This window comes from Botryllus schlosseri, chromosome 8, assembly GCF_051294905.1.
Source record: "Botryllus schlosseri isolate E-star chromosome 8, Bs_hap1, whole genome shotgun sequence".
Taxonomy (NCBI): domain Eukaryota; kingdom Metazoa; phylum Chordata; class Ascidiacea; order Stolidobranchia; family Styelidae; genus Botryllus; species Botryllus schlosseri.
This window is the reverse complement of record NC_137243.1, coordinates 111,581-183,669: the sequence shown is the minus strand read 5'-3', so window position 1 is coordinate 183,669 and position 72,089 is coordinate 111,581. Positions and strand designations below refer to the sequence as shown.

Below are 72,089 nucleotides of genomic sequence, written 5' to 3'. Positions count from 1 at the left end.
GCCCGATGGCCAGATTAACCTGAAGAGCAGGGGGCGCGTAATTTATAATTATAACATCTGGTATCTTGCAATAATTACTTTATTGTATGCTTTTAATTCGTGACCTCCGGTCTGTTTTATAGCCAAAAGATGTTGATTGTAGTGGCCCAAACATGTCAGACTAAAAGAAAAACTTGCGTGAGACCCACTCACGAATTGTCATGTGTAATGCTCTGTGGGTGCCCGGGTGGCATTTGCGTCGTGGGCTCAGATTGAAAGGAATGGACTGTTAGTCACGCCCACCCAGCGCGGCTATTGACAATGGACACATACCCTAAGTTTCCACCAATGTCCTTCTTTAGTAGCACACTTCGTGGAGTCTCATGTTGGCCGAAACTGCAGATGTCTTTTGATGTGTCGAGGAGCGGTATTGAATGGCACCCAAATGCTTATTACTATGAATGATACATGCTTTATTTCTTGAGGGGGAGACGTATATGCATTTCGAAATCAATCTATCTAGACTTCTAGAGACATTTAAATCGCAAAGCTCAAAGAGAATTTCCAAGGTAATGAAATCTCTCGAAAATACTCTATAATTTATGTTGGTTTACGAAATACTTTTGAGTAGCCTACCCTCCAACCACGCTCCCCATCCTATTGGGGAATTTGGGGTGCGGCAGTTATGGACCTGGCAAGAATGCAAAACGTTGTGTGCGATAAACCGTCTTCTATAAAATGGGCAATGGGTACATTATGACGTAACAAGGAAATGTCCCATCTTTTGTAAAGACAGTTGTTATATCATTAGGCCTATTCAGCACAATCCATGTATTGTCTTCCAATATAACTACTACGATGCAAAATAAATGTAATCGTGAGTAATCGTGATTACTTTCCCAATGTAATCGTAATCGTAATCGACTACTTCCTGATTTTGCTGTAATCGTAATCGTAATCGTAATCGCGTGATTCAGAAGTAATCGTAATCGCAATCGATTACATTCATGAAATAATCACCCCATGTCTGACGCCGGGTGCCTCCGCTTTGGTTGCCTATTATCACCTGGTCGTAACCAGAGATGGCCACAGTCCGGTTCAGGAGCCGGAGCAGGATTTCAATGTTTTTTTACCTGGCCGGACTGGATCCGGATTTCGAATTTGGGGTGACGGTCGGATTTTAGGGTCTATCGATTTGCGTAATCTATAACTTTACCATGAAATCAAAACGCATGCTACTAAGGATGACCTGATACTTGATTCGTGGCATAGGGACGATTCTTAGTTCACGTACATTTTGTAAAATAATCCTTTGATTAAAAATAAATGAATAAAACATTTGTTACCACACTTCAAGTCACGGCTCACCGGCAAACCTCTCGCGGCACCTACGTTAAAATCACTGTTGTCGGGAAATTCATGTGACCATCATAAAGTTACTTTTTTACGTTGGAAAACGCCATTGTGACGTCATGTTGATAAAAGTCGCTCACAGCCCTTGCCCCACCACCCGATATTGTCACGAGCCGCCACTGCTACAGTCTGTTATTATGTCAGCCATTAGGTTCGAATACGAAGCCTCGAGACGTTGAAACAAATTGATATGGATTTGAATCATACAAGAGGGTTGGTAAAGGTGATCACTGCGCAATGTTAGCAGTGAGCCGTCCAAGAAGCGTAGATACGTTAATTGCTATTGTATTCTTCTTCTTCTTCTACTACTACTACTACTACTACAACAACTACAACAACAACGTAACCTGTGATCATTTCGTTGTGGTCAATATATTTGTGATGCAATAATTGGGGATCATTCAAACGTACATTCAGTGAATGACTGGATACTCTAACAAGTGGCACATAGGCGTATCGCGAACAATACGAACATATGTCCAAAATACACTGATTTGATTGATACCGTTTACTTGATGACTTGAAATTGACTCGTAAATTTTGATCCGAGTCACGAGTCAATCCGCATTTTTGAAGCGCCGAGTCAAGTCAAGTCAAGTCATTTTTGCAAAGTGACTCGAGTCAAGTCAAGTCATACGAAAATGTGACTCGAGTCTGACTCGAGTCAAGTCATGACTCGAGTCATCCCAACACTGGTGCATGCCTCCTCTTTACATCGCCTAGGCCAAGGTGGGTGTCAGATTCCATCAGTGTTGGGATGACTCGAGTCATGACTTGACTCGAGTCAGACTCGAGTCACTTTTTCGTATGACTTGACTTGACTCGAGTCACCTTGCTAAAATGACTTGACTTGACTTGACTCGGCGTATCAGAAATGTGGATTGACTCGTGACTCGGAGCAAAATTCACGAGTCAATTTCAAGTCATCAAGTAATCGGTGTCGATAAAAATCACTGTATCTGGCATATGTTCGGATTGTTCGCGCAACGCTGGTGTAACCCGTGAGAGCGACCAATAATTCAATGATCCTGCGTTTTAGTGAGCCTCCATTGTTCTCTCACAAATATATTGATCGCAAACGAAGTGATCAAAGCTTACAACCTACGTTGTCGCAAACTAGACTTTAGTAAAGTAATAGCAAAATGTCTATTTCTGTTCTGTGTTCTTAACTCAACCAAACCTCGTGTTTTATTGAAATTGAATTCGAAAACAGTTTATATAGTCCTCGACCATTGGCTCAGGCTCGAATTGTATCATATCAATTTGCAAAAGGGTAATGTATTGCATCTTTCTAATTTGTTTCTCTATTCTCTATTTTGGCTGGTTACTATAAACTGAGGCTGTGCAATTACTTTCGTAGTTTATTAGTTCTACTTATATGTGAGCGATACAGCGTCTTACTTGCGTGGATATCTAATTCTATATTCCTTCATCAGTTCAAAATCAATGACCACTCAATCTGTGTTCCAGACAGCTAGCAAAATATAATGACGTAATCACGCCTCATACCTCGAAAAAGGCAATTTGACTTGAATTGTGACTTGACTCGTGACTTGACTTGACTTGACTTGACTTGACTCGACTTGACTCGAGTCACCTCCAAAAATCGAGTGACTTGACTTGACTCGAGTCACCTTCGAAAATCGATTGACTTGACTTGACTCGAGTCAAAATGTGCAATGACTCGAAATGACTCGTGACTCGAAGGTAGTGACTTGATCCCAACACTGGATTCCATAGACTACTCCTTGTCGCTTCGACATCTTCCTGTCTTTTCATTGTATCGCATTTTGTGGTGTATTGAACTGATAAAATTGCTAATAAACCAATGATGATGATGATGATGATTTGAAAGTTCTAGGTCCTAATCCAATCCAAATCCGAACTTTCAAATCCAAATCCTAATCTATACCTCTTTCATATTCAAGTCCATGTCCAATCCTAATCCGATTCCAACTGGAAATTCAGAAAAAATACTAATTTATGCCATGGAGGGATTCGAAAATTTTCTTTCACAACCAACGATTCACTTGATTCAAGATAACTTAGTAGCCATAAGTACTTTAATAACTGATCTGAATAAAGTTTGTCGCCATTCGCCACACGACATTCCAATCTCCCAGAAAATAGGTAAATCCAATCCAAATCCTAATCCGTTCTGAAAAAAAAAGTCTAATCCAAATCCGACAAAATTTCACAAATCCTGTTTTTTCAAAACCTAATACTAATCCATGCTCATCTCTGATATATACATGAATATCCGTATTTTCAAAATATATTTATGAACGTTTAAAATTTGTTGCTCGAACGTATCCTCGGTCCCCACCCAGTGAGTCCAAAGGCGCACGACCCGGGAACCTGTGAGACATACTCTCGAAAACTCAGATGCAACATCTTTTTTTGCTGTGTAATATAATCTGAGCTACAGCATTCCAAAGAAGAATGTATGGTCGCAATCGTCAAAAAATATAAATTATATGAACTCAAATGTTGCCATAAAATCACGTTTCTATTTATGCTCGAACTTATAAATTTGAGGGTACACACGTATTGCTCATTCATCGACATTTTGTCTTACAAACACCTCGTTATACCGATAAAACATCTGAGGCAATTAATTACCAGAGGTGGTCACTGGTCAGTAACAAAGTACTTCTACTTTTTCGAAGTACTCAAGTAGTTTTCCTCTACTTCTGGTACTTACTCAAGTAGTTCTGCTTTTCGCTACTTCTACTTAGTAATATTTTGTGATCTACTTACTTACTTTTCGCTATTTTCAGTTTGTCAAGTAGAAGTAGTTTATTCCTCCAAACGGGAAGGTAGCCTGACGAATTTCTGGGCTGTTTTCACGGAGGATCAACATTTACTTTTCATAAAATTTGAGTAAAGCTCAGAATTTTCGTCGCGCTTCGCGCGCAGTGGATACTGGTAGTGTTGCACGATAGTATCGGTGAATATAATTTAGGTAGTGGGTTGGCGTGGCTCCATTCACACCGCATTGTCGACCTTCGCCATCTCAAATATTTCATCACAGTATATAATATTATGGATCATCATAACGTTTCAAACTGAAGTTTCGCAATCTAGCATTTACTTATCATATCGTAATCTAGCAATCCATGGCGTGTCCTAATCTGGAAAAGTGGACTCGGACTTATTTTTAGTTTTAGAGCTGTTTTAGCATACCAACCTTCGAAACTTTCTGGACTAAAGACATGAAATACATGTTTAACTTTTAGAAGTAGTATATATATTTCACTTTCAACTCCCAGTATCATATACTATGAGTTCTTTCGTCTGGATAACATACATGTTGAAGTATAAAAGCAAATGAAGTAGGCTAATGCCATTAATTTCCGGAAATATAGCTACACAGTATGGCATTTTTACGATCCGGCATATTTTTTATTAGCTAAGGGTGCACTAAGCGCGCAAAGTGTTTACACCGTATCCTATACAACTTCTCCGTATTGTTCTTCGACTAAATTACAGGCCTTATAATATGGGGAGGGCGCCATACCACGATATTTTATAAAACGTGCTGTTGGAGTAAACAGAAGATTTGTATCGCATTATCATATCAATACTATCATTTTCATCCCATGATGCGGAAGAATACTTATGCTGTCGAAAATTGGATACCTCCTGGTATGCATCAATATGAATCAAGCTCGGCATCTTTCGCGTAGCTCAATTTGCACCTTTTGACAATTCATGTGAACGAATTACGATCGTTTTCACAACTACTTACTTACTTGAGTAGATTTAAAATCAGTCAATTCTACTTCTACTTCAAGTAGTTTCAGGTTGCTTATGGAAGAAGTGTTTCGACTCGTACTTGAGTAGATTTTTCCGTCGCTACTTCTACTTCTACTTGAGTAGCTTTCTTGACTACTTTGACCACCTCTGATTTTTATATAATGCGGTACCGAATGTAGGCAACTTTCAGTTGTTGAATGATTAGCTGGTGCAACTATTTTGCTTGATTTTGGCTATTGTATCATCGGTCCCCACCCTATGAATTTTATGAATGAATCGAAAAAATATTCCACTCCAGAACGGTATTGAATAAAAGAATATGTGTCAATATATAGCCTGATACAAGCCCTATACGTCACATTAAAAATGACTGTTGGTTTGTTCGTGTTCAAGGTTACAAATAAAAAGGTATATGTGGATCCAAATTTATTTTACACCCCAAAAAACGGAAAATATTTGTCAGAGACCCAACAACTCGCGCACGTGGAAATTTTTTGTATTCGAGGAAAGATCCTGCCAACATGCAGACAAATTCACGGAGTGTAATCATGGAATTATCATGGATAATGTTTCAAGTATTTTCGGTACCAGTGATCCATCGGTACCACATCTCCCGTATATAACTCATTCATTAAAAAATCATGCCCGACGCAAAAACCATTTTATTCAAATATATGAAAATGTGATCTTTTTTCCGCGTCTAGTGAATGGTACAATGGTAAATTGCATTTCCACGACCTGTATAGAATGCCTGTCCGCAAGGTCCCGTCAAATAAGGCCTACTAAGAAATTATTCATCGAATATCCCTATTATTGCTGCTGCGGCCGCGACGCCATCAAAAAACTAGGAAATTGGCCACCGAGCACATGTGAGTTTGAGACCTCTGTGATAGCTTATATTATTGACCACATAATGCCACAATGCTGAAGTAGCCTACATATTGCCGTTTTAAACGACACCAAATGTATCAACTGGGGCAATCAAATGATATAATCATAGTGTCCTATATGGTGTCGACACAAGCAATTAATCTCACGGCTCAGTGAAATTGTATCACGTTACAATTTCCATTTGGCTACAGGCAATTTGACGGTCATTTTTGATCAGCTTGCCGAGCATTAAATTTGGTAAAACTGGTATCAATCGAAAGCTGTCAAGTCGAGTCGAGTCATCATAAAATCGTGACTCGAGTCGAGTCATGACTCGAGTCATTACAACCCCGGTATTTCGCTCTTGAGTGTTGTCTCATTGCGGGTCAAACTCACAGCGGAGAGTCACTAAAATTCACAAACCGAAAGTTGGATATTTCGAGCAAATTTTTGTAACAAAGCAAGTAAAATATTTGAGATTGGCGGATGCACGCCCGTTAAATGATGTTTATTTTTTTGCTGCCAGGGCCATGCATCGAATGGAGCGAAGTTGAAATGCAAAGAATTTCAATGAAAGATGCTATAATGACTTGAAAATGGTAATCTATGAAAAAGGTTCACAGTCCAGAACCTACAAAGGTTCGTTTGTGAACGTGAACCTCTTAATATACGAGGTTCACACACAGAACGCGAACGTGAACCTCACGTTCACACCATCCCTAGTCATTGGTCATGCATATATAGTCATGCTTTTTTGACTGAGCTGCTATAGCGAACATGACATCGTTGGGTTATATTTTTCATCTGAACAAGTCACACGCAGTGTACAATGCGATAAGATGCGCAATGCGCATGTCTCCTATAGCATTCCTGAAAATACGTCGAGTTGTATCGCGAAGCCCTGAAAAAAAAAATTACACGTGAATAATTATATTGCCTGGTATAGAATAATTTATTCAGAAGACTATACATACCTCAAGTGGTTACAACGTAATATACGCAAGTGGAACAGTGTTACCAGTCCATAGTGATAGGAGAACTGGGACTGCATGGCATCGCCATTTAGAGTAGGCTACCGTACATAGACAATAATCGTGGTCGACCGTGTCAGGGACAGTTGTGACACCCTGTTAGTTTTTCCCCGTTACAATATATTTTGTCAATGATTAAAATCTTCATTCATATGCTCGTATATTATCCATTTATATAGGCCATACCTACTGCTTGCAATAGTCAGAAGTTCAATGCCAGAATTTATGCCACTGCAATTCCAGTTTTGACATGATCATCTATGAGTAACGGCCATGTGTAGGCTACAGAAGTGATTTGAATCTAATTTCCGTAATTCTGCGATCTTCTCTCATATTGATTCACTTTTGGTGAGTCGAATTCTATGATCATTCAAGAACTTGCCCTGGGATGACTGAACCATTGAATCCAGATCATTTGGTGAGAACATTTTGCAATTTCGTCCATGAGATGACGCAAGAAAGCAGCTACACATGCAATCATCACAAACATCAGCAACAGATGATCCTAACATGAGAGAGAGAGAGAGTCTTTATTTTTCATCGAACCAAAATACATAACAAACGGCAGTGATGGTGGTACAGAAAATATGCGTACACAGTATTCGGTATTAGATAGGAATGATCGATAAGACCGTGAAGGTCATCTAGTCTGATCACACCAGCATCAAACAGGTACACTTGACTCAGAACAGTCTGGCTGTAAAAAAGTGTTTAGTTAGGAAAGGAAAATAGAAAAAAATTAAAAAATGGTAGCAAATGATCAATGAAGCAATGTCTGGGCGAGGTAGGGCAATAGTGTTAGTGTAACGACAAGAGGTGTATCTGCATGTATCTGATTTGTGGCGAGCATTTCAACAACAGTCCCTCAGGAAATAATGGTGAAGTGTGTTTTTGTCGACTCTGGCCTTATGATGAGTATAATGCGCAAAGGGTGACGCTGTATTCTTTTGCCAAAACTGCGATGGACGTAGCCTAGAAGTGTTACAGCTTTATTTAGTTTAGGATTCATTCACTTCATTCATCCACTATGCAATAGGGTGACCATATTTTGGAATCAGGAAAGGAGGAGACTTTCTCAAAATTTTCAGACCAAGATTTGTAGAGTAAAATTCGGAGGAAATGGTAAATTTTCCCCACTGCGTCGTCGGTTGACTAAAAAACGGTGAACTTTCCAGCTCAACTCCAGAAATACAGCTTTTCCTTCACAGTTTACATTGGTTGACTAAAAAATAGGTCGTCACATTCACTCGAAGCACGATCGAATTTCCTATTTAGCGTCATTTATATACCCATTTTCACTCGAATCTCTCCACTATCTTAGCTCTAAAAGCTGTTAAGAAGAGGGAATTCCCAAAATGGATGACATTTAGGCGACCTCGGAGGACATTTTCAAAAACCTGAAAAGGAAGGACAAATTCTCCTAAAGGAGGACGTGTTAACCCTAATATAGAAATCAACGTCTTTTTCAAGAACAACGTGCGGTATCCTTGTGGTTGTAAAAGCCAACACTTTACACCAGTGGTTCCCAACCTTTTTCGGTGGCAGGGCCAAATTTAGAATTTCTGAGTACGGCCGGGGCCGCACGAATACCAGAGCAATGAAAGGAACCCAAAATAGTCACTAAAATATAAAAATTGGCATTGTTCCGATCATTCGCTTGACGCCATTGGCCATTGTGTTGCCGCGCTCCCGTTGTTCAGAACAATTAACCTTTGCTGGCTATTTCGGAGTAGTTGTATTGCCCTGGCGAGATTTCAATTCGTATTTTTGGAATCAGTGCGACACTTGCTTTCGATAAACACCGACATATCAAATTATTCGGACGCTTGGGTCCCGAGCTATAGGACTACCAATTATGCTGCGTTTTGCCGGCTAAGCAGTACGCATCTCGGCGTATTCAATCGTGAGTCACTTGTTGCACATCTATCCGCAAATTAGTTATCAATACCCAGGGCCGTAACAGCACTTCGTCAGCCCCCCCCCCAAAAAGTTTCTCTTGGGCCCCCCATAGGGTGATAAACCGAACTTCGAACCCCCAGACCCCCTCAGGCTAGATGGCTGTTTACCGCTATTGATCATCTCAATCGGGTGTCCGTTTTAGGAAGCTTCTCTAGACTATATAATCACGCGACGCGCGAAAAATTTATATAATTCATGATTGAATCGGTCAATATAATCGGGAATTGCATATATATTGGTATCAATTTTTATCCTCTCGCTGCTCACGTAATCAGATTGACCGGTTGAGCCGAGTGAGTTGTGTTTGAAAAGGTAGAACCATTCAATAATAATTAAACATCTTCGGGCGTATACCCGTTGGCAGGAACGAAACATCACTTCGTCAGGCCCCCCAAAACAAGTAGGTCTTGAGTTCCCATAGGGTGATAAACCGAGCCCCCGTGTCGTTGTTCGCTTCTGCCACGAAATCAGGATCCCCGTTTAGTGGGCCATCGTGGAGCGCGAAAATTTTCGATAATTCAAAATAAAATAGGTCAATAAGATCGGGAATTGCATATATATTGCTATGAATTAGGTGTGGTGTTTTATGCATCCACTAGGTGTCTATCTTTGCGTCATTTCCTTTCGTAATTATTTCGTCTGTTTGTCCTTCAGTTAGTTGATCATTCTGGTTTAAGGCGTTTCGAGAGTAGCATGTGTTTCCTGATTTACTTGTATTTAAACGTTTCTATTCTTTGTAGCTTAGTCTACACTTTTAGTCAATAAAAGCCTAGAAAACCGTGTGTATATCAAGAGGGTTTTTCTCGAAAGGTCACGACAATTTTATTGACTAAAACCTGAGATCATGGCTGGTTCTCAAGAGAAGTACATTCGAGTGCCAATACTTGAAATCCTTCCAAGTGCTCAAGATTCGCTAAAGGTCTTCAATCACTGGGAAAAGATGCTCAACAATTTCATCAATGCAGTTGAGGCTTCGACGACGCAGGCTCCTTCTAACTCCGACGAAAATCCTCCCGCCCTGGTTCTCGATAAATTGGCGATCCTTACGGGGTATGTATCTCCTGACGTCTATGCATTATTCGAACATCTGGACACCTTCACAGCGGCCATTGATGTGCTCAAATCCCTGTATCGAAAGAAGAAGAATGTAATTTATGCTAGGCATCTGCTGGCCATTGCAAAACAAGACCCGGGTAAATCGATCACCGAGTTCTCACAGGAATTGCTCATGCTCGCACGTGACTGTTCGTTTGACGCTGTAACTGCTGACAAGCACAGACAAGAAGCGGTACGAGATTCGTTAATTACTGGTATTCAATCATCGGCCATTCGTCTGCGCTTACTCGAACATGACGATTTGACCCTTGAAAAGGCGATAAAGATAGCTGAGTCTCTGGAACAGGCGCAAAAGTTTTCTAGTTCCTATGAGCCGCAGAGCCAACCTGTTCTGAATGTCAACAGCGATCAATCGGCCAATGGTTCCAATTTATCGGCGTTCAAGAGCGATGTGCCTGCCGTGAATACATTGAAGAAGAAGTGCATTTTCTGCGGAGAAATTCACGGAAGAACACGGAAATCCTGCCCCGCGAAAGATGCTTCATGCTTTCATTGTGGCGTGCGAGGACACTATGCGAAAGTATGCAGATTGCGTATCAGAGGAGAACCTGCTGCCTCGTTGAACTCGTTAGTCTCTGGCTCGGTACTTGCTGGAATACCCGACTCTCTTCGGTATTCTTGCCTCGACGTCTCCGTTGCGCGATATAACGTGGAAGCTTTGATAGATTCCGGTGCTTATGAATGCTATATCAGTGAATCTCTATCGAAATACCTCGGCCTTCGCCTGTTTGGTCGCAAATACCCCATCACACTCGCAGAGAAAAATTCCGTGATAACTGTTCTCGGGTGCATTGAAGCTTCACTCGAGATACCGGGGTGCAATTACGGCAAAGTCAAATTCAGAGTCGTTAAAGATCTTATTGCTGATGTGATCCTGGGATTAGAATTCATGAAGCAACATGGGAAAGTAGTATTTGAATTTGGGGGACCATCTAAGGATCTCGTCATTTCTAATGCTTCACATTGCGCCGTTGCAGCTGCGAAAGTATCTGCACCTCCTCAAATATTCAAATTCGTCGACCCCGAAGTGCGACCCGTGGCTGTCAGATCAAGAAATTATAGTTCAGATGACCGCAAATTCATTGCGAATGAGTTATCGAAGCTGCTGTGCGATGGTGTGGTAGAACACTCCGTGTCTCCCTGGCGAGCTCAAGTCTTGGTGACTAAAGATTTTCGGCACAAGAAGAGGTTGGTAATCGATTATTCACAAACAATCAATAGGTTTACTCCTCTTGATGCGTACCCGTTGCCAAAAATAGAGAATATAGTGAATGAAGTGGCGAAAGGGACGGTATATAGCACTATTGATCTAAAGTCTGCTTATCACCAGGTGCCACTATCTGTATCCGATAGGCCATATACTGCATTTGAAGCTGATGGATCATTGTATCAATTTTGCCGTTTGCCCTTCGGAATAACCAATGGTAGCTGCGTTTCAGCGTTTCATTGACAATTTCATTGCTGAACACGACCTAAAAGGTACCGTTGCTTATCTTGATAACGTCACGATTTACGGAGAAAATCAAAAAGAGCATGATGAAAGACTTCAGGCTTTCATGTTGGCTGCGACGAATTGCGAATTAACACTCAATCGTGATAAATGTCTGTTCTCTGTTTCAAAACTTTCGTTACTTGGACATTTGATATCACATAATCGAATTCAGCCAGATCCGGAACATCTCAAACCATTACTTGAAATGCCAGTTCCTAACGATAATCGCTGTTTGAAACGCTTCATGGGAATGTTGGCATACTATTCAAAGTGGATTCCCTCTTTCTCCAGTAAAATCAAACCACTATGTCAAAATTGCGAATTTCCGTTGATTGGTGTTCAGCTTGAAGCCATCAGTAAACTGAAAGGTGACTTATTACGAGCCTGTCTAAGTTGTATTTATGACGATGAACCTTTCCAAGTGGAATGTGATGCGTCAGATCTCGCGATCGGAGCTATCTTAAGCCAGCGGGGCAGACCTGTCGCTTTCATGTCCCGAACATTGTCTAAAAGCGAGATGAAATATCCAGCTGTAGAGAAAGAGGCGCTGGCAATTATAGAATCTGTCAGAAAATGGGGATATCTTTTGATTAGAAACAAGTTTCGCTTAATCACCGACCAGAAGGCGCTTTCATTTATATTTCGAAAAAGTCACCCGAGCAAAATCAAGAACAGCAAGTTATCTATTTGGAAATTAGAACTCAGCTCGTTCAAGTATGAAATTTTTCATCGCCCCGGTGAGGAGCATGTGGGGGCAGATGCGCTTTCTCGGCTGTGTTCCATTTCATCGTCGTCTGGAATGTCGTTACAGCAGATTCATGAAGCTTTGAGTCACCCTGGAGTCCGTAGGCTTCATCACTTTGTTCGTGCGAAAAACCTGCCTTTTTCCATGGAGGATGTCAAAAACATCTGTTCCAATTGTTCTGTCTGTTCCGAATGTAAACCGCGTTTCTTTAAACCCAACCAAGTGAATCATCTAGTCAAAGCCACGAGACCCTGGGAGCGTATAAGCATTGATTTCAAAGGTCCAGTCTCGGGACCCAAACGTTTCATACTCGTTATAATCGACGAGTATAGTCGATTTCCATTCGCCTATGCGTGTCGTGACATGACTTCTGCGACTGTTATCAAGTGCCTCTCTTCATTGTTTTCCCTTGTTGGACTCCCCGAATACGTCCACAGTGATCGAGGTACATCATTTCTATCGAAAGACGTAACGGTATTTCTGACTCGTAAAGGTGTTGCGACAAGCAAATCAACACCCTATCATCCAACTGGCAATGCTCAATGCGAACGTTTGAATCAAACCCTCTGGAAAGCAATTAAACTCCGTTTAGCAACTCAAAAATTACCTGAACGTTTGTGGGAGCAAGTCCTTCCTGATGCTTTGCATTCGATAAGATCGTTACTCTGCACCTCTACTAACTGTTGTCCTCATGACAGATTTTTCAGCTTCGAGCGGAGATCCATGTTAGGTGTGTCGATACCTGATTGGCTCCTGGGCGGTGGCATTGTGCTGCTACGGAACTTCGTTCGCAACAAGAGTGATCCTGAAGTCGTCAGGGTAGAACTTCTAGATGCTAACACCAAATATGCCTTGATTCGTCACAGGAACGGGACGGAATCAACGGTATCGGTCAGGGACCTGGCCCCTTGTCCACAAAAAGAGGACACGAATACGTCTGATTTCTCCTTTGACGAACCTGTGGTCGACATGAGCCCTGAAGAATTCAGTGATCAGAATCGTTCAGCTCGGGCACCCTCAGATCAGCATTCTAGTTCTCCAGCCGCTGTTCGAAAGGACTCTTGCGACACGTCTATCGGTGGATATGACAACGATTCTGAAATATCTGCTGAAGAGCCACCTGTCAGGAGGTCGTCAAGAATAAGACGTACGCCGGACTGGTACGGCGACCGCAGAACTTGACTGCTGTACATGGGGTTAATTCTTTAGGCCGGGGAGATTGTGGTGTTTTATGCATCCACTAGGTGTCTATCTTTGCGTCATTTCCTTTCGTAATTATTTCGTCTGTTTGTCCTTCAGTTAGTTGATCATTCTGGTTTAAGGCGTTTCGAGAGTAGCATGTGTTTCCTGATTTACTTGTATTTAAACGTTTCTATTCTTTGTAGCTTAGTCTACACTTTTAGTCAATAAAAGCCTAGAAAACCGTGTGTATATCAAGAGGGTTTTTCTCGAAAGGTCACGACATTAGGCCTACTTGTCCTCTCTGCTCACGTAATCAGATTTACCGGTAGAGCTGAGTGAGGTGTCTTGGAAACTGTAGGGCCCGTAAATATTAATTAAACATATTCGGACGGGCGAACCCGTTGGTACGACTTCGTTATATGATGGCCACGGTTGGGAATCACTGCTTTACACTTTCTTGAATAATTTTATACTTACATGAGATTCATGATTAACAGACAGATATATCGGCCAGGGTAATATTTGAATTATTCCACATCAGAAAAAGTGAGAAATATGGACAATTCTCATTCGCACTCATCCGGATTTTCATTAGCAGCATTCGTATCATTGTCATTCGCCCTGAACTATATTTCATTCGCACAAGTGCGAACCGTCACACAGGATGAAGAGCACTGTTGTAGAGTAGGCCTATCATGTGGAAGATTTCCTTCAACTTCAAAAAGTTCATCACGCTAGAGAGAGAGAGATAGGGTATTCTTTTTCGCATGCACCATCGAGATGCTTTGATGACGGAGATGCGATACGGCCTTATAGTAAGGTCATCTAGTCGTACCCCCGGATTTTCTCCTCCATGCTATCCGTGATCGCTGAGCGCCTAGCAGGATAGCCGCGGATACCAGTTTTCGAGTCTTTGGTCTCTGACCCGGCCGGGGATCGAACCCACGACCTACCGATCGAGAAGCCGGACGCACAACCATCCAAGTAACCAACTCCTTTAGTTTACAATTCAATTCGATCACGTGAACTGAGATAGGATGGAAAATTAATAGCAATAATGCAATCACCAATATTGTAGACACAATTAAACCCTGACTGTTATGGCCCTGTGTGGAGGCATGTAGTTAGTTTTTATTACATTTTAGTGAGAATCATTGAGTTCTTGTCCTCTTGGAGTTGACTGAACGAATAACCTACGTAGGTTAGTTATCTAGGCTTACCATATTTTGGAAATCTAAAAAGAGGACACTTTTTCATAAAGTTCAGACATGCAAAACCGGAGAAGAATTCTCAAAAACCGGTAAATTTTTCCCACTTCGTGATCGGTTGACTAAAAAAAAAGTCATCACTTCCGCTCAGAGCTCAAAATACCGTTTTTCTCTCAACATTGCCAGGTGGATGACTAAAAAAAAGGTAATCTTTTCGCTCAGAGCTAAAATCACCGTTTTTAACTCCGAAATACCCGCCGGAGCTTAACTTCTGTGCTAATTTGCGGCATATCACTCGCAATTTCCTCTAAATCTGACCAAAATTTTCAAAAAAGAGGACAAAATCTCAAAAAAGAGGACAAAAGGGCGTCCTCCGAGGACACTTTCAAAAAAGTCAAAAAAGAGGACAAATCCTCTTAAAAGAGGACGTATGGTAAGCCTATAGTTATCTATATTCCATGTGACACCATCTTCACGTGATTTGGACAGCCGTTAGACAAACGCCCGGTGGCGCTATGGTGTGTGGTCAGACAGTAGTATTTGGCGTGGGCCGCTCGCCTGTCTTGGACATGACAAGACTTTGACTGGCTGTCTGTGAGAATTTCTATACGAAAAGAAATGGATACTCAAGTTATCACTGTTGTCTCAAGATCGATATGTCTGGAATTTGCGGACTACATTGAAACTTTCTGATCCGCAGGGAGCTTCACTGTTTAAGAGCAGTTTTATGGCTGAGGATACGAGGAAGTGATGTCATAAAATTGACTCAACGACAGTGTCTCATTTAACGAATAGTGAGAAACATGTTGTGGCTGCACGAGGGAGCCCATGCTTATATTCAATGTCACTATAAGAATGAGTGGACACCGCACTAGAACTGAATCCGATAACTGAGTCCGCGTGAAACATAATTTAACAGCCAACCAATTCACTGAATACACAATCTCGGCATCCTCGAGGGGCATTACCGCATTAGGATAGTCGCCGTTCGATAAGCAAGGAGAGCAGTCTTTAAAATCCCGCCTTGTCTCCATCCCAGTTCACAGATGTTCAGTTGATAGTGGTCTCTAATGTATTGTCATTTCTTTTCCGTGTCTGTAAAGCTCTGTTGTCATCCGCTTCGCTTTTATGAATCAACTAAGCGGATCTGTGCTTGCTGACCAGAATCCAGATTTGCAAGTCAATGTCCACGCCCGCAGTCGCGATCGCGCCAGCCAACGGTCGGATAAGCGTGTCAGTCAAGCATTGAACTTCTCACTCGATAAATGAAGTGGTTGACGACAAAAAATACTTTAAACGATTTCTGAATGTGACTACATCAAAGCCGGCGTTCGCGCGTTCGCACGAGAACAGAAGAGAGTCGTCGCCGCAGGAATGTGATATTCGAACGGCTTTCATTTGCGTTTCTTTTGTTGGGATGGAGAGCGCCGCTGTTTCTTGTATGATCTCTTCTCTCCCAGCTGACAGGAGGAGTCCTTAAAAACAAATATAGGATATCAGCTGATTATCGTTAACCCATTGACAGACGAAGCGCCTCGCAGACTCGACGCAACAGCTTCGAAGAGCCACTGTGATACTGAGCTATGATTTTGCAAAGGCGAGTCGGACTTGATGAACTGCAAGTCTAACGCAAAACATATTTCCATTGCGTGTGGGTGGACCCGTCAAAAACTTTCAACTCCTACTCTTAGGTAGTTTGTAGAGTTATCTTTCTCGCGTCACAAACAATAAGCGAGAGAGTCTGTTGTGAAAAAATAGCTTCGGGCTCACACGAGGCTCGCAGCTCTTCGGTTTGCACGCGGTTCGGTCTTTCAGCAAGTAAGATGTGAAAGCTACCTTGCTCAAGACCAGTTCAAGTCCGTTCGAACTGTATACAGCGCGATGCTATAAAGTTCAGGTGTATAATATCAGGCAGGGCTTTTGCCACGGCTTCATACTATACTTTTGTGCAAGAGGACGTTGTCAGAAATTCAGTTTTCATAGGTCAGTGTAGCCTTAGGCTCTACCAGTATGACTAGGTTACTTGCTTTTGTACACCGGCATGCTTGAAAGGTCGCAGATATCGGGCTGTGTCGACCGAAATATTCGGGTTTAATTCAATATGAATATAGTGTTTGAAGTTCTGTACGTAAAAGAGTGTCTTCAGATATCTAGTCGCATGAAATTGTGCGCAGTATTAGCAAATTCAGCCTCTGGTAAGATACAAGTTTATGTCTTTGTTAAGATTTGTCGTGATTTACGGTGCGTTGTTGAAGGTACAGCGCAGTCATTGCGACTATTTTTGAAGCACTCGAGCAGTCCTGTGTCGTGCTTATCGCAACCCATAATTTGAATACCGTCGTCTTCGTGAAACTACAATCACGGGCTAGCTTCCGATAGCTTGTTTGATTCAATTTCGGTCGAATACTTCTTGACAAAAGATTATTATTGCCACAGTGTGTCGATGCATTTATCACCCTACCTCTAAAGACATTAATTCTGGTCTCAGACCGACCGTATTGATGGACATTGGACATCAAACATTGCAGTACAACGTCACACATAATTGTGGTTTACACGATACGTATCTTGGTATAGGTGCCAGGATTTTGACTGGAATTCAATGGAATAGCATGTATGATAAACTGGACTTGATATGATAGTTGGGGGGCCAGTAGTCTGACTTTTCCTCGTAAATGTTTCAAGAGTATTTGTGGAACTTCTTGGAGGTACAGAACTTCAACGAAACGTATCGTAGAACACCCAGAACCATGACGTCATGTAGCGATCGCTCTTGTTTCGAGGACTCGTCTGAGGATTTGGGTCAAAAGGAAATCGGGCGCGTATAATCAATATCGGAAATTTAACTGTACACAATTATGACTCGGAAATGATCAATATTGCCGATGTAGCGGTTGACGTCATCCAGTATTCGATACTGTAGCTTTGGATGCAGAATTTCCCAGAAGAACTGACTTGGCGACTTTTTGGCGGACGTAAAATCCGTAATTACGCGTGAAAATATGGTTTGTTTGGGACATGACTCCGGAATGCAGTTGCAATTCCTAACTCGCGCAGGCGGTTTAGTTCTATTTTAGGAGGTGCGGAAATAATTACGTCAGCAAAGCACCGGTCGTCGATTGCCCGCTGTACCAATGATCTTTACGAAGCACGCCTGTTCACGCCTGAAAAAAACCACGCTGTTTGACGTAACTAGGCATCGTCTACGTGTAGCCAACTAAGGACGCTCGCTTAGAGCAAATTTCGCCCCGAAATCCTTACATCGATATGCAATGTTCTTTTCAATTATCTTAGTATTTGGAGAGCATTTTTGGGGTACAGAACTCCAATATATGATGCAATTCTCTGCTAGTTGCTGACGAGTGTCAGCCGAAAACACTCAATTTTTCTAACACTATTCAGTTGCACACTGTAGTTCAGTACCTATATAGAGTGTCTTCGAGCTGTAATGCTCACCTTGGACCAGTGCTAGTTCATGGAGAACACTGCCGCTATTTCGGAAGTCGCGACTCGCACTGAACAAATCCCGGACTTGTTTGACTTCACTTCAAAGATGGTTAACCCTCTGCACCCAACAGATTGGGATTTTATCGCTCGCGTAGTAGTTTTCGTCTGCGGGTCAAACTCGCAAATTCCCGGGCTAATAAATGCAACGAGTCGAATAATGGGCACCGTAAAAGTTGGAACTTGTGTTGATTATGACGCGACACGTTCAGCAGTCATTTTTTATTGCTGTGTCACAGACCGCCACGTTCTGTTTACTTAGGGATCGCCCGAAAATTGCGCTTCGTAGCGCGCCACTCACGGCCTTTTAACGAACTGCTCGCCGTCAATTAATAGCGGCTCGAATTTCGAAGGATAAGTGCCGCTTGAGACAAAAGAACGGCAGTCGACCATTATTGGCAATCTAGTATTGGTGGGTTTTACAATTAGACTGCAAACAAGTAGGCCTTGGCAAAATCGAGTGCCTGTGAGATTCGAGTAGCGCGAATTAGGACGTCGCAGCGGTATGAATTTCGTTTCAAAGAAATACCCTTTACGCGACTTCAAATCATATAATGCCAGTTGTTGTTGTCGAAGATAGTCTTTTTTGACCATACCTATTTCATTGCACTTTGCGATAATGATATTAGTTGATGATGACATCACAGATATCACAGTAACGTTCGTAGCTTTGTGCGACACGTTTCGTATGCGCCGATACAACCAATCAAGGTTTACAGCCCTCCACCACGTAAAATGGTGCCGAAACCATGATTCTCGTCAACTCTTAGTGGCGAGGAGCGTGTCATTTCGGCACCCGAAAAAAGCAACCTCCGCCGCCGGACTCAAACCATTAGAAGTAATACTCGAATCATTTTACCCACAGACGGGCAGAATGTGACGAGATGAAACGAGCTTCAGTTGCATGCGGACATCCTTGCAGTTGAATGGGCGGCCGTGAGTCAATGGCCGTAATCCGATCCTAGGCTGCTTCGTGATGATAGACGCTTTCCTGGTAGAATGGCGACATATCCATCGCGTTCGAGGGCGTATTCAAATAGCGACATGAATAAGCAACGCCGTTAATACAAATACATCGGTTTGGCGATCCAGGCTAGACTAACCTGCACATCATTGCTAACAATATCTTGAAAGTGTCATTCAGGGAAGGATCCAGGCCAATTCTAAACTGTAGTCAGTGTGACGTCATTGCGCGATAGCTAAAAACGGCCTCTCTTTGAAATCTGATTTCGTTTAAAACGCACCTGAGGGCGAAACAGGCCTTGCTGCGAAATTCTTCCGCGCTACGTCACGAGCGACCGTTTTCTTTTACGATCTGAGACTTCGGCTGTGCCGCGGTGACGTCATATCCTGTCATACATCCGATCTGCGCCCGAGGCTGGCGAAAAGCTGTTTAGGATTTGCAGAGTTTTTCGCAAATTCACAAATAGAACTTAACAAACTTATCGAAGTCGTTCGTGAAAGGGAAATCGATTGCTGATGTGCAAAGTTCTTTTCCATTCTCTACGAGTGCTGGCCGAAAATATTCTGTTTATTTCAATACGAGATCACGAGTCTATTATATGTTGAAGTTCTGGACCTCCAAGAGAATATTCCGAATGGAAATAGTTAGTTCTGGTTACTGTCACATCTTTTGAAGTCTAGTCGGACGAGTGTCCGCCGAAACTAAACTATTCGGGACCCGGGTATAATTCAATATGGATATTGGATATATTCATCAGTTTTGCATTGAAGTGGTGCACATCAGAGTCTGTTATGTATGGAAACAGATGTTTGCTAAACATTATTTTTGTTTTAGTCATAGGCAAATAGCTCCGACAACTATCATCTGCCAGTCCTTCATACTCCAATGCGCCGTGACGACGTCGTTATGACGTTCCACTAAAACCCGTTCAAGGTGGTTTTAGTATCGCGTCCTAGAAGAATCACAAGTTCGGAGAGTACAATTGCACACTGATCATAAGCTCCCGCTAAAACCACCGCCCCCCCCCCCCCCCCAGCAGTCGCCACCATGAGTTTGGAATGTTCCGAGTCTCCGATCGAGGGAATAAAGAGGGCCAAACGCGACCCGGTCCTCGTAAAAGACCCACGAGTTTTGCAAAATCTACTGCGTCAAGAAGAGCGATATTTGCCGAGCACTACCTATTTCGAATGCGTCCAAAAAGACGTGAAGCCCTACATGAGAAGGGTGGTGGCTACGTGGATGCTCGAGGTAGGCGGCGCGATGAGCATATGTTTTACCGAGTTGCAACGTTGGAGTCGGGTTACTGTCGTTATAAACATCCGCCATCTTCTATGCAAACGATAGGAGAGCGTTTCGGTTCAGCGCGGGGCTTCCGACTCGTTCGCGGGCTTTTTCAGCGCGACAGGAAACGCGACTTCATCGCCAGCCCGTTTCCAGCTTTGTTTTGTTGCCACTGAGTTCGGCGCTCGAAATGTTCGCACAATTACTAATATGAAAGATGTGCATCGATATTGTAGTAATGAACTCGAAAATGAACGTTTTACTGAATATCTACGTGTGTTGTGATCTACGGCAATTCTGCATAAGAATTATGATCTACGGTATTATTATTGTGACAGCGATGCATCAATATTGTATTAGTATCTTTGAAAATGAATGTTCCACTTGATAGCAACATGAGTTGTGATGTACAGCACTTCTTGAATTCGACGTTAGAAAAGAAATAACTATTGTTATTATGAAATCGATGCAATATTATTTTATTAAGAATTTGAAAATGAAGTTTTCACTAAACATATGAGCGTGGGTTGTGATGTACGGCACTTGGTGAATTCGGCATTAGAAAAGAAATAACTATTGTTATTATGAAATCGATGCAATATTATTTTATTAAGAATTTGAAAATGAAGTTTTCACTAAACATATGAGCGTGGGTTGTGATGTACGGCACTTGGTGAATTCGGCATTAGAAATGTGATTATAGATTGACGGCAATGATGCATCTATATTGTGTGCCGATTTCTCGGCGCACAATTCTATTTGATGGCTTATCTACTGGCAATAATCCTCGTAATTCAAGCAATTTTCCAGCGAATTCACAAAATGTCCAGGCTCCAAACCAGAATGCATCAAACGTTGGCAAGAAACCACGTATTATTGACGAGTAACTAGGCGACGCAAAATAACAGCTACTGACGTTCGTTGACGCTTTATATAACGATTTGATAAATCTTGCCTAGTTAGATTTAATTATAAATAACCTTTCTATTACGAACGTAGACGAAAGTGAACAAATCGTCAGCATTATGAATAAATTCGAAAATGTTAGTCTCAATGAATATGAGTTACGAATATACATTGTGAATTGTGAATTTCTTTAACGACAGGAAAATCGGAAATTAGATTATAATTAAAATAAGACCATAGAAAAACTTCACAAATCCAATTACAATTAAAATTAGAGCAAAAAAAAACATTGGACAACTTAGATTAGAATTAGATTGTCGGCATTCTGCTATTGTGCTCTATTCAACTTGATTCAATTCAACTCGCATAATTCACTAAATTTCGAATCAAACTCTCGCCGAATTCAACATGGCTGATTCACCTAGCCGTTTTACCACACATGCGCGATGGTGACACGACTGTGTCGTCGAACGGAAGGATTGTTTCCCAACAATTACGTTCGTGCATTTTTGATCGTGTTCTCACACTCGAGAGAATCAAGTGGTTCCGCGTCGACCTTTTAATTACGGCCAAACAACCGCTATTTATCAGCTGATTTGCGCGGTCGCTGGGCGCCTGCTCGACTGCATGCTGTCGTTACGTCACGCCGGATTATTTCGGGATTTGGATTTGAGAAAACCGAACTTGATGATTTTGACGATTTAAATCGGACGCGGATTTCAGATTATTGTGAGCTGAATTTGGACTCGATCGGAAATTTCAAATCAATCCCAATTTTCACGCAGCATTCTTGTTATTGTTGGATTCGAACTTGATTTTCCATCTCGATGTGACTTTTTGAACAAATTTTCATCATAACAGTATTTGGAATGTTGGAATGGGGCAACCATGCCGATCTCATTAAACTTTGCGTCACTGTTCTGGGCTTCACATAAATATCATTTCCAGTGACGTCCGTAGCTTTGTACTACGTGTTCGTATGCTGCGATACGACCAATCGAGGTTTAAAGGTTTCCACAGTGGAAAATGGTATCGAAACTATAATCTTCGCTGATAAATTACCTCTCAGCGGCAAGGCGGTTATCAATTTAGCACAAAACTAGCACTGGAACCATTACAATTAACACTCGATTCAGATTGCTCGAATCATTTTGTCCATCCTTATTTCGTTATCCATATCCGGTGAACAGCATGTTCTGAGTCGTTTCGGCAACTTTCTATTTTTTCATTGTATCGCAATCCTGTGGGTGTTTTTCCAAGGATAAATTGACCAACAATAAACTGACAGGTATGCGAGGAACAGCGATGCGAAGACGACGTGTTCCCGCTGGCCATGAACTACCTGGATCGCTTCTTGGGCCTGCGCGATATCGGCCGCGGTCAACTTCAGCTGCTAGGTTCCGCGTGCATGCTCGTGGCTTCCAAAGTGAAAGAGACGATCCCGTTGACGGCCCACAAGCTAGTCATTTACACAGACTATTCCATCACGCACCAAGAACTGCTGGTGAGTTAAAGTAGAGATGTCATTTGAAGATAGTCTCGAAGATACGGAATTTCAATACCGGTATACAATTGAATAGTATTCATATTGAACTGAACCTGAATATTTTCGGTAGGGAATAATCGTCAGCAACTAACAGAGAATTGTATTGTGTCGCAACCTTGCGTTGTATTGATTAAATGAAATCTTTAATAAAAAACTGAACTAAACATTACATATAAATACGATTGTTGATGTATTTCGCTCATTTCATTTCTCGACTAGTTGCTGGCGATTACCCCCGAGGCCCTGACAGATGAGAATATTCGGGTTTACTTCAATATCAATCGGTTATTGTAGTTCTCCAATTGTTCGGCAAGATGCCGATATTCGACTTGTAACCGCACTTCGGGATGATGATTTATATTTTTGGAATCAGCGCGTTGGTAGCATCAGTTGAAGGAAGAATTGAATAAATTTTGCGTTGAGTTAAAAGTTGCCGTATTTGAGGTGCTTCTTGGAGGTGCAGAACTTCATACTACGTTGTATCATTTCTTCTTGTTATTTAATTGTTTGCCATATTTACGAAGCTACTAGAAATTGTTAGCATCTATTGGTAGGTTATAGTTCTGAATACTGTAAAGTCGAACCGCCCACTCCACAGTCTGAACTCGGTTCAACCCCGGATTGCTCCGCGATGACTCGGCTCTGGAATGTTTGCTTTGCGTTCGGAACACGATTCGTCTCTCTTTGACGGCAGCTGCGTCACAACGCGTCCACAGCGCTGTCATAGAGAGCGTTCGCGAAATCGCGGGAACTTAGGAATGCGACAATTCAGCCAAACTTAGTCGACCAGATAATTGTAATCAGAGCGAAATGCCGGTGTTCCAATTCTAATCTATTTTGTGAAGAGACTCTTTGAGGTACAGAAGTAGTGTTTATATCAATGTGAATGTACTATTCGATCGCGCACTGCCATGTTCTCTGCTCTCGTTATAATTTACAATTCAATAATCTATTCAGATTGAAAGTAATTCGAAAAAATGTTGTGCATTATATATATACATTGTATTTCTAATTCTGACTGGGAAAACTATACATTTCTAATTAGAGCGAGATGCGTCTAAGTGTAGTTCAAATGCTTCTATCATGCATTCATTCTAATCTAATTTTCGATTTTCCTGAAAAGACCACATATAGGCTGAGCTCGCGGTACTCACCTTTCCCATTTTCATGCTTATTTGATATAAAGTGAAATACGATATCCAAGTTTATGCGAGTGGAGTCGTTCTAATTATAATCTAAATTGAAAAAATGGAACCATCTCGTGCTTGTGTGAATGAAATCTGGTTTGAGATGAAGTGAACTCGATTTTTTGTTCCTTTTTCGGAATGTAATTCGATTCCACGTTTTCACGAATTATAATTTGATTTGGAAAACTAGTGTAGCAATCATTCAAATTTCAATCTCATTTTGAAAAGCACAACGTTTTGTTGTTGTCCAGTTCATATTCGATCGCTACAAAGCGTTCGAAATGCCATTCCGTTTATCCCACGCGTCCATTCGTCACACCGCGACGAGGTGGGGGTGAAATGTAGGCGATAGACAGGATCTTAACCTTCTGAAGGTCACCCGGCGCTTGTCGCCGCTTTCCCGAGCGTTCACGCGCAGAGGGTTAATTCCTTTTCTGCTTGAAGGCACGTCAAGCGTTATTACGGCATCGAATGGAATGTTTTGTGGCGATATCGATCGCGTCTATTTGCTAGAACGCGCGGTTCGGTGCCTACGTCACAACGGAAACGGGACGTGGTGACACCCGAGTGTTGGACCGCGCCCACTCGTATGATCCCAGACAGGCATTGTGTTGGAAATAGAGTTATAGCTACACGTTTTTTTTTCAAATTTAATCAGAATCGTATTCGTAGCTACACTTTTTTCCAAATCAGGTTAAAATTAGAATGAGTGACTTTCCAAAAACTTTGAAATTGAATGCAGTTCACTTCATATCAAGCCTGAGTCGTTTCTCGTAAGCATGAAAATATCAAATGTCTGCGCGGCAAGCTTGGCTCGTTGCGCACGACACATCTCTCCTGAATGCTGTATCGTTCTCAGGAGAACCACAAATTCGATTAGAATAACAATTCACCACTAGAAATAGAACTACTCTACAAACTAGTTGTTAGTCGGCCGTCAACCGACTTGACTGGTAGTTTGCACAAGTCTTACCGCAACCTTGCTATAGCAGGGTTTCGAAGCGACTTGGAGTAGTATTTTAGTCTGCAATTGAATAATATGTCCATAACGAAATAAACCCTACTATTTTCGGGCGGCAGGGGCGGTAGAGAATTGCAAAGAACATACGAATATATGGTTCATTTATATGCCGAAGTTCTGTACCACCAAGAATATCTCCAGGACCGTATGTGCACTCGATAATACGTGTTAACAGAAAAGGAATAGCGGTGAAAACGAAGTGGCGTATGTCGATATGTTAGAATTAGATCGTGATCCGGTAATCTTGAGGGCTTGGTAGTAATGTGACTATCCTATTCTGTTAGCAATTGACGTGCCGTACGCTCATTCGGTTGGAATGCGACTCTGCTAAATTATAGTAGCAAGTAGACTATCACTACGCTATACAACGAATATATTATTCAATTGTATCTTGGAGCTCTTCATAAACTATTCTGTAATATCAGTATTTAGCCGGCGTGGTGTTTCTTTGCCGCACACTGTGAATACATTTGTGATGTCACACTCTCGCGCGGTCGAGTCGCCCGAGGCCCCGAAATCGCTTGCCTCGCACCTGGCCCCTCGTTAAGGAGCAATAGCTGCAGGCGATCTGTGCGCGCTCCAAATGCCTTTTCAGCGGCCCGCGGTCCATCTGCTCGAGCAGAAGGTTGAAGTTCTGCAAAAATAATGAACAGCGACGGGCTAAATTTGGCACTTTGCGGGCCCTCTACCTGATCTGTTTACATGAAATTGAAAATATAGAGTCATCACAATTTGTCGAGCGGCCGTAACGCACGCGTTTTGCAAAAAGCCTACAGCGACTGGGGATTTCGTGGGCTACTATTAGACAGCTCGGGAATCGCAATGATGAACAATATCGTCCCGATGTCAAATGACCATTGCAATAGAAATTACTAAATTACTAAAACAACAAAAATCCAGCATAAAGGCGATTAAGAAGCGCGTAATCAACACAAGTAATGATGAGGAGGAAATGATAATCACCACAATCATGAAATGCAGTCTGAACAGACTCTTCGAGGCACAGAACTTCAATATACAATCGAATAATATCGTCGCAGTGGAATCAAAGTAAAGTGACTTATGTCCAATTTACACATTTTGATAAATATGACTTTACGTAAAGTTTTCTTCTTCTTTCAGCCATATAGTAGGCCTGATTAACGTTGACATAATGAAACAGACATAACCATGGCCAAGATATGGCCAAAAAATATTGAAAATTTTTTAAAAACTTGATTTTTTTCGAGTTTTAAAAATGGACCTTCAAAATTGAAAAACTGGACATAAGTCACTTTGATTCCACTGCGACGATATATTGATATTGAAATAACCGGGATATTTTCGGCTGACGCTCGTCTAGTAGAGAATTGGAAAGAACATTGTATATTAACGATCCTGTCACCAACCATGTCGTATACAATGTTGTCTTCCATTCTATACTAGTTACTGATGAATGACGATTACCCTTGTGTCAGCCGAAAGTCTTCCATTTCAACACGAATATATAATTCGATGTAACGACACCCACAAAACGACACGTTTCATTCGTCATAGAGCCGTAAAACGCGCCTTGACCGACGCGATACTTTCCAGGACTTCGAACTGCTCGTGCTTTTCCATCTGAAATGGGACGTTCTGTCAGTGACGGCCGTAGATTTCGTAGACCAGATCTTGCATCGACTTGATGTCGTCGAGGAAGAACGCCGTACTGCCCGCAAACACGCGAACACTTTCATCCATCTTTGCTATACAGGTATGTAGCGGCATTATCAATATTTTATTCGGTAGGTTCGTTGGATGGAGTCTTTACTATATAATTCTGATAAAATATTTATTACATAAATATATGAAAGCCGGAAGGGTAGACATAAACCTGAAATATGTTAAAATGTATGAGTATATGTCTAGGACATTTCTGTCATGCAGATATGTGGCGACTCCCTGCCTATGCTGAATAGAGTACGCCGCTTGCATTTTATTACTATAGAATATTCAATATGTAAACATGACCACCAGAATGTTGAATGTTTCTATATACTTGAAAATTTTTTCGACCAAACTACCTGATCTTATAGTTATCATTCTGTAAAATAGAAAGTCGATTTTAGATATGTCTGCGTCATTTTGACGAGAGAAATTGCCGTTAAAGACCACATGAAGTAGCCCATTGTGTCACGGCGTGCAATTGGTCTAGTGTCGGTATTGAAATTGCCAGTGATACGCGGAATTTTTCAGCATTGATGTTACTTTGCGTTTAACGTAATTCGCTGTGAAACAAATTCTTCACGATTAAGCAAATCCCGGTTTATGGCAATGAAAACTAATTTCTTTACTATGCAAACCCGCGATTCGGTTTTTAGACAGATTAATGCATGTTGAATAGACCCTTTGATCTACTATATATTAGAGATATTATTCAAATGTATATGAAGTTCTGTGCCCCAAAAGATTCCCTTTGAATAGAATCCTGTTTGGAGGCATTGTGACTTTTCCAATGTCGGGCCGGGAGAGTTTTCTGAAAAGGTTCAGAATTCTCGAAAATCGAACGGGCGAATCGGAGCCTTCTTTCCCACGCTTCGAGATGAATCGACGCGCGCTCAAGCGCGACCATTGTGTCGCGTGTGGTCGGACGAAAGTCTATTATTTCCGATGACTGATTTTCGTTAACGGAATTTTAATGCAGCTTTCGTAATAAACGTCTACCAACTCGTACAACTTGGGTATTTTTAACTGCTGGTGTAAAATTTTATTTAAAAAGAGTGATATACCGCATCCAAGCAAAATCATTGACAACTATACAATGATCACTGATATTGCACAGTGGTAGAGCACATGTTGGCTAATCATGATAATTCTACACGATAACGGGCGTAAAACAGAGTTAAAGTCAAAAACCGAATGGAGAATTATGCAATCATGTCATATTGAATATTAATAAATTCATATTGAAAACGATTGTTGGCAAATAATTATTTCCTTCTGGAAGATACTATCAGAAGTACATAAGTTCACCATACAATCGAGATATATATATATTGATATTGATACGAGCCCGATTACTTTCGGCTGACACTAGTCAAGGGTAATAATCGTTAGCAACTAGAGAATAGGAAAGGGCATTGTGTATCAACAATCTTATCACATCACCAACATGAAAATTCGAGTCATCTAGTCTGCAGTGCATACACATACTATACACACCACACAGTACCGGTACTGCGCGCGTGAGGTATAAACGATCCAAAAAAACGATCAGCGAATGTATTATGGCAAAAGAAAAACAAGTTGTGAGCATAACAGAGACACACAAGTTCACAACGGTTACTGGATTGGTGTCGTGGGACTATACCGGTGGCTCTTACGGTAACCATTTCTGGCCTGATGAACCCTTACGCTAATCTACCAGCCTCGTCGGCGAACCCCACAATTTCGCTTAGTCCAGGGCTGGGCAAACTTTTTAGCCCGGGGCCGCATTCAACGTATGGATCCATTCGTGTGCTGAACTGTATCAAATTCGGATTATTAGTCAAGACGCGACGCTGGTATTTGGTTATATATTGAGGACATGGGGATATTTCAAGCAAACATTGATTCAATGATATCTTACACGCGTCAGAAACAATGGCGAAATTTTATAAGCTGGTCGACGTCAATAACCAAGTTGTGAAAACTCGGGATGGAAAACGGTTGTCCCGATTCTTGGATAGAATGGAAATTTCAATCTGTGAGTAGCGATCTGATCATAGATTTGCTGATTCTACTTTTGATTCACAAGTTCAGTACTCACAATGTTGATAGCATCTTAACCATGTTATCTTCAAATACGCTTCTACAATATATAGATGATATAAATACGGTACTTCGTTTACACATACAAAGAACGAATCTACCTAACACACGCACAAATCTCGTTTTCCAAGTGCGTACTAAAATTAATAAACTTGGTGGAGTGGCCATTCTAATATCACACCCCTGATCCGAAAAAGTCATTTCCGCTTTGACTCTTTGTGATGTATAGCAGTTAATGGCAATTGGATTTTTAGTACGCAATTTATCAATACTTTTCTTACGCTTCTTGAGATTTCGCCTGTCGCTCAAAACGGTGTTGCGAGCCGTAGTTTGCCCATCCCTGGCATAGTTAGAAAAAATAAACAATATCCCACACTACACTACGTATGTAACTATGTACTATAGAATGCTGGAGCACAAAACGAACTGTTGAATAATATATTCATGTTGAACTTCTGTGCCTCCAGAACAAAATGATGATGAATATTTCCTTCTAATGAGTGGGACTTCTGCATGAGTCTGGTCACTGGTGCGTGTCATGACCTCCGGTTAACCCGTGAGACTGACTCAGCGAAGCCAAGGATTTGCAGCACCGGTCCATACACACGGACTCTTTTGCAGACCACAAGTTTCTGATGTTTTCTCCGTCCACGATTGCGGCCGGAACGGTCGGGGCGGCTGTCAGCGGCCTGCAGACTCCCTGCCCCGGAATTTCGAGACATCGCCTCATCGGGAAACTGTGCGAGATCACGAACGTGGATATTGTAAGTCTATTCATTCTTGGTCTTGCTGAATTTGGCGTTAGGAATGCAATAACTGTTATCAGCGATTCATCAATATTGTGTTCATCAATTTGCGAGCGTGAACTGTGATATACAGCACTTCGTGAATTTGGCATTAGAAATGTAATATATAGTATTACTGTTTAGCCTATGCATCAATAGTATATTAATGAATTCGAGGATCAATGTTTCACTAAATATCAACGTGAATTGTGATATGCAGCACTTCATAAATTCGGCACTTAGTAATTTCGCATTAGAAATGTAGTAATTATTACTATTTTGAAAGCTATTAGTAAATTCGATAATATCAGCGTGAACTGTGAATTCGGCACTTGCAATGTAACAGCTAACAATTCATATTATTATGACGAATAAAGTCGTATTCGTTTGCAAGTGGACTTTAAATAAGGTGTGAATGCTACCAAAGTCTTGATATCGTTGCGAGAGACGTGCATCAAAATTGCATTATTGGATTCGAAATTGTGATATTGTGATTTATTGCACTTAGTGAATTGGCGTTAGAATTGTTATTATGAAAGATATGCATAAATATTATATTAATAAATTCGATGATTCACTGAATTATGAACTGTGTTTACGGCATTTGGTGAATTCGGCATTAAAAATATAATAATAACTATTGTTGTCACTGCAACGATGCATCCATATTGTATTAATAAGTTGGAAAATGAATGGTTCAATGAACGCAATCGTGAATTGTGAAATCGCCACTTGGCGAATTCGGCATTTGAAATGTAATAACTACCATTATTGTGAAAGACACAGCGCGAATTGTGATGTACGGCATTCGGGGTTAGATTAGGGTCAGAGTCAGAGGATTAGTTTCTGATTAGGATTAGAGGCCGTACTCGCTCCAAACCCGGTAGATTGTCATGGCAACCGGGAGGTCCCCGTCCCGCGATTGAGAACGGAAGTGAGTCACGACCTCTAATCGCTGTTTGATCTGCTGCTTCGAAACAATGGCCGGTCGCGTAAACATTGGCGGCATAACACTCGACGACGAATGTCGATTGGATGACTCACGAGCGGAGTGCCGACATTGCGCATCGACCTCCTCTGACATCGTGATGTCAGCATTGCCGACATTTTCGAACGATAGCTGCGCAACTTTTTCCAACTTGACTGAGAATTATAGCTACATTTTTTCCAAATTAGATCAGTATTAGAATGATTCAATCAATTACCAAGTTTTTTCGAATTCGGGCGTCCAAAACTCCATTCTAGTCACATTCCCGACTTTTGATATTCTGTTTGATTTATTTTCCTTTTTTTTGTTACCAGGAACTTTTGCGTGAATGCACGGAGCTGATCGAGAGCACGCTGCACGCCAATCTCGCGACTCAGCCGAACGCGACTCAAAATCAACGGCACGGCAACGACTCGACCAACAACAACAGCGCTCTGAACAAGTACGACACGTCGTCTGGACGGTACGCGCGCGCCGCCGACGACGGAGACCGAGGAGACGGCAACACGCCCACAGACGTTTGCGAGGTCATGCTGTGAATTGTAACGCGCGACTGGGATTCAAAATAGTAGCCTTGTCAAAATTCCACTAGCCATTTTTAAAAAACTGCCACTTTTAAAAATACAACTGAATAGCATGCTCATAACGAAATAGTCTGCTTTATTTCAATATGAATACACTATTCTATTGTATATTGAATCTCTGCCAATTTTTCATACTAGACTATTTTGTAACGATGCCTTACGCCGTGGTTGACTGCCTCTTATCGCTTTTATCGTGTACTTTCGAAAACTCGTTTCTTGTCATCCGGACACTGCCCGCCGTTCGGGAGCTCTTCCAGAAAACTTGAGTACTACGCTGCTAGTTTTCTAGACGACTCTAAAATACTCGATTTTCTTCGATTCATTTGTGTTTTTACCGAAAAAAATGAAAAAAAAATTGCTCGTGTTGCTTAGCGTTATACCCTTTCTTGTTCGCGTTTTCTCGTTACAATCTCCCCCGAAAATACGGCAATTGTGAATCATGAATGCAAGGTCGTCGCAAAGCTGCTACTGTTATTTTCGACTCGTTTTCGTGTGCGGTTCCGGTCAATTTTTATTTATTTCGACGCAGTCTGAAATCGCGTTTCTGTATAGAGTAAATATTTTAAGTATGCTGCGGGCGGTAATTTTTGGCAAATGCATTCGCTTTTAGTTCTTTGTCAATTGGACTTTCTTCTCCGATCAAGAACTCGCATCATTGTGGGGTCGCACATCATGCAAATTGCGTAGTCCTCGATTCCAATTTACTAAATTCGGCCTAAAAGTCGCTTTCATTTCGTTGTACGATAATGCTGTAAAATTCGCTCACATTTTACCGATTAGGTTCGAAAAAATCTTAATAAGCTCCGAGCGCCCTGTGAATTTCTACGGAAATGTCGCTTGTATTTTCACCGTCGCCGGCTCAAAGGCCCGGGACCTTTTTCTTCGTGGGTTTGAAATAATTCTTGCATGGAAACGATCTTTCAAGCTGTCTCATTTCGTAGCCTTGTTGTAATGAAGAGTAGACCAAATAAATTTCAGCACACCGGACGTCTTGTTCACTTGTTTCGTTTGGGAGATTTCGGGGGCGGGTAGGGATTTGTGAATTGGCGTTGCCGAATTACAGCTCAGTGAAGTGACACAGCGATTGCCGAAGTAGTTCTACAGTCAATGCTATAAATAGGACTGAGCATGGTGGTTTGAGTTCTCGAATCTGAATCGAGATATGATTATATCGAGACTGAAATGATACGCTCCTGGCCACTAAGAGTTATGTTATCAACGAGCATTGCAGTTTCGATCCTATTTTCCACTGTGGAGGGCTGTGAACTGCGATTGGTCGTATCGAAACAAACGAACCTATAGTACAAAGAGAGAGAGAGAGAGTCTTTATTTTCATCGAACCAAAATACATAACAAACGGCAGTGATGGTGGTACAGAAAATATGCGTGCACAGTATTCGGTATTAGATAGGAATGATCGATAAGACCGTGAAGGTCATCTAGTCTGATCACACCAGCATGAAACAGGTACACTTGACTCTGAACAGTCTGGCTGTAAAGAAATGTTTAGTTAAGCCACGCTTGATAGTGGAAATTTCATATTTGTGAAGCGGTGATCGGCCACAGCGTTGTCACAAAGTGCAATAAAACAGGTACACTGGTACAGTGGTGTATAACTGGCGTTATATTCTTTGTGATCGACTTTCCACATCACTCATACTATTATGACGTGCTAGGCTAATAATCGAATTACTCAGTGTTGGTCAGCCTAAGACAGTGGTTCCCAACCTGTGGTACGCGTACCACTAGTGGTACGCGAAGGTCTTCCAGGTGGTACGCGAGTACATTCTGTTTTTTTTTTCGACCGAAGGGAGTTATTAGTTCAGGCGGGGTTGATTTTGAGTTTTTCGAGACCGTCGTCGTCGTCGTGAGGTACGTCTTTTTTCTCACCACTGTGACATGTTGTGCCTACATGACCAATCTATTCTTTCTTGATCCAGCCGACCTGCCTGTCGAGACTGGGAAACAAGAGGAGCCCATAGATAGCCAGGATGACCAGACAGCAAAGACGAAACACAAAGATTGTTCTTCAATAAACTTCTGGCTTAGAACGGCCTCGTCGTACTCGTCGCTAGTTTCTCACGCTATTCCCCAGCTGCTAATTTCACTTCTGCGTGGGAGTGCGAGCAATGATTTTCATCCCTGATATCAAGTCGAAGAAACGAAACCGACTTGTTGCGCCCATGCATGACTTTCGATGCGCTGTGAGCAAACGTATGCCACGCATCGTCCAGCTAGTGAAAAATAAACGAATGCAGCCATGACATTAAATAAATTGTCTTTGTTGTTTGTTGCTATCCCGTTATGTTGTTCTTCTAGTGACTGTACTGTACATCCCACCAACCCTGGCTGATAATGCATAGTTTAATAGAATTTGTTATTACACCTCGCATAATTAGTTGAAATGCGTGATTATGACGTCATAAATGGCGGAACATATGTAGGTGGTACGCGAGCACTGCATGAAACCTCGAAATGGTACGTGGGTGGAAAAAGGTTGGGAACCACTGGCCTAAGAGATGAAGCACGCGCACTCGCGCAGTGGACTGCGAGTGCCGATGTTGTCGCAATAATACGTCTGATGAGGATTATGGTGTTTTCGTGACTCCTGACGTATCGGGCGTCAGCGTGCTCGACTTTATTGCTCACGTACTTCAGGAGTGTCATGAAATGGAAGCAACTATTAGAAAGAAACGACTTGGGGTAGTCTTCAAACACCGAACTGGACCTAGGCGATGTAAATAAGAGGCATGTATACTTGATTTAAAAAAGGATAACATAAAATGAATGCGACATGTGCCGATAGGCGAGATCGATGGAATATCTCATATTGTGTCCGGTAGCCTAATAGGCTGTAATGGGGTTGACTGTATTCATTCAACAGAAATTGCTTGTAATTCGACTTGAATGTGGACAGTGGACACGCTCGCGAGACACGCTGTTCCACAATTGAGGTCAGGCTAACTTGATTGAGCGATGCGTTTTCTTGTATTTCATCCTGATCGTGTATGGTAGTTAGACGACGAACATTGATCACAGGTAAGATGCCATACGAGCCAAAATTGGGTTGCTGCCCGATCCGTGTCAACTCCATATAAAAGAATGGAAACATTCGTCATAAACCATCGAAGATGACATCTTCAACTGCGTTTTTGTTTTTATTGAACAGTATTTGGCACTTATCGCCTGTTTGGTCATTTGTGCCCAGCACATAAATGTTGTAAAGTTCATCGGTCTTTTTCACTTCTGTACGCTTCGCGGACGACTTCCAATCTCGCATGCATTCACCATCTTTCACTCTCTCTTCTCTTCCGTGCGTCCACTTCAGTATCTGTTGCTATCGATTATTCAAAGCTCGACTGCTCTTTATCCGTCTCGGCTTTTCGTACGACACCGCTTGAGCAGTGAGGTCTGCGATGATGAGCCCAGATAAACCTCCGACACATAGAAATTAGCAGAGCCGAGACTCGAACCAGCAACCATTGGTGTCGTGACTGCAGTGTTTAACCAACTGCGCCACTCGCTCCCCCTTTCATCTGCGTACACTATATGTAGCTTACATTGCGATGGAAGACAATTGCAACAATTTGTAGACCTAAGTGGAATATGCCTATTGTTTAGGCAGGGGTCTCCAACACGCGGCCCGCGAGGTCCTATTTTGCGGCCCGCGACCTGATTTGAAAAAAATTCAGAAAAACGCTTAGTAAATCATGTTGAAACGCTAAAATTGATTTCAGTTGAAACATAATGTTGTTGTTTTACAAAGTGAGCCATTCTATGTGCCCACTATCACTATTACTCACTAGTTGATACGGCTTCGGCATGGTAATATCATTCCATGGATGAAGAATTTGCTGGTACGAATGGGCATATTGCCTTGACGTGCAATGGCCCACCACTGCCAAGACCGAGACGCCTGCAAAACGACTTCGGGCGCTCCAAAAGACCATGCTTTACGAGGAGATAGTTGTCTAGCAAGTAGGCCTACCGTGTATAGCTAACCCCAATATTGATTCTTCAATCCATGGGTGGCCAATCTGCAGCAGTAGAAGGAAAATTATGCGGCTGTCGACACTTGTAATAACAACCCTAAGTTTTCGCAGATACCCCCTGCATCAGCTGTATCTGGGAATCTGATCACATTGGCCGAGAAAGGATAAATATTTTATAGTAATATGTGAAACTATACTAATATTTATTGACGAAATTCACTCATGAACATGAAAAATTTTTCGCGCTTCGCGCGACTACAGATTGGTTATCTGTGGCTCTTTACAACATAACTACTAACGATTTGGTGCGCATAGTAAGCCGATATGTGCATATAGATTAGTTCGAAGTGTACCGGCAATGGACATGGAAATGATAACGTGGGTATTTGGCCCCAGCTAGTTTATCACGACTAACCACCGGTATGCGGCCGCAGGCTACATGAGTACGCGAAATGCGGCCGTGAATTACAAAAATGTTGGCCACCCCTGTTTTAGCGGCTAAAGAGAGTTGTCATTGTCAGGTATCGTGTACAGCTCATAGTCCAAAATATAATGACATTGATGATCATGATACTTTTTGTTGTATTTGTGTTTGTTCAATAAAATATTAGTTCTTTTGTGGTGACTATAACCGTCGCCTATGTTAGAAAGCACAGCGTTGTAATAACGTAGAGTTATCAGACGTGGTTGTTGAACTGCGTTGCCTACTTTTATATCGATATTGATGTCATGCGGCCCGCGGCCTCCAGGAATTTGGAAAAGTGGCCCGCGACCTATTTTGAGTTGGCGACCCCTGGTTTAGGGTTACCGCGTCTTCCTTTAGGTAGATTTGTCCTCCTTTTTCAGGTTTTTGAAAATGTCCTCCGAGGCCGCCTAAATGTCCTCCTTTACAGCATTTACACTCTTACAGCTTGGATAACGGACAGATTCGAGTGAAAATGGGCATAAATGACGCTAAATAGCAAAGGCAGACGTTCGAGCGGGAAATTCGTGGTTATGTCGACGATGACGACCTTTTTTTTAGTAAACTCAACAAATTTTTCAGCGAATATAGCGATATCCGCTGTTCTCAGTTTTGATCAACCAACTTTTCTGATTTGGTCAAAGTGTCCTCATTTCCCGATTCCAAAATTTGGTAACCCGACTATTGTTCCACTTTCTACTTAAGACATTACAAGCAAAATACTTTTACTTTGGATATCGCATCGTAGAAAGTAGGTTTGCGATATGTATGCATCACTTTTATGAGCGAAATTGTCATGACAACTGGGCGAAAGTAAAAGATTATTAGCGACAAACTGAATTCAAAACTCCTATGAAAGAAACAGTAACTGAACTGAATATATTTTCGAAAATTGCATCTAGTTGTGGCAGGGTTACCATATTCTGGAATCGGCGGCCAAAATACTGTTTTTTCCTTCACTTTCTACTTTAGCAGGTGGTTGACACAAAAAAAGGTCAACCTTCGCTCAGCTCCCGAAATACCCGCCTGGGCGTTAGTTCAGAGCTATTTTATGGCATATCGGTCGAATTTTGACCTATGTTTAACCAGAATTCTCAAAAAAGAGGACATTTAGGCGTCATCGGAGGACATTTTCAAAAACCCGAAAAGGACGACGTATGGTAATGGAGGACGTATGGTAATCCTAACTAGTAACGGTATTAGTCACTTTGCTTTAGCTGCAAAATGCACCTCGAAAATGTGAAAGTGACCGCCTCCGATTGACTGGTAAAAGCATGCGACCCATCGATCAAATTTAACTTTTGACATTATACTTTCTTTGAGAAATTTTCATGTCTTTATTTTCTTCTTTTGGTTGCAGTAGTTTTGACATGCCTTGGACATGGACATCTCTACTTCTACTTGCAATTGGTAAAATTTACGGCGGTACTTTCAGTACTACTTGCGCATTAACGCTGACCACTTCTGTGTATATTGTCCCACGCTTTTTTCGTCCTGCCCACTGTAAATTTCTTCACTCTTCCCATCATCGGGAGATGTCGTAAGCGTGCGGCCATGCGTCATGCACTAAGTACGTCACCTATTCACCTTATAAGGGCTTTTGATGAAAGACTTAGCTGTGTCAGCTGTGGGAGGAATATGGTCACTATGCGCCAAACGTGGACCTAACGTTTATTTTGCCGTACAGCATTTTCAATAGAACCATTTCGAATCACTTTGAAAAGCACTTCAGTAAGAGTAGTACCAATCCAAAGAACGCTGAAAGCCGGGCGCGTCGTGTTATGATCACTTGGCTAGTTTGCAGGCGAGAGGGAGGTAGAGAGAGCTCTGTTGAACTTCACTGAAATCGCTATTTTTCGTAAATTCCACGAAAATAAATCGGTATTTACTGCTCAGCTTGTGATAGAATACGGCAGGACGCTGCATTGCTGAGTGAGAACAAGTAGGCTACTGAAGAGATATATTGTTGAAAATACGATAACCCTGAAATGTGTAGGGCCAATTGAATCCAATTATCTCGATGAAGTTTATGCTGTCACCCCAAGATAGGCAAGATAATATCATAAACCAGCCATATAAGAAGTCTGAAAATGGCTTGAACTGTATAGCTATCAAGTTTTTTGTCACATCTCTTCACTACTATTTCCATTATTTCAACCTCTTAGCCACATGCCCCGTCATTTTTGAAATTGAACCTCTAACATTCTCTAACCAGTGATTTTGCAAAACCATGCATCATGAGCAGACATGTCACATTGACACACTGTTAGTTAATTATCACATAATCTTCCGCGATGCCAAGATTGTATACATCCCTGAGTAAGGATATAGGTCAAAGGGTTGAGGTAAAAAGGCAGCGATATGTATTAACGAGGAATGAATAGGTTATGGCATTGATGTGAAGGCAGGGACGTACAACGCACAACATAAAATTGTTGCATCATGTCACAAACAACATATGTGACATTCCTTTTCCAATTTTGGTAACCTGCCATGCCTTCAACTTGCGCAATAAGTACATGCCTCTCAACTGTCATAAATTCTCAAATTCAGTCCTACAGCAAGCCGAAACGCCTAATCAACTCGACAAGCGCTGTAGAATGACGAATATCATGCCTGTATCTTCGTTTTAGATTGTATTTTCATAGTTTCGCAGCAATTCTGGAATTATTGAATAAGATTGAAGCAGTTTGCTATGACGAGTGGATTCCGAAGAGCAGACGGGACGTATGCCGACAATGCCTGGGAGTTGAATATTATCGTCACTGACCTACCGCTCAAGAATGAGCAGGTTAGCTGAATTTGAATCGAAATAGGTCTAAAAATGAGTTTCAATTTTTCTGTTTATTTACATTTTTTCGAGCTTATGCTGGCCATACAGTTATGTGAGAAATAACGATGGCCAAGATATTCCAAAAAAATTTGATGAAAAATATAACCTTTTTCACAGCGGCCATTTTCAATTAAGCTCACAAAAAATTGCATTAAACAAATTTTGCAGCTCTCGACCTCCAACCTCGAAATACTGTAAGAATGCAAACAAAGTCCCTCTTTTTTCACGCTGAATTTATCTCTTATAGCATCAGCACTTGAAAAAGGAAGACACCGAATAGAAATTTTTACTCCATTCCCATTAAATTAAGAAATTATTATCGATGTGCAAGTTTCACCTTGAGAATTTATTTGCGTTCTACCAACAAGACAGGCACTCTACCAGTACCAGGTGGATCGAGGTAGGCCTGATGCGCACTCTTGCTTAACACCAAATTAAACCATGGATGATAAAGGAATTGTTCTAGGTCTACCACTGTGCCACACGACGTCAGTGGTTTTCAACCTAGGCGTCATGAGGACGTTGACCTTATTGACCCATATTTTATTATTTTGTTTCAGTAATCAGCTTCCCAAATAGGCTGTATGTCCTTGCGAAGTTGCTGATGCTGACCCTGGCCTATTTTTAGTAATCAGCTTGCCAGACAGATGGACAGAAGTTTATTTCAAAATTGAAAGAAAACAATTCGGTGAAATATTGGTCAGCGATGCGACCAATGGAGTTAGGGGTTAGGGGTAACATGTATAAGCTACTACAGTCCTATTTACGTAATACATGGCAATTTGTTAAAAATGGTGAAGTCTCAACAGATAAGCTCGAAATTGAAATGGGTGTACCTCAAGGATCAGTTCTGGGTCCTTTCCTATTTTTGATTTATATTAATGATATAGACAATGTATCGGACTTCACAATTCAACTGTTTGCAGATGATACATCTCTCATGCTCTCATCTTGTAATACAGCTGACCTTGAGTATTCATGTAATTCAAATCTAATAAAAATATATGACTGGATGTGTAGCAATAGACTAACAATAAATACTTCAAAAACACACTGTATGTTCTTTGGTAAAGCTACTCCAAAAGACATAGTACTGAAGCTCAATAATGAAAGACTTACTTTCCAGACGTCTCTATCCTATCTTGGCATAATAATAGATAATAAGCTATCCTGGGGTGATCAGATTAATTCAATTTGCATTAAACTATCGAAAGCCATAGGAATCTTAAGAAAAGTTCGTTTCCTATTACCACTCTCCACACGACTAACAATATATCACACACTCTTCCACTCGCACTTGACTTATGGGGTCGCATTGTGGGGTTCAGCTAAAGCCAAATACTTGAATCGGATTAAAAGCCTGCAGAATAAAGCAATTAAATTGACTTGTCTCGCCAATCGCAGAGATAGTGTAAATCCTTTATATAGTCGCTTGAACATCTTAAAAGTTGAAGATACGGTATCCACTTTTATGAAATAGGTAAGCTCATGCATGGCTACTACAATGAGAGCCTGCCAGAAATCTTCCTAGACTATTTCACTCATCTCACCAGTCACCATTCACACAATACCCGAGGCTCTTCTATGAATCTATTCTTACCCCGAGAACATCCTAAGACTATCAGTTTCCAAGGTCCTCGTATATGGAACTCCATTCCACCCCATATTAAAGATAAACCACTCCATATCTTTAAACAAATGTTTCACGAATATCTTGTAGGAAAATATGAACATTTTCTATAAATGTGTCAATCAGCATCTCTTTGCCTAGTTTGTGTTCCTGTAGCCAGTGCAATTGTTTTATCTCGTCTATTCAGGTTACCTACTGTGATCCCACTTAGTTTTTCATCTGTTTCTGATACATCGCGTATATGTTATATTTTTTGCTTGCAAATGTGTTATATTATGTGATAAGTTTCATATTACAACCATCCTTTCAGGCTGTAGCTGACTTGATGATCTCCCGATCCCTTCGCTACAGCCTGGTTCTGAATTATATATACTTTGCTTTGTATTTATCTATCTGTGTATTATCAATGTTCATGGACCGAATAAATTTTCTCTCTCTCTCTCTCATTTTGTATCATACAGCCGTATATTGGCCTTATGTTGTATAAAGTGTAATGCAATCGTATTTTGATTGTATTGTTGAAAAAAAAAAAAAATTTACAAAATCTGGATTTTTTGTACCTCCAAATTTGAAAAATGGATCTACTTTGACTCCACCGCGACGATATATATGATTTGGCGTATTTAATGCTGTCAATCAAACTATACGAAACAAAAAACTAATTATACAAAGTGTAAAAAGGTTTGAAAAAAGAAGAGGTGAATGACAACAAAATTGCAGTCCTATTTTCATGACCAAGTTTAGAGCTGGATCGCGGAACCTTTGCGTGTAGTAAATTGGGTCGCGACCTTAACAAGTTTGGGAAGCGCTGCTGTACGCCAAACATCTGTTTGAATTTCAGGGAGAACCTGTCACAGAACAGAGGGTTCCCGTTCTGGTCCGGAGCGAGGATTCGGTCGGATACGCAATTTCTCGACTCGTGGAAGCTCTCAAGATGAAATTTGGTGAGTTTGGTGACATGTGAAGCATTACTTCCATTGAAATTAAAATAGTTGAAAAATAGTATTTACGGTGAGCACAACTATAATAAATAAACAAAGAATCGGTCACCGTAAATACTATTTTATTCAAATCCAAATTTTTCGACGGCAATATCTCCGCTTCCACTGGTTGGAATTGAACCAAATTAGGTGAGCATCGTTTCTATAGACAGATTAACACTTTCATGGGGTGAACAGAAAATTTTCAAATTTTTCAATATTTATTTTTATATAATAAATAAAAACTTTCTTCTCCTGTAGCAAAGCGGTTACTAGCTGGAATTGAACCAAATTTTGTGTGTAGGCTTAAATTAGGAAACCTAACAATTTTATCAAGTAGCCAGTAGGTTTGAGAAAAAAAATTATTTTTGAAGAGCCCTAATATACACGTCATTTTAAGGGTGCGTATTATACATGGGGGCTAGGGTGGAGTGAAAAAAAGAAAAATTTGAATTTCAAAAAGTGCCTCTGATATTTGGTCCCAAATCGAAAATGAATAACTTCTATCATATTTTCAGGTTCTTATGCCCTCTAGTGGCTGAGCAATTTCACCAAACGAGTCGAAAATAGCCAATTTTGTCATATCTTCATAACCGCTTATGCTAGAAAGCCAGTTTTGGGTTTAAAATCTGCGGAAGCAACATGTTTCTATCTCACTTCCATAGAACTTTGTCTTGAAAATGTACAGAAAAAAAGTTACAAGCAAATTGCTCATTTTTAGACCGCCATTAAAAGTGTTGGTTGGTTGTACCAAGTTTGCAATGCCAATTAGCATGTGACTGTTTGTTACATTGCTGCTTTAACAACAGAATCTTGTTTGAAGGACTTATCAGTTGATTTTTATAGCAACCAAGTATAATTTGGATAGTAGGGAGCATGATTGAACTTTCTTTATAGTTGCAAAGGAGCTACATGAGTATGACCGTTGGATTTGGTGCAATGTATTTTCCATAAATGAGTTTCAAATTGCACGAAAAGTCAATCAACTGATGTTAAAATTTAGTGAACTAACTCGGTATCCCAAAAAATCTAGAACATCAAATTCTTGTAAAGAAATGGAAACTACGTTTTTGCAAGATATTGATAAGCTTTTTGGCATCTTCTGCTGCGATAGCAAACAGAGAGATAAAATTGCACTTCAATGTGGCTCATGGATGGCACCGAAGGATTTGAAGATCAAAAAGCAGAAGGCAAGGGAAAATGTTTGGTTGACGTTGTGCCTCTTTCATCAGCTGACGAAAGATTTCGAAGGCAGTCAAGCTCAATCCAACAAGCCGGTGCTTCTAATGCAGGTGCCAGCACTTCTATTGGGCAATTCAGCTTTGGTCAAAGTGATTCAGAGTCAATGCAATCTTAATCAACATCTTCTGGTAATGATTCAACTTTTATGGGAGGTGCTCAACCATCAAACCAAAACCGTGTGTTGTGGACCAACTTGGCAAGAGTTTGTGAATGGTATAATGTATCGGATCGTACAGCTGTTGTTGCAGCTTTTGTATTGCAAGATGTTGGAATAATCAACAAAAAGAGTGATTCGTTTTTGGTAGATCGCGGCAAATTACGAGGAGAGGGAGAAAGGTGCAGAAAAGAAATACGAAAGAGGCAGAAAACTTGAATCTTGTGAATCTACTTCGATGGAAGAAAAGATGCCACTTGGAATATGGTTGAGGCACCCACTGGAAAATGCTCTATGACAACTGAGCTGGAGGAACATATTGTTTTAGTCGGAGAACCAGGTGAGTATTACCTCACTCACTTGTCACCTCCCAATGGAAAAGGCCGTGTTTTGGCAAAAGAAACATATATGAGTTTATTTCCAACACCAAACTCTGAAAAAACCTAGCTGTCGTGAGATCAGACGGTACAGCTTCAATGACAGGGAGATTCAAAGGCTGCATTCGTGCAATGGAAGAACTTTTACAAAGACCACTTCAATGGGCTATCTGCTTGCCTCATGGTAAAGAGCTGCCATAACGATATGTTTTCACAGCAATGCGTAATTCAAACACGCAATACAAGATTATAAATGACAACTTTCAAGGTAAATATGTAGAATGGCAGCTCATTACCATGAAGCAAGCAGATAGCCCATTGAAGTGGTCTTTGTAAAAGTTCTTCCATTGCACGAAGGCAGCCTTTGAATTTCCCTGTCATTGAAGCTGTACCGCCTGATCTCACGACAGCTAGGTTTTTTCAGAGTTTGGTGTTGGAAATAAACTCATATATGTTTCTTTTGCCAAAACACGGCCTTTTCCATTGGGAGGTGACAAGTGAGTGAGGTAATACTCACCTGGTTCTCCGACTAAAACAATATGTTCCTCCAGCTCAGTTGTCATGGAGCATTTTCCAGTGGGTGCCTCAACCATATTCCAAGTGGCATCTTTTCTTCCATCGAAGTAGATTCACAAGATTCAAGTTTTCTGCCTCTCTTTCGTATTTCTTTTCTGCACCTTTCTCCCTCTCCTCGTAATTTGCCGCGATCTACCAAAAACGAATCACTCTTTTCGTTGATTATTCCAACATCTTGCAATACAAAAGCTGCAACAACAGCTCCTGTACGATCCGATACATTATACCGTTCACAAACTCTTGCCAAGTTGGTCCACAACGCACGGTTTTGGTTTGATGGTTGAGCACCTCCCATAAAAGTTGAATAATCACCAGAAGATGTTGATTAAGGCTGCATTTATTCTGAATCACTTTGAACAAAGCTGAATTGCCCAATAGATGTGCTGGCACCTGCATTAGAAGCACCGGGTTGTTGGATTGAGCTTGACTGATTACCTTCGAAATCTTTCGTCAGCTGATGAAAGAGGAACAATGTCAACCAAACATTTTCTCTTGCGTTCTGCTTTTTGATCTACAAATCATTCGGTGCCATCCTTGAGCCACATTAAAGTCCAATATTATCTCTCTGTTTGCTAACGCAGCAGAAGATACCAAAAAGCTTATCAATATCTTGCAAGGACGTAGTTTTCATTTCTTTATAAGAATTTGATGTTCTAGATTTTTTGGGATACTGAGTTGATTCACTAAATTTTAACATCAGTTGATTGACTTTTCGCACAATTGAAACTCATTTATGGAAAATACATTGCACCAAATCCAACGGTCATACTCATGTAGCTCCTTTGCAACTATAAAGAAAGTTCAATCATGCTCTCAACTATCCAAATTATACTTGGTTTCTATAAAAATCAACTGATAAGTCCTTCAAACAAGATTCTGTTGTTAAAGCAGCAATGTAACAAACAGTCACATGCTAATTGGCATTGCAAACTTGGTACAACCAACCAACACTTTTAATGGCGGTCTAAAAATCGACAATTTGCTTGTAAATTTTTTTCTGTACATTTTCAAGACAAAGTTCTATGGAAGTGCGATAGAAACATGTTGCTTCCGCAGATTTTAAACCCAATACTGGCTTTCTAGCATAAGCGATTATCAAGATATGGCTAAATTAGCTATTTTCGACTCGTTTGGTGAAATTGCTCGGCCACTAGAGGGCGTAAGAACCTGAAATTATGATATAAGTTATTCATTTTCGATTTGAGACCAAATACCTGAGGCACTTTTTGAAATTCAAATTTTTTTTTTTCACTTTTCCCTAATGGGGGCGAACTATATTCGGAAAATTACGGTACAAGTCGAGGCAACGGGTTTAGTCCGAGTTATTGTGTTGAGACTCGAGTCTGGGTCCAAGTCATCGTGTTCACTGTTATGTATCGAGTTTAAGTCAGGTCTAACTCACTTCTGTGAAACTCTTGGGTGATATCGAAGGCCTTTTCCGTAATATAATCATTCTCTCATTCTTAACATATTTATCAAGCAGATAACAGACAATTTCTTGGATTATCTTTCAAGTATCGGTTGTGATATACCAAACTTGAATCAAGTCATGTAGAATGGATCTCGAGTCGATTAGGGTTACCATACGTCCTCTTAAGAGGTTTTGTCCTCTTTTTTCCCCTTTTTCACCAAATTGATATTGTCCTTGAAGGTTGCCTAAATGTCCTCTTTTTTTGGAATTTGTCCTCTTTTTTCCAGAAAAGTATTAGAATTTCGTAAAAAAGTCGACTTCCAGGCAGAATTATACAGAAGTGGGTGATGCAGGAGTCAACCAAAATAATCACCTTTTTTTGATCAACACAGAAGTATTGGTAGAAAAATTTTCAATTTCACCAGTTTTTTTAGCCGGCACTAGGGCTTTCAGAATTGACTCTAGTCAAGTGAAGTCAACCAAAACTCTCGATTCGAGTCATTACAAACTTCATATTATATTATTGTAGTATATGCCATATTGATTTCATTTCTGAATCTGTTTGAATGCCTTTCGTGTGCCGATAATTCTTGAAAAGAGGCACCAGAAAAGTCTGCTAGTTCTAATAAATGTGTCAATGCCGTGGATGTTGCGATGAAAGCAATCTTGACAGGAAGTGCATTCTTTCGCGTGTAAATGGTAGAATTTTTCGTTCAGACGTAACTCAGGATTGGTCGGACTACGAGATGTGGTGGCCGAAAAAGAATAAATGGCTGATGAACAGCAACCACGCCCTTGTACGGGAGGAGGTCCAGGCAGACGCAGAGCTTTGCTTCACAAAGAAGCATAAAACATTGAGGCTACAACTGCCCGATCTGCAGTACGCAAATATCAGAGTAGACTTTTCGTCAAAAGTCTTCTCGGCCGTGAAGGAAATTTGCAGATTTTTCGGTACGTTCCCGATAAAACAAAGGTGTGAGTTTTGTGAAATGGATAACAATCGCTCTCCTCTCTGTAGACATCAGAAGACCGGAAGAACTGTCTCTTTTAAAAGTGGCCGAAACGGCAGTTAAACATCGCGATTCGTCCAAGCACGGCAATGGATCTGGCAACGACGGTCTTATCGCTCCAAACGTCCTCAACCCGAGCATGACACCCACTTCTCCCTACACCCCAGGTTAGATTTTCTATCATCTTCCGAAAGAGGTTCTACGGGACACAGACTCGCACATTTGGAAGTCTGAATAGAGCCAGATACGGTACATGTCATCTTATTCTAATCTAATTTTTGAATTGTTTTATGCTCTCGATTTGATTATAATCTCATTCTGCTTTCTGTGAAAATGCTACAGAAAAACTGTATATAGTAGGGCTGTTCAAAAAAAGCTTTTTCTTCAGATTTCACTGGCTACTTGATCAAATTGTTAGGTTGGTTAAAAAAACGCTGCACACTAACTTTGGCTCCATTTCAACCAGTAGAAAGTTCTGAATTTATCATTAAAAAATGAAAAAATAAAATTTCAAAATTTTTCTGTCGGCCCCGTAAAATTGTTAAGCTGTCAGTAGAGATGATGCACACCAAATTTGGCTCAATTCCAACCACTAAAAGCGAAGTTATTGCAATAGAAAAATTTGGATTTGAATAAAATAGTATTTACGGTGACTAACTCATTAATTACCGTAGTTATTATAAAGCAGTGGTTCCCAACCTTTTTCGACCCATCGCCCCCTTTTCAAGCTCAACACCGATCATCGCCCCCCAAATTTTGTGTACCGAAAATTGGGCATACAAACTATAATCACCGGCGGGTTGACTAAAAAAAAAGGTCAACTTTTCGGCTCGAAGCCTAATAATTTCACACTTTTGTAACTAAATTTCCGTGGGTTGACTAAAAAAAAAGAAAAAAGGTCAGCTGTTTTGACGTGTCATCGCCCCCCTATCGTCCCCTTCGCCATTTTCGCCTCCCGTCGCCCCCTTTGTCCTTTTTCGCCCCCCTATTGCCCCCCTAGACCGCCAAATCGCCCACGTTGGGAACCACTGTTATAAAATCATGGAATTAGAAATTTTTCTTCTACTGCAATAGCTTCGCTTCATGTGATTGGAATTGAGCCCAATGTGGTATGCATCATCTCTACTGACAGCCTAACAATTTTATGGGATTGACATAAAAATTTTGAAATTCAATTTTTTTATTTTTTAATGATAAATTCAAAACTTTCTACTGCAAGAAATTCGCTTCTACTGGTTGGAATTAAGCTAAAGTTGGTGTGAAGCGTTATTTAACCAACCTAACAATTTCATCAAGTAGCCAGTGAAATCCGAAGAAAAGGCTTTCTTTTTGCCCTACTAGTACTGTATAGTGTGAAACTACTGAAGCAAGTTGAACTTGGTTTACATACATTTCCCATTCTTGTGGTTATGAGAATCATTCTGGTTCGATATGAAGTGATCTTAGTAATTGTTGTATATATTTTTACGTTAGAATTGAATTCCATTTCCAAGTTTTTGCCAATTCAGACATTGTAATTTTAATGTAATTGAGAAAAACTGAGTATAATTCTAATTCGGAAAAAACTGAAAAGTAGGTATAATTCCAATTCTAATCTTATTTGAAAGGGCTGAAGATGTTCTAGTTTAGTAACTCTGATGCGACGTTGGTCTTTCTGTCAGGCTCTCCTATGTACAACACTCTCACACCAAAGAACAAAGGTCTGAGTCCGCTCTCTGCGAACAGCCTGGAACTCTTGGATGCCGCGTTCATCGACCCGAGAGTTTTAATGAAATCTCCGCAAAAGCCATCGCCAGCCGCCCTGGCCAATCTATTTCGTCCCAAATCGCTTCACGACAAAGCAAAACGCAACACCGGGTGAGCAAATATGAATGATCAAATTCCAATGGTCATTAATTATGCCATTGGCAATATACTAGTACTTTTTTAGGTTACCACCGTTTTTTAGTGCTTTTGGTTCTTGTTCTAGACGCGGATCTTGAGAAGTGATTAGTTATAGTTCTAATTGTGTGTGGTCGTTTGTCGGGAGTCCTTCTGTTGTGTGATGGTAATGCAGCCATTTCTAGTTCGGAGTCATCACTTCTAACAGTGGGGTAGGCAGGGGTGAGTTTATTTGGATGGAAACCCTTCCATTTCAAACTCGAAAGCCATTCCTTTTGCAATGTCAGTTTTATCTCCGATATTTCTTAGCTCATTTGCAGTTAGTTATTACGTTTTAGTTGCTTTGGAATTGAATCTAGTTAGATACGTTTTAGTAAGTTGCAGATTTTAATGGTTGTTTGTTCTAGTTCTAGTTGCGACTTTTAATAAGAGAGTAGTTCTAGTTCAAGTTGTGCTTTCGACAATTGTACAAGTGCGATTCGCGAACATTGAATGAAGAATTCAATTTGTGTGTAAAATGATCGCCACAACAGATTTTGTAACATAGGGAGGGGCCATTCTATGTTGTATTCATATTCATTCCAATCAAAGTTTGTTAAAATCCGACTACCTAGTTTGTACCTGCAGAACGAGTAACGGTACAATCTAAAAATAGTACATTGATGATTCATATTTTCATGTCGGTGACGCAACACTTGATCTGCAAAGTTCGTTTCAATTCTCTAGTCGCTGACGATTGCCACTGACGAGTTTCGTTTCAAAAATGATTCGGATTTATTTCAAACGGGAAACTATTTTGCAATTGCATATTGAAGCTTTGTACCTTCTATGGCAATGGTTTGCAATCCTCGGGGGCCAGGAGCCCTTTTCAGCATGACCATGAAAACATTTGAGAAAATTTATCATATTCAAGTCCACTCCACTTTACATAAATAAATGAATTAAAACTTAATAACCGTAGGCCTCGGCCTACAGCAAAAAGCTACTGCTTTAGGTTTCTTTCTTTGTTTTATTTTAAATTTGATCATGTTTTAAAATCCGCACAATGGCTCTCCTTGCTCAAAGATGTTGCGAATGTGGATATCCACAATGTTGCTTGGGAAGACAAAGCACTGCAGTGTTTTGCACATTCATTATCGAAGCAGCTGAATCGTCACACCACCAAATGAGCAATTAAGACATTGTCAGAGCATAAACAAGCTCAACCATCGTGAACGGAATATGTAATGACTCAATAATGCACTTGCACTATCATGTTTCTTGTGTGTTGTATTCATATCATTTTTTCACTCTATCTAATTAATTACCGGTTACTGTATCAACTAGTTTTTTTAAATCAAAATAGTATTTCCTCATCTTGTCAAAAGCCGAGTTGTTTTTTCAAAATTTTCCAAGAGAGGCCACGATGTCAAAAAAGATACAAATCCCTGACCTAGAGTCTCTTGCCACATAGAATTTGAGATTTTAAACGTTCGTTCATCTCTGCTGTTTTAGATGGCTCGACAGCTCAAAGTCTCTGATGGAACAACGCGTCAAGGAAAACGACACAATGCTTCTCAGATTCAAATTTTATTCGTTTTACGATCTCAATCCGAAGGTAGGATTTCACCTGTTCAGATGTGCCCGACTTAGGTTGGCTTCTTGAGCCCGTACCGATAATACTGATCACTTGTGCCTTCACTGTCAAGCCCGATGTATATTCAGCCTATATTCTAAAGATGTGGCGTCTAGCTTGAGGCGCATTTCCAAAACTTCAGCGTTTTCAGCGTCCCTGTTTTACGGGGCATGAAATAATTTAGAAAGGCTGCATCTGGGCACCTGTAACTTATAAGGAATAGATCGATATTCCCAGTCTGACAGTGCGGATCAGAGTTCTCTGACTCGCTGCCACCATGCTGTGACGTCATGTAAATGGCCGATATATTTTACCTCTCATGGCCGACACTGACATTTCATTTAAAGTGTGATATCGACATGATATCATCGGCAAACCAATGATACCACTGGTAGAACACCCAGGAATGTTTTTTGAGGGATTCAAGGTTGCTGATTACGGATATGACATTCGTTTTACGAGATTGACAGTAGTTTAGAACTGTGCTTCCCAACCTTTTTCAGTTCGCGACCCACTTTTCATCCAAAATTCATTGCGCGGCCCACCAGAAGCCCTTTCGCGACTAACGTTTAAACTTTAAACCACAGCTCGTGGGGGCCAGTTTTTATATTGTCAGTGTGTCACAGTTATCTGGTCGCGTCTAGCATGAACAATTTGAACATTTTACTGAATTGATGATGGCATTCGATCAATGATATTGGAAATTGCCTGTACTACTGTGAATTTTTGGTGACAGCAATATTTGGAGACAGCCAGTTAGGCGCCTATAGCCAATGGACAATTCGTCATATATATACCAAAGGTTTCGATCCGTTTTGGCAGAGGGTTTTTGTCAATCATTTGGAAGCACAATTCGCAGAGTCACATGTTGGTTGATATGTCTTAATATGTCATAGCGCGGTAATGGCCTACACAGAAAGGCCTATTTCTATAAATCATCCGTATTATTTTATTGACGAGATGGGTACCCCTATTTAATCCAAGACATCTGACGATTTCAAATCGCGGCGCTAAGAAAATTTGAAAGAAGTTCAATATTTCTCCTAACAAATGCTGCATAATTTATGTTGATCCATGAGATAATGTTGGCCGCTCTTCGAGCTCGATGCACCAATTGGTTCAGTTAAGGTCCTGCATGTAACAAATGACTGCGGACGTGAAAGGCTCATCTAGGCTCCTCACCATCCGATTTGCTTCAGCGGTGTTTTAAAAAAGTTTTGTGTGAACGTGAACCTATTCCAACCCTACATTTCTGTAAAGTAGCCTAATATATCAATGTACATGATACCTAGCGTCCAGCGAAGACTCAGGCAAGGCCACATTATGCCACAATGCTGACGTTTATCATAATAATTCCACAAAATCAATATCTACTGTCACTTTGCCAACAATTCTGACGAGGACTTGACTAGATCAGACAGATGTGTTTCTTGAAGAGCGAAACACCGGTTCCTAATCCTATACTTGCTCCAGATATTATCTAAAAACCAAGGTTTACAGTAACCAACGACCTTATCGGGTATCCAATAAGGACATCAAATCAAGATAGATCCTTGTACGCCTGATAGTTATTTTTACAATAGACATTGATGCATTATTTATATCTAATTTGTTGATGTAAATAATTGGTTGGTGGACTAAGTTCCATTTGCTGATTTCCAACATGTAGCGTGTTTTGTTCTTGCTATTGTGTGATTGCGGGTCGAGCTTGCAGCAGAGAATCGCTGCAGACTTGCAAACGAGAAGCTGAATATTCCGAGCAAACAAATTTTGAAATTGGCAAGGTGTATGCTTGGTTAGGGCTGAGTTTCTTTTCATGCTGCCAGCGCCTTGCGGATACTGAAAAGCAAGGAATTTCAACCAAAGACACGTGATAATGACATGAAAAATTGTAATATATGAAAAAGGTTCTCAGTGCAGAACCTACTAAGGTTTGTTTGTGAACGTGAACCGCACGTTCACACCATCTCTAAGACGTATGCTTATAAATAAGCCCAAATTACTGTATTTACCCCCTAAATAATCTCACCTAGTAGGAAGTAAATTGTGACGTTATACTGCGCATAAATGGATAATCAGTAGGGCAAGTTTTTGTTGCAGTCAAATCCTTGTAATGTTGCATTTATTTTTCATAAAGTTGCACTAAAAAGTTGCATTTATGAACAAGTTCCGTGAAATGATTAGGGTGCGAGATACTCGAATCGATCCATATCCAAGGCACTGTTGCAAAACTCAGTGTTGGCGACTTCAACTAAATCAATAGCCTGAAAAAACTAACCCAGTGAAAATATAACTTTCGGCAGTATGGCCTGAATGTACGTCGAATCGGAAAGGACCTCAAATTTAAACGATAGGGAAATAATCAAGCGATCTATTTACATATAGTGCCAAATATTTCTAGTAAAAAGTTGGTTGCATGAAAAGTCGAAAAAAAAACTTGCAAAACTTTCATGAAAAACCAAAAAAGTTTTAATAAAGCTGCATGAAAAAAATGGAGACAAGTTGCAATATAAGAATCCCCCAAACAGCTTAAAACACCATACTACATAACTTCGGAATCGTAAAGGACCTCAAATTTAAACGACGGAAATAATCAAGCGATCTATTTACATATAGTGCCAAATATTTCCAGTAAAAAGTTGGTTGCATGAAAAATCGAAAAAAAAACTTGCAAAAATTTCCTGAAAAACCGAAAAAGTTTTAAAAAAGCTGCATGAAAAAAATGGAGACAAGTTGCAATATAAGAATCCCCCAAACAGCTTAAAACACCATACTACATAACTTCGGAATCGTAAAGGACCTCAAATTTAAACGACGGAAATAATCAAGCGATCTATTTACATATAGTGCCAAATATTTCCAGTAAAAAGTTGGTTGCATGAAAAATCGAAAAAAAAACTTGCAAAAATTTCCTGAAAAACCGAAAAAGTTTTAAAAAAGCTGCATGAAAAAAATGGAGACAAGTTGCAATATAAGAATCCTCCAAACAGCTTAAAACACCATACTACATAACTTCCGAGTATTTAGGAAGCTGCCGGAAGCTGTGAAAAAAAGTTGCAAAAACCTGCCCCGTTAGTTATGGCTGACGTGTTTTACACCCCTGTTTCCAGTACGATGCCATTCGGATCAACCAGCTGTATGAACAAGCGCGATGGACGTTGCTGTGTGAGGAGGTCGATTGTACGGAGGAGGAAATGATCATGTTTGCTACGTTGCAGGTAGGATTATCGTGTCATCGTCAGATGTGGTCAACTACAGAATTCTACTTACTGAATTGGACTCGTTCGAGCGAATGGCTGCTATGTAATTCTCACTTCTCACTGATTTGGTGTCAACTGAATTTTGCTGTACCGTAATTTCCCATGTGCAATGCGCAACATCTTCTCAATTATTTGTGGGTGGGTGCGTATTATGCATGGGTGCAACAATTTAAAAAAAAATCTCCCTCGAAATAAAACATGAAATTACACTTTTCTTCTTGTTTGTTGTCAATCGGCCATCCCATTCAGCCATCCCGCCCAGTAATCCGTATTGATGGTCTTGGGCGCTGCCAATTAGCAAGATACATCTCTGCTGCACAATAGCATACGATCTCCTGCTGATGTGGTTTGCCATTTGTACGCGAGCAAAATTAGGTCATTGATTGCTGTACGACATGCGCGCCAATCCTTGCTGGCCTGATTTATCGCGTCAACAACAGGCCTGAATAATTGTATCTAAAACAAGCCAGGTGCGAAAGATATCATCGCTGGCCTAAACAGTCGCATCTGCAATAGGCCTGGTGCACACAACATAACCGCTGGCCTGAGCAATCGCATCTGCAATAGTCCTCGTGCGCAAGACGTCGTCGCTGGCCTGAACTATCGAATCCCGAGCTTCGCATGCCTTGGCTCCTATCTCTCCATCGTTTAGAACAATCCGAACAGTGACGTCGCAAAACAAAATGACATCAAATCGTTGCAAGCAGACTTCAACGTGCGTAATGGATTTCCGCTAATAGGCTACTAAAACATAACCATCGTTGGTAACTTATCATTCTCGCAAGTCGGTCAACAGAATCTACATGCAATTTTCTGGAGCAGTATTATACATGAAAAATGATGGTATTTATTCCCAATGCGGAAAATTTGCAAGTTTTTGCTAATTTGCTTTAATCTAATAAAAAAACTGTTTAGCTATCATTCTAGTTAGCCGAAAATTCGGAACAGGACTCCATTCTGTTATAGTTTCACATCTCGCGGCTGGCAGAGAACATTGCAGACGACGCAGAAGACGACGACAAAAACAAAGATATCGACGAAGCGTTACACGAGCTCGAGGACTCTCTCGGAATGGGCGGAAATAATCCAAAGGTGACATCTTGTTATCAGTTATCATTCCCTCGTGATCTCCAAATATCTTTTTCTCGGTGGAGCAGGGCGACATCACGAGCGTCCCGGAGCTTGCCAACTACATCAAATTCTTCAAGTGAGTTTACTGACTAGGCTTGTACAAACTAACAACCCTCGTACAAGTCTGTTGTCAACTATTCCCACCCCCTCGCCATGTCTACCCTGTACCGTGATTCCAGGCCGAAAAAACTGATCAAGAGCTACAAGAAGTTCTGGTTCCTCTTCAAGGACACCACCATCTCTTACTACAAGAGCGAGGATGACGTTTCTAACCGCATACCTCCTGTCGATAAGGTCGGTCGATCGTCACTCGATCTTAGACTCGTATAACTAGGAAATTTTCTGCTTTCCTAAATAAGATCAGAATTGAAATGATAGCTACACAGTTTTATCCCAATTAGTGGAGAATTAGAATGACTGAATTCACAAAAACTTGAAACTTGAGCTCAATTCCACATAATCAAGGTTAGTTGATATCAAGTCAATCGAATTGCGTTCTCATTAGCACGAGAACGGCAAATGTCGAGCTACTACATCACTATCGCTATTTATTATCTGTGACAGTAACCACTATGACTGTACAGTGTTCATTGCACATGTACAGTGATTGTAGGCGATGCGGTGGTTGGCACTGGTATTCAGAAAAAGTTGAAATGAGATTATAATTGAACTGCAATATTTTGCATGTACATTAAAATCAGAATATGGACATGTTGCTGTAATCCCGGATTTCCCAGCGTTTTCATGGTCACGACTCCAAATTTCGATTTGAAAATGTTGTGCAACGCGTCTCTCGGTTTGACGTGCTGATCAATGTTCCCTCTCATTTTTGACGAGTCGGCGCACACTCAGCAACCAACTCACTGCGCAGACCCTTGGACAACAGTGCGTAGCGACTAAAATAAGGTCATCATTTCGGATTTTCTGTGCGCAGAGACTGTGTCAGCAACATTGGTGCTGATTACTAAAAAATGCCCAGCACCTTCGCCATACCTACTCGCGGCTCATATGGAAAGCTGCCTACTAGGTGCTCAATAGGGTTGTCCAAAATTTGGAAAATCTTACAAATCCTCCGTTGTAATGTCTTATTCTATAGATTATTATTGATAAAAAACGACAATGGGCCTAAAAGCAGCTCACAGGAAGGTCGTTAAGATTTCGTGCAAAGCCTTTGAAAGTAGCTGCCGAAGAATGGGCGTGCCACCGACCATAGAACGGCGAGAAGACTAGTAATCACGAAACCACGGCTCTTGATTGACTAATCGGCTATGCTCCAATGACCACGACAGCAGCAGCATGCTGATCAGTTGATCAAGGAGTCTGCTACCGGCGACGATACTGAAAGCGCATTGTATGTGGGTTGATATATAATGATTTAGGATCGATTCAGGGAATGTTGAGGTACGAAACACATGATGAACAAACAAACAGCAGCTGCACAGAAACGTCTAAAGCATGACCGCTTTATTGTGAAGGAGACCGCCGCAGCCTATATGCTTTGTTTTCAATGAGGGAAAGCATAGGCGCTTTTGCAAGTGGCGAGGGATCCCTAGTTTCAGAAAGAATATATCACTATTGAATACAAATATAAAGCGTAACAATAAGACTATAATTTGTGAGATCTTATTGCGGTCAGGTTGTAGTACATTGAAGTTGAAGTTTTGAAAGCTCTAAGGATCGGCTGAATCAGCGGGTTATGCTTGGCGCTTATCAGATGCTTACATCAAATTGTATTCACTTGCAAGTGTTGTCAAATTCCTTAATGATGACGTTAAAAAGAGGTGTAAAAATAAGCGCATACTATGCTGAATGTATTTCAAACAAAGCAACTCATTATATACTGTTCATGTTACATTGTGGACCACAACAGTAGATAGTACCATCCTTTAAGATACGATGAAGAAATATTTTTACGACTTAATTTTGTTACTCTCAAATACAAGTATATTTAGTTATTCATTTCGTAAGCTTAAAAACATATTTTATGTACAAGGGGCTCTCACTCTCAAAAGTGATATACAGTGCCTCCTTCTTCGATTTCCACACGCTGTGCGCTGCAGGATATGATACCTAGTTCATAGGCGCCGACTTTTATTTTTTTACGAGGTGGCGAAATCTTGTGACGTCATAATTGTACCCTATCGATGACGTCAACGTCGCACTAAAACGCACTTTACTACATGCCGCGTGCACGCACATCGCACATATCGGTATTTAAGCTGTATTGCTGCATTTCCCGAGTAATGTTACTGGCAAAGCCTTGTTAGAGAAACGAATATGCGCAGAAATAAATTCCAATTTGCAGGCACACACCAACACACCTTTCAATTTCGCGCTCCTATTACCAAGACTATCACGAAGCTAGCTAGCTCAAGAATGGTTTTGTGAACGAATATGGACGCACATAATTTAGATTTTAGAAAAGTAGAACGCCTATTTGAGCGCGTGGTCGGGCGAGGAGATCTATGATGGTACTTGTCAGCACACGCTAGGCGCGTGGCCAGTCGGAAAATTAGCGGGACATGGATTTTTTCAAATTTACCAATATCAATTCAATTCGGATTAAGTACAAGTGTAAATGACGATAATATAATATCTTCTTGTTGACGATTTTAGGCGTATGATAAGCTTGCTAAAGAGTCCGGAAGTGCTATCAATTAGCGAGTGCCTGATCTCTGGCAAACAATTAAATATGAGCACGTATTACGCACCCTCGGCGACAGTTTTCCCAAATCAAGATGTGCTAACCTGATGGCACCGATTTCAGATGGTTCAGACGTTTTACGTCTTTTAGAAGTCAAGCCATGATACACATCTTCTGAACGTTATGTTCAAGTATTAGCGGACATCAATTACGCACGTTACAGTCTGTTTTCAGCGATTCGATGTTATTTAGTTTGGCGATGTCGCTCTTTAATTAATATGACAATCAGTGTAAACTCGATCGCATTGTCTTCAAACCAGCGAGAGAAGGGAGCCCGAGACGCGATAGTTAGGCCAGCAATGATATTTTTCGCACTAGGCCTATTAGAGATGCTATCGTGAAGGCCAGCGATGATATCGTGCACAACCGGCAGAAGCCGCCAATGAAGATGCGATTGCGCAGTCAAGCGATGATACCGTGTGAACTGGGCCGCAGATGCGATTGTTCAAGCCCGCGGAATCAAGGTTGTTCGAGACGTGATAAATCAGGCGCACGGGAATGATTGACCTAATTTCGCGACCATCTCAGCGGGATATCATCACACACGCGCGCTAATTGACGCTTCTCGCAAATCGGCCGCGCGAACACTGATAACAAAATTTTTGAATTGCAATTGAACATTAGAGTTACAATGGTCCTTTCAAAATGACGGGGTTTCGCGTTTCAAACAGGGGGATTCGAACCCCGAAACCCCCAAGGCTACGCGACTGGCACACGCACGTATCGAAAATGAAGACGTCTCCAACGAGCTCGCGACGATTCGCTGGATTACTAATTACCGGTCACAAATCACTTGGGCATTTGAGTATTTCGTACGAGGTGGCCGCCACCTCGTAACCGCGTAAGTCGGCGCCTATGACCTAGTTGGAAACATTTTGTTGAAAATAACCTTAGCAAGCGTGACGGCAGTGTTTTAACGGGAAATTGGTGATCTAAAAGTATGCGCAATTCATTCTACATGAATTATAATAACACACTACATTTATGAAAACATATGTAGCAAAATTTCGGGTTTTGACATGTTTTGTGGAATGTTAATTTGCTCTGAATACTTATTAAGGATATGTCTTACTACTACATCATGTACTGCAAAGCCATTTTTCTCCAACGGGCCCCATATCGCCCCCTGAGCGCTTCCGCCCCCTTCAAAATCGCCAGCACCCCTTGGGGGCGCTGGAGGCTAGGTTAGGAACCACTGCTTTAGACGTTTTTGTGCAGCAGCTGTTGTTTGTTCATCATGTATTTCGTACCTCAACATACCCTGAATCAATCCTAATTCATTATCTGTCAACCTACATACCATGCGCTTTTAGAATCGCCGCCGGTAGCAGACTCCTTGATCACCTAATCAGCAAGCTGCTGGTTATTGGAGCATAGCGGATTAGCCAATCAAGAGCCGTGGTTTCGTGATTAATAGTCTTCTCGCCGTTCTATGGTCGGTGGCACGCCCATTCTTCGGCAGCTACTTTGAAATTCTTTGCACCAAATCTTAACGGCTTTCCTGTGAGCTTCTTTTAGGCCCATTGTCGTTTTTCATCAATAATCTATAGAATAAGACATTACAACGGAGGATTTGTAAGATTTTCCAAATTTTGGACAACCCCTAGTCAATGTTCCCTCTAATTTTTCAAGAGTCTGCGCAAACACGCCAACTCACTGCGCAGGCCCTCGGACAACAGTGCGCAACCACCCTCCAATAGGGTGATAAAACTAGCTACTGGGGGGCTTCGCCTCCCAGACCCCCCCCCACGGCTCTAGGCTTTTTCCGGTACTTATGATGTACATTGGGTGCCCATTTAGTAGTAGCGACCCTAAGCGCGAAAAATTTCTATAATTCATGATTGCATCGGCCAATATGATCGTGAATTGCATATATATTGCTATCAATTTTTATCCTCTTCCTGCTCACATAATCAGATTTACCGGTAGAGCTGATCCAGTGAGGTGTGTTGGAATAGATAGGCCCTCTAAATTAAAATAAAACATCTTCGGGCGTACCCGTTGATATAATGACTTCGTTACATGATGCTATTTCGTGACCCCGTATCTGCTATGTCAAAAGATATTGAAATCGCCAAAACGTACTAAAGTAAAAGACGTACACGATTTCAAATTGGTATTTCTCAACTGGAAAATAATGTTCCCTCGATATGGCATTTGTCTTGTTGTGGGACTCGGATCGCCAGGACAGGAACATTTGTCGCCAGCCTTTTAGGCGCCTATGGACATGGACAGTTACACATATATTTGTATATATCGAAGTTTTCGGTCAGCACCGGGGCAGTCTTTTTCGCCCAGGTTTTCTCGCTGCTGATCGTTTTGGCGCACTTCTTGGAGTCGCATGTTACATAGCCTTTAACTTCATATGTCTTGGGCGCGTCATGGTGCGGTAATGGCCGACGCCCAACTGCCCATTTCTATAAATCATACCTAATTTTTGTTGGGAAAGGGTACCCAATAATGAGATATCTGACAATAATAAAACGCGCGTAGCGCGAAAAAAAATTCCTGAAAAATTCCAAAAAAAATACACCATGATTTATGTTAATTCTCGAAATAAATTCGGACCCCCTTGAAGCTTGGCCCCTCCAATTGGGGAGTTCGGGGTGCGAAAGTTACGGTCATGATTAAATCTTACGCAATGTTCATGCCACACGGAGAAGACTACTATTCGTTAGTTTCTCGCAGATTAACTTCGAGCTAGCCCATTGTTATTTATAACTTTGTTAAACCATGTTATTTTGCCATTCCCAGAAAAAAATGCGCTATTGAAATGATATCAGTATCGCTCACGTGTACGAGGCCATACTAAAAAAAAATCTTCCGTGAGGAGCAGGTGATTGTGAACTTGTGAACTCTCATTTCTTCACGGAGCGCAATAGTTACCTTTGCGGGGCGCACTTGTACCCCGGTTTCAGACTTCAGTGATAACACTATTTGGCCCTGGCAATGTTCCATCTTGATTTTCACGAATCTGCGCGTCTGCGTGGTCCATTGGACAACCGTGCGCAACAACTATAAAAAAAAAAACATCATTTCTGATTTTTTGTGCGCAGCATAGATTTTCTGTGCGCAGAGACCGTTTCAGCACTGCGCATTTGCGCACGTGCGCAGCTTAGAGGGAACATTGCCCCTAGTGCTCAATAATAGCAATTATGCAATTATGAACTCTTCAACCTCCATCTATCAATACTGTATCAACTTATGTAGGTCCTTGGGAACGATTTCTATCTGTGTTTAATCAAAGTATTCAAGTAGCGCTAATTGAAATCCAGCGTCATGCCAAATACAGATGCCATCTACGAGGTTATTCGGTGTGTTTGTATGAATACTGTTAACACAGAGCACGACCCGCAACTTGTAGTTTTCTTGGACGGAGCAATTTCAGTCTTATTGATTTCTATGCTCCCTCGTGTAGTAATTCATTGCCAGACACCAACCTTACGTTATAGTAGGTGTCGCTTCGCAATCATGCTGCTACTGATCTAGTACCTGGTTTGCTGGCTTCGAATTCCTCGGAGGTCGTTTTTTACTTTATTTCAAAAATAAACGAAGATTCTCAGCATCCCCTTCATTGGCATTCTTGTAATAGTCGTTAGTGTTTCATTCACCTCTCCGCGACCTTGAGACAATAGGCAGACGGCCCCTTGGAGTCGCGACCCCTGGCTTGGGAACTCCTGCTCTAACGAGTCCTATTCAATTCAATTTGTTGCTAAAATTTTCATCATTTTAATACATTGAAAGATGGGATATCGGTGTATTTTGAGAATGATTTCTTCAGTTCTCAGTGAAAGGCGCTGAAGTCGTGCCAGAAGTGAATATCAAAGACAACAAGTACGCGATCAGATTGATGCTGCCGACTGCGGAAGGAATGAACGAAGTCGGCCTTCGTTGTGAGGATGTGAGCCTCGCCTATTTCGTTATGTCGTGTCACATTCCAACGAGGTCTTGCTTATTCTAGGACGAGACGTACTCCCAATGGATGGCGGCTTGCAAGCTGGCCGCAAAGGGCAAGACCATGGCCGACTCGAGTTACACTTCGGAGGTTGATAATTTGAAGACTCTGCTCAAGATGCAGAGGACCGGGTCCAGCGGAAGCAGTAAGCGATTGCAGTTTTGTTTTTTTTCTTTGAAAGATAGGGTTGTAACCAAATCAGGAGGCATTAAGTCGCGGGTCAACTTTACTTTTACGATTTACATTACAACCCTGTCCAAAGCTAATCGTTGTTCTGTTCAGGCGCGCATCATTCAGCTGATGACGTCAATATCGAACCGGAATATTTTGTGGCCAGACGACATCTGAAAAAGTTGGGAAACAAGGTTGGTATGGGTTTGAAGAAATGACGTTTTCAACCAACTTCACTATACAATTCAATCATATATTGATATTGAAACTAAAATGCTTTTGGCTGATACTGGTCAGGGTTTGTCGTCAGCAACTAGTCGAGAATTTGACAGAAAATGTCAACACATCAACAATGATATCACCAAATAAGACATCACATGCATAAAAAATTCGAATCGTTGAGATGGCTTAGGCTCGATGTACTATTTTTCCTGCCTTTGATAAATGCAGACAATGTCGTTTTGGCTGTACAACCCTTCAAGAAGGCTATTGTTGCTGCCGCAGTTCTTAATCTGCCCGTGCGAACTACTGGTCTACTGTATTTCCAAAATGCGCAACTAGAACTAGAACTGCTCAATTTTCAAAATGCGCAACTAGAACTAGAACTACCGATACTCGATTTTCAAAATCCGCAACTAGAATTAGAACAAGTCACATATCAAAACCCACAACTACGAATAGAACTACCGTCATTTTTCATGTATAATGCGCAAAATTTTCACGATTTTTGCCCTAAAATAGGGGGGTTGCGTATTATACATGGGTACAACAAACCTTGAAAAAATCTCCCTCGATAAAAAACTTGAAATCACACCTGTCTTCATGTTAGTTTCCAATCGCGCATCACTTTCAGCCAGCGCGCGTAGTAATTCGTATTATAGAGTGTAAGGCGCTGCAAATTAGTGGGAAACGTGTTGCCAATTAACGAGAGTCGTGTGCACAAGCACGCGATCTCCTGCTGAGTTGGTTTGCCGTTTGTACGCGAGCGGAATTAGGTCACTAATAGACACTAGCGCGCGGCAATTCTCGCCAATTCATCGCGTCAACGACAGGCCTGAACAATCGCATATGCAATTTATACATATACAAGAGGCCATGTGCGCAAGATATAATCGCTTGCGTAATCACTAATCAGTCGCATCTCCAACAGACCTGTTGCGCATGACATAACCGTTAGCCTAGGTGCAATCGAATCTGTAATAGGCATCGTGCGCAAGATGTCGGTTCGTTGGCCTAAACTTATCGCCGCCGGCCTCGCAGGATTTGGCTGCTATCTACTATCGTTTAGAGACAATACCGTTAATTGTATAATGATTAGCAATCGCACCTGTAAAAGGTCTCCTCGTGCTCAAAATGTCGTGTCGCTAGCCTGAACTATCGCGCCTCCCGCGTCGCTGGCTTTGGCTGCTATCTACCGTAATTTTCCATGTATAATGCGCAAAATTTTGCCGCTTTTTTGCCCTAAAATAGGGGGGTGCGTATTATACATGGGAACAACAAGCCTTATAAAAAATCTCCCTCGATAAAAACTTGAAATCACACCTTTCATGTTTGTTTCCAATCGCGCATCACTTTCAGCCATCGCGCCCAGTAATTCGTATTATTAGTGTAACCACTACCAATTAGCGAGAAGCGTGTTGCCAATTAACGAGAGTCGCCTGCACAGCACGCGATCTCCGGCTGAGTTAGTTTGCCGATTGTGCGCGAGCGAAATTACGTCGTTGATTGCTGGAAGCGCATGCGCCAATCCTTGCTAATTCATCGCGTCAACAACAGGCCTGAGCTATCACGTACGCAAGAGGCCATGTGCGCAAGATATAATTGCTTGCGTAATCAGTCGCCTGTTCAACAGGCCTGGTGCGCACGACATAACCGTTGGGCTGAGCAATCGCATCTGTAATAGACCTCGTGCGCAAGACGTCATGTCGCTAGCCTGAACTATTGCCTAGCCGGCCTCGCAGGCTCTGGCTGCTATCTACTATCGTTTAGAGACAATGCCGTTAATTGCATTATGATTAGCGATGGATATGTTATGATTGCTCAACAGTGACATCGCAAAACAGAATGACATCGTCTGCTAAAACACAACTATTCATGTACTGCGAATGCAGGGTGCGTACTATACATGGGTACAGGATTTTTCCCAGAATTTACACGCCATTTTAAGGGTGCGTATTATACATGGGGGCGCACTATATTCGGAAAATTACGGTACTATCGTTTAAAGACAATCCTGCTAATTGTATAATAATTAGCGATCGTTGTGTAATGATTGTTCAAGAGTGACATCGCAAAACAGAATGACATCGTGTACGAAATCGGAACTATTCATGTACTGAAATGCAGGGTGCGTACTATACATGGGTACAGGCTTTTTACCATAATTTACATGCTATTTTAGGGGTGCGTATTATACATGGGGCGTACGATACTTTGAAAATTACGGTACTCGAAAAAGCAGTAGTATGTTGAGCGTCAACGAAATAGATCGGTATTTCGTACAAGTGTGACCTCAGTCCTTGATCTTCGGCAGTCTCTATCAGCTGATTTAGGATCCGCATCTGATTTTGGCTGTCCTTGTTCAGAATGTGACGAAAAAGATCCAAGACCTTGTCACCAACTACAACTCCCACACGTCGATCAACGCCAAACTGGATTACATCAAAGCCTGGCAGGCCTTGCCAGAGTTTGGCCTCACTCACTTCTATATCAGATTCAAAGGCTCCAGAAGAGAGGTTGCTGTTTTGTGATAGATTGTGTTTTAGACTTCTTCTTCATGCGTACCTTGTCCTTTTCAATGTCGGAACGAAGGAACTGGCGGCGTTTGCGTTCAATCGACTCATCAGAATGGATCCAAACACGGGAGAAGCAATTAAAACTTGGAGATATAATACAATGAAGGTGAGTCTCGCCTGCTTGATGCGTATTAATTTATAACGCTGTCCTAATCGAGTCATCGTGGATCAGTTTATGATTGCTTTCCCGATCATTAGTTTCCTGTTCTGTTACTCAACGTCCTTTCATTGCCATTCACAATGTATGCTGAGATTCCAGTCGGTAGAAGCCTGTGAAACTGCAGTCTTGTGTACATAGCTATTACCTACGACAAGTGCCTTGTGGTGGTGAATGTCTGTTTTTTTTTAGGAGTGGAGCGTAAACTGGGAGTCAAAAAACTTGATGATCAATGTCGCAGGAGGAGATGACGTCAATTTTCATTGTTCCAAGCAGTCGTAAGTTGTTCAAATTCGATTGTTTTGTTTTCGTTTCACATTTCAATTTGAATAGTATATTGATATTGAAATGAACACGAATATTTTTGACAAACATTTGTCAGGGGCAATCATCAACAACTAGTAATAGAGAATTGGAAGGAAATTGTATGTCAACAATCGTGTCTCCAAATATCATGTGACTAGCATGGAAATGGTAATGAATGAGATGAATTTTTTATACCTGTCACGTCATACTTGACAAACAAGAGTTATTTGAGTTTTTCGATGATAATTCTTGGATTATCCACCGATCCAGGATAATCTCAGAATTATCGCAGAAAAACTCTAATAACTCCCCTTTTACGGGTTGGAATTGAGTCGAATATGTTTTGCATCGTTTTTGAAGACAGCGCAACAATTTCATGGGGTTGACAGAAAAATTTAAAAAAATTCATTTTGCATTTTGTAAATTCAAAATTTTCAAACTGTACGAAATCCGCGATTACCGGTTGGAATGAATTCGAATTTGGTGTGCGTCGTTTTTTAGAAGGCAACCTAACGATTTGATCACGTAGCCAGCGAGATTCAGGAAAAAAAGTTTTTGAGCAACCCTAGTGGTCATTGACAAAGTATTTTTGCTTTTTCCAAATACTGAAGCAGTTTTACCTAGTATTAGTAGTAGTAGTACTACTTGAGTGGCTGTGTTTTTTAATTACTTCCACTCATACTTGAGCTGGTTTTCACCCAAACTATTTGTATTTTACACTTTAGATTTTGTAAAGTAGAAAGCAGCTTTGGGATATTTTTTGTATCAGAAAATAGCACTTATTTGTAGTGTCATTAGTAGGGCAGGTTTTGGCAACTTTTTTCACAGCTTCCGGCAGCTTCCTAAATACTCAGAATATATGTAGTTTCATGCTTTAAGCTGTCAGTAGGAATTTTATATTGCAACTTTTCTCTATTTTTCATTCAAATTTTTCCTGCAACTTTTATCAAATATTGCGCAAAATGTAACGGAGTGATATAAAAAACATGCTTCAAAATTATTTCTGGTATGGTTCTATTTTCTTTGATTTGCATAACAAAGCTCTGATGGTAGCTGCATCTCGATGTTATGCATGACGCAATGGCTTTCAATCTAGAAGTTCAACTACTCTAGTCTCGCACGAACGTGCCCGAACTCTATGCGTCGCCTGGAAATATTCAGATTTACTTCTATATGAATTTGAATGTAATATGAAATGTACAATTGCATGAGATCTTCATGTTGAATATATGATTCAAGAGTTCGCAGAAGAATCGCCATTTCAATTTGTGTTCAGACCCAAAGTACTGCACGAGTTTCTGGGCGGTTACATCTTTCTGTCCATGAGAAACAAAGACAATGACGACCGTCTTGACGAGAATCTCTTCCATCGTCTCACCGGGGGTTCGATCGAGCAAGATCGGTAGACTCTCCCCTCACCAGCACAAGCGTTAGCAAGACTGAAGAAGGCAGCCAGCAGGATGCATCAGTGTTATTTTCCATTGACGTCACGGGAACCCGAGCAGAGCATCATTATTTTCCAGCACGTTAGCGGCTATTTTTCAGTAAAAAGGGACCGTTCCCCATCTTGTCATCCGTCATGGGAGCAGTGCATTGCATACTTTCGCTTTACCGTCATTTTCAGACGTCGCGGACCAATTTGTCGATATATGGCGCTGTTTCTTGCCCTGTATATACCACGATCTAGTACTACTAATATTATTGTGACGTCCGTATTGATCCCGAAAGTATAATCCAGTTTTTATCACTTTAACTTTGTTGGATCATGAGAGAATAAATAACTTGCATTTGTCAAACTCATAGGTGTACAGGACAGCGACCCATGTTTGACAGTTCGGTATATTATTAAGAATTTTATCAGATAAATACACCACGAGATTGCGATACATTGAAAAGATAACAAGATGTCGAGATGACTGGGAGTAGTCGTCATCATCACCATTTTGCCAATTTTTTTTCATCAAATCACTACACGATTGCCGAAGCGACTTGAACACCCGCCTTGGCCTACAACGTGTAAATAAGAGGCATGCACACTGGATGAAGAAAAGGATAACATAAAAGTAAGCAACAAAAATGAATGCTGCCTGTGTTGGTAGTCGATAAGTCAGTTTGTGGACCGGTAATTTTGAGGGCAGACTATTACCAATTCAATTTGCCACGTTGTAAATTGCTATGCTATTACCGATTGAAATTGCTTGTATTTCGACTTGAATGTGGACACCGGACGGACGATTGTCGGATAGTCGGCGAGATATTGTTCCACACTACAGGTCATACTTGTTAGAGCGCTTTGTGTTTTTGTATTCCGTCCTGATCATATAGTATCTGTTCTTCGAGGACACGCCACGCGCGTCTAGTAGTTGTGCGCCTTTGATTCCGAGGTGAAGTAGTCATTGAAATTTGTGGATAAGGAGAATCCGATCTTGTAGTCTTTGCCTTTTTCAGGTGTGTAGAATTGGTATTAGTTACTTCAAATTCGACGCCTTCCTCAATGCCAAATTATAATCCTGGCTACACTAGTACATGTGCAGAGGTGGTCAAAGTAGTCACCGTCGCTACTCAAGTAGAAGTAACGCCGGAATTTCTACTCAAGTAGAAGCAGGGGTGGTGGTTCACAAGTAAGTAGGCATTTTAAGCTTATTTTTGCCCACAAAACTGTCAAGTAGAAGTAGTCTAAAATCATAACTACTTGAAAAGTAGTTTGAGTGGGCAAAATCTACTTCATAAAGTAGAAGTACTTCGCTACTGACCACCTCTGTACATGTGTGACAGTGACGGTATGATTTCGTATTAAACATAGGGTTACCATACGTCCTCTTTTAAGAGGATTTGTCCTCTTTTTTGAAAGTGTCCTCGGAGGACGCCCTTTTGTCCTCTTTTTTGAAAATTTAGGTCAGATTTAGAGAGAGAGAGAGAGTCTTTATTTTCATCAAACCAAAATATATAACACACGGTAGTGATGGTGGTACAGAAAAAATGCTTGCACAGTATTCGGTATTAGATAGGAATGATCGATAAGACCGTGAAGGTCATCTAGTCTGATCACACCAGCATCAAACATGTACACTTGACTCTAAACAGTCTGGCTGTAAAAAATGTTACAGTAGTTGAAAAAAAATAGAAGAAAAATTAAACGATGGTAGCAAATGATCAATGAAGCAATGTCTGGGCGAGGTAGGGCAACAGTGTTAGTGTAACGACAAGAGGTGATCAAGTAGGGCTTTTTTGAATCTATTATAAGGCAATTCACGGATATGTGGTGGTAATGCATTCCAGATGATATTGCGAGTGATATGCCGTAAATTAGCACAGAAGTGACGCTCCGGCGGGTATTTCGGAGTGAAAACGGTGATTTAAGCTCTGGGCGGAAAGATGATCTTTTTTTATCATCCACCTAGCAGTGCGGAAAGAAAAACGGTATTTCGAGTTCTGAGCGGAAAAGATGACCTTTTTTTTTTTTTGGTCAACCGATCACAAAGTGGGAAAAATTCACCGGTTTTTGAGAATTCTTCTCCGGTTTTGCAAGTTTCAAATTTCTGAAAAAGTGTCCCCTTTTTAGATTTCCAAAATATGGTAAGCCTAATTAAACATATCGTACTCCCATTTGAAGTCTCCATATTTTAATCCTATCTATGATGCAAAAATTGTCACATGATGCGCCATTGAGTAGATTTCTGAAAATCAAAAATATTGCAGGTTGCAGCAACAGCAAGACTGACTGACTACGTAGTATTAATAGCAGATAGCATAGGGGTAGTGTGTAATGCTATCCTGCGGGATTGCCGTAGAGTTGTTAGTTGTCCGTGTATGTTGAAGGTAGATACCGACTGGTTTATATTTACTGAGTCTCGAGACTGATTCATGCCACGTTTTCTGGTGTAGCATAGGCCTACTTGTCAGCGGGATTGGAGTCCCGATGTTTATAGTGTAATATATTTGGTGTGCCTGTGCCAAGACGCTTCTCAGCGTCACACCTGTGTTTAGTCAGTAGAATCTTTGGTGTGCACGAGACACCGATTCCATATTGGCTTGTCAGAAGAATTTGAAAGTGTATGGTAGGTTTTACAGTGATATAGTGAATCAGTTTGTTATTGCAGTGCGGCGTTTGAATCATTGAATGTACAGTTGATATCTTGATCTGTCCGAATCAAAGGATAATAATAATCCTATTTCAAAAATCGATCTATACCATTACCGACATTAACATAAATTTGATTCTTAAAGCCTTGTTGACCTAAAAAGCAGGTTTGGTAATGTCTTAATACTGTCGGTATAGGGTAACCCTAAAAGGAGGGAACGCGGAAACTGCGGAAAACGCGGAACTCGCGGAAATGGCCCCTAAAACGCGGAAACTGCGGAAAAAGCGGGAAACCTCGATTCCTAAAGCGCTGAAAACAGAGGAAAACGCGGAACGCGGAACAGTCGGTCATTGACCTCAAAGTAGGCACTAAAACGAGGAAACAGCGGAAACGGCGGAACGCGGGACAGTCGGTCATCGATTGTAGATCTCATTGGAGGAACTCTAAAGTCTAAAACGAGGAAACTGCGGGACACCAATTTTAGAGTGACGCGATTTAGGCCTCGTAAATAGCAGAGAACTGTAGTAATTGTTGAAAATTGAAATTAATAGGTATCTGAGAGTCTACAGTCAGTCAGACAGTCAGAAAGGCCTATTTCGTTGAAGCACGCGGTTATTTAGCAAACTCCTGGTAAAAGTTAACGCTATGGCCTACTTTAATGATTGGAATTGCTGATACATACCAGACGAAATTTAAAAAAACTTCTTTGATCAGACTCGTCGTGCGATTCCAAATTAGCACTTTTTAACGGGAGGTGTGCCAGTCGCATTTATGCCGGAGGGGTGTGATTGCAGGGACAGGATCATCAGGCGCCAGCCATTTAAGCACCCGAAAATCTATATAGAAGGCTTCGGAATGCAGCATGCGTCGGTTTTTTAGTTGTCAATCATTTTGACAGCGCACTGCGGAGTCTCATTTAGCCTACTTTAAATGTCTTCGTGTGTCCCGGTACGGAGATTGCCGTAACTAACAGTCCCCAACCCCCATATACTGAACTGACACCCCTAGACTCAATCAACCCAACGACAGTGGGATAATCTCGTGTATCCATACTGGTACTGTTGTATTCTCATGTAAATGCAGCTAAATTCAATTATGGGTATTTGCAAAAGATTTTTTTTCGGGATACCGATAAGAAAATCAAGACGTGTATGTTGAACACTAAATCGCGCGAAGCGCGGACATATTTTTCAGGTTGTATTCATCTGCCCCAAAATCCTGTTATATTTATTGATTTTAGGAAAACTTTCCAGAAATTAAGGCGGAGAGCGATCGCCCCTCTCTGCTGGCTACGCCAGTGATCCAACCAGCAGTCAGCGATCACTGCACCACTCGCTTCCCAACTAGCTCGGTGTAATGTATTAGTGTTATGCTATTCTTCCTTCACAGCAGCGACCTATTAAGGGAGTTGGAGCCTAGATGAACTCTCGACGTCTCGACACTCCAGAACGTCGTTCTGTCGAGGAATGAACTGCCAACTCCCACCAACAAGCCAGCCAAGCCCTGAAGCCAGCCAACGAACCAACCATCCCCTTCGGCAGCGACTCTTCTCCAACTAGGGATGCATTTAAAATAAACGGTGCTATAAAACACTTCATTTATTACATGTTTTCAACAGTGTTTTAAACAAAAGTCTTTAAAAAAATTTGTGTTTTTAAGTTGTAAAATTATGCCATAATTGTGTGAATACTTTCCAAAAGGCATGTTGTATGAGCTTACGAACAATAACCACCAGATATAGCCGACGTATATCGATATGGAACGGTTGGACCCCTCAGAAAAGTCGGTTCAACAGCAATAGTACATATATTTCGTCAAAGGAGCTATATTTAATCTATATTTTCAATTACCAATGTGAATCCACTATGACATCACAATTGAATATTCGCAACGTCATGGCTTGAAAAAAAAACAATAAAATACATGTTTCAACCGAAGGCCTTGTTTTAAACGTGTTTGTTTTAAATGCAACTCCGTCCATGCTATTCCTATTAAACGCTTAAATTAGATGTATCTAAGACTGGTGAAATGGCGAAAAATCTTAATGCGCAAAGAGGTGAAACGAATTATTAAAGTAACCAAATCATCAACAGGTAGTATCATAAACGCAAAACATAATTGAAGGTCATGTAATAAAAAAACATGCATGCATTCACCCACGCCCAGAACAGTAACACTGAGCGAGAAAAAAACGGACGTATGTCTAGATCTAGCACTATGAAATGACAAGGGCAACCACAAATATAGAAATTCATATTACTCGTATATTCGACTCCCTATCATCGAGAATTGATGCTCGATAATAACAACTTGTCAATGAAATTCACGTTTTCTTCCGATTACAATACTTCCGTGGGTGTTGTATTCGGTAAAATTTGAGTCCCCGCAGTTTCCACGTTTACTAGATCATATTTTCCACGAGGGCAGATTGTTCGTGAATGTATAATGGTCAGTGACCGAATGTTTGATCATCAGATACTTCATAAGTTCAGTATTTAACTTTTGTACGACAGTCCTCTGGTGTTTATGGGGCCTAATTCACCTTATACTCGAATTTAAGGTGTTCCGTAGTTTCTAGATAGTGTAATGGTTATGCGTCCGGCTTCTCGAGCGGTAGGTCGTAGGTTCGATCCCCGGCCGGGTCATACCAAAGACTCGAAAAATGGTATCCACAGCTATCCTGCTAGGCGCTCAGCAATCACGGGTAGCATGGCGGAGAAAAAAAACGGGGACGCAGACTAGATGACCTCATGGGGCCGTATCGCAACTCCGTCGCCAAAGCATCTCGATGGTGCAGGCGAGAAAGAATATCATATCTCTCTCTCTCTCTCTCTCTCCACCAGGCCATGTTCAGCGTTTTCAAAGCTAAGTTCCCGAAGTTTAACCATCAGATAACTCATAAGCTCAATTTTTAACTATTTTACGACAGCTCTCGGCCATTTGTGACGCCAAATTCGCCTTTACTCGGAATTTAGGGTGCTCCGCAGTTTTCGCGTTTTCTATATACTTTCCACCAGGTCATGTTCAGCGTTTACAAGGCTAAGTGACCCAATGTTTACCCATCAGATGTCTCATTAATTCAATTTTTACCTATTACGACAGTTCTCGGCCCTTATTGTGAGGTCAAACTTGTCTTAAACTCGAAATTTAGGATGTCCCGCGGTTTCTAGATATTTGCCACGAGGCCATATGCTGGGCGTGTATAATCGTTAGTGAACGAATGTTTGACCCGCAGACACATGATAAGTTGAGTTTTTAACTTTATACGACAGTCCTCTGCCATTTGAGGCATCATTTGCCTTATAATCGAACATTTGTGTCCCGCGGTTTCTAGATGTTTGCCACGAGTCCACGCTGCGCGTGTATAATCGTTAGTGACCGAATGTTTAACCATAGCAATTTACAACGTAGCTACGTTGTAAATTGCTATGGTTTAACCCTCAGATATTTCATAAGTTCGGTTTTTAACTATCATGACAGTTCGCGGCCGATGGTGTGGTGAGGTTTAAATCTGCGTTGTATTCGAAAATTAAGGTGTTCGCAGTTTCCGCGTTTTCTATATATATTCCGCCAGGCTATGTTCAGCGTCTATTAGGGTCAGTGACCGAAGGCTTAACCCTCAGATACTTCATAAGTTCGATTTATAACTATCACGACGGTTTGCGGTCGTTTGTGAGGTTAAATCTGCCTTATACTAGAAAATTAGGGTGTCGCGCAGCTTCCACGTTTTCAAGGTATGTTCCGCGAAGCCAGGTGTATAATTGTTAGTGAACGACTGTCTGACTCTCAGAACCTATTAATTTCAATTTCCAACTATTACTACAGTTCTCTGCTATTTATGAGGCCTAAATCGCGTCACTCTAAAATTGGTGTCCCGCAGTTTCCTCGTTTTAGACTTTAGAGTTCCTTCAATGAGATCTACAAATGTCGATGACCGACTGTCCCGCGTTCCGCCGTTTCCGCTGTTTCCTCGTTTTAGTGCCTATTTTGAGGTCAATGACCGACTGTTCCGCGTTCCGCGTTTTCCTCTGTTTTCAGCGCTTTAGGAATCGAGGTTTCCCGCTTTTTCCGCA

At 41.2% G+C, this 72,089-nt stretch overlaps 3 protein-coding genes across 3 annotated transcripts; all 3 read left to right on the top strand.

Annotated features, from left to right (window-relative positions):
* Positions 1–9,855: 9,855 nt before the first annotated feature.
* On the top strand, positions 9,856–11,545 carry LOC145444142 (uncharacterized). The gene is made up of 2 exons (XM_080322065.1): positions 9,856–11,315; positions 11,458–11,545. The coding sequence occupies exons 1-2, from the start codon at positions 9,856–9,858 to the stop codon at positions 11,543–11,545; spliced, it is 1,548 nt and encodes a 515-aa protein (XP_080178191.1).
* An 8,467-nt stretch (positions 11,546–20,012) lies between these two features.
* On the top strand, positions 20,013–32,278 carry LOC145444613 (G1/S-specific cyclin-D2-like). The gene is made up of 5 exons (XM_080322630.1): positions 20,013–20,470; positions 22,698–22,913; positions 26,739–26,898; positions 29,556–29,698; positions 31,022–32,278. The coding sequence occupies exons 1-5, from the start codon at positions 20,270–20,272 to the stop codon at positions 31,244–31,246; spliced, it is 945 nt and encodes a 314-aa protein (XP_080178756.1). The 5' UTR covers positions 20,013–20,269; the 3' UTR covers positions 31,247–32,278.
* Positions 32,279–38,348: 6,070 nt separating this feature from the next.
* On the top strand, positions 38,349–65,730 carry LOC145444573 (fermitin family homolog 2-like). Its single transcript, XM_080322574.1, has 17 exons — positions 38,349–38,537; positions 41,051–41,153; positions 45,667–45,900; positions 45,968–46,126; positions 47,621–47,816; positions 49,335–49,437; positions 52,566–52,673; positions 53,682–53,807; positions 53,873–53,922; positions 54,026–54,140; positions 60,332–60,451; positions 60,512–60,650; positions 60,788–60,870; positions 63,262–63,411; positions 63,488–63,577; positions 63,821–63,906; positions 65,211–65,730. Exons 1-17 carry the CDS (start codon positions 38,442–38,444, stop codon positions 65,338–65,340), a joined length of 2,088 nt encoding a protein of 695 aa, XP_080178700.1. The 5' UTR covers positions 38,349–38,441; the 3' UTR covers positions 65,341–65,730.
* The last annotated feature ends 6,359 nt before the right edge of the window (positions 65,731–72,089 follow it).

Coding starts and splice junctions, on each gene's coding strand:
- LOC145444142 (XM_080322065.1), top strand. CDS start 9,856: ATGGCTGGTTCTCAAGAGAAGTACATTCGAGTGCCAATACTTGAAATC. Junction 11,316..11,457: donor GATTTTCGGCACAAGAAGAG/GTTGGTAATCGA, acceptor GCTTATCACCAG/GTGCCACTATCTGTATCCGA.
- LOC145444613 (XM_080322630.1), top strand. CDS start 20,270: ATGAGTTTGGAATGTTCCGAGTCTCCGATCGAGGGAATAAAGAGGGCC. Junction 20,471..22,697: donor TGGCTACGTGGATGCTCGAG/GTAGGCGGCGCG, acceptor ATAAACTGACAG/GTATGCGAGGAACAGCGATG. Junction 26,899..29,555: donor CATCCATCTTTGCTATACAG/GTATGTAGCGGC, acceptor ACTCTTTTGCAG/ACCACAAGTTTCTGATGTTT.
- LOC145444573 (XM_080322574.1), top strand. CDS start 38,442: ATGACGAGTGGATTCCGAAGAGCAGACGGGACGTATGCCGACAATGCC. Junction 46,127..47,620: donor CACTTCTCCCTACACCCCAG/GTTAGATTTTCT, acceptor TCTTTCTGTCAG/GCTCTCCTATGTACAACACT. Junction 63,907..65,210: donor TTTCATTGTTCCAAGCAGTC/GTAAGTTGTTCA, acceptor ATTTGTGTTCAG/ACCCAAAGTACTGCACGAGT.